The following is a 72,089-nucleotide window of genomic DNA, read 5'->3' as shown; positions in this document are numbered from 1 at the left end:
CAGTGAGGGTACAGGGAGAAAGTGAGGGTGCAGAGAGACAGTGAGGGTACAGGGAGACAGTGAGGGTACAGGGGGACAGTGAGGATACAGTGAGAAAGTGAGGGTACAGGGAGACAGTGAGGGTACAGGGAGACAGTGAGGGTGCAGGGAGACAGTGAGGGTACAGGGAGACAGTGAGGGTACAGGGAGACAGTGAGGGTGCAGGGAGACAGTGAGGGTACAGGGAGACAGTGAGGGTACAGGGAGACAGTGAGGGTACAGGGAGACAGTGAGGGTGCAGGGAGACAATGAGGGTACAGGGAGACAGTGAAGGTGCAGGGAGACAGTGAGGGTACAGGGAGACAGTGAGGGTACTGGGAGACAGTGAGGGTGCAGGGAGACAGTGAGGGTACAGGGGGACAGTGGAGGGTACAGGGAGACAGTGAGGGTACAGGGGGACAGTGAGGGTACAGGTTGACAGTGAGGATACAGGGAGAGCGAGGGTACAGGAGACAGTGAGGGTACAGGGAGACAGTGAGGATACAGGGGGACAGTGAGAGTACAGGTCGAATGAGGGTACAGGGAGACAGTGAGGGTACAGGGAGACAGTGAGGGTACAGGGAGAGAGCGAGGGTAGAGGGAGACAGTGAGGGTACAGGGACAGTGAGGGTACAGGGAGACAGCGAGGGTACAGGGAGACAGTGAGGGTACAGGGAGACAGTGAGGGTACAGGGAGACAGTGAGATTACATGGAGACAGTGAGGGTACAGGGAGACAGTGAGGATACAGGAAGACAGTGAGGGTACAGGGAGACAGTGAGGATGCAGGGAGACAGTGAGGGTACAGGGAGACAGTGAGGGTACAGGGAGAGAGCGAGGGTAGAGGGAGACAGTGAGGGTACAGGGAGACAGTGAGATTACATGGAGGCAGTGAGGGTACAGGGAGACAGTGAGGGTACAGGGAGACAGTGAGGGTAGACAGGGACACTGAGGGTACAGGGAGACAGTGAGGGTACAGGGAGACAGTGAGGATACAGGGAGACAGTGAGGGTACAGGGAGACAGTGAGGGTACAGGGAGATAGTGAGAGTACAGGGAGACACTGAGGGTACAGGGAGACAGTGAGGGTACAGGGAGACAGTGAGGGTACAGGGAGACAGTGAGGGTACAGGGAGACAGTGAGGGTACAGTGAGACAGTGAGGGTACAGGGAGAGCGAGGGTACAGGGAGACAGTGAGGGTACAGGGAAAAAGTGAGGGTACAGGGAGATAGTGAGGGTACAGGGAGGCAGTGAGGGTACAGGGAGACAGTGAGCGTACAGGGGGACAGTGAAGGTACAGGGGGACAGTGAGGGTACAGGGAGACAGTGAGGGTACAGGGAGACAGTGAGGATACAGGGGGACAGTGAGGGTACAGGGAGACAGTGAGGGTACAGGGGGACAGTGAGGATACAGTGAGAAAGTGAGGGTACAGGGAGACAGTGAGGGTACAGGGAGACAGTGAGGGTACAGGGAGACAGTGAGGGTACAGGGAGACAGTGAGGGTACAGGGAGACAGTGAGGGTGCAGGGAGACAGTGAGCGTACAGGGAGACAGTGAAGGTACAGGGAGACAGTTAGGGTGCAGGGAGACAGTGAGGGTACAGGGAGACAGTGAGGGTACAGGGAGACAGTGAGGGTACAGGGAGACAGTGAGGGTGCAGGGAGACAATGAGGGTACAGGGAGACAGTGAAGGTGCAGGGAGACAGTGAGGGTACTGGGAGACAGTGAGGGTACAGGGAGACAGTGAGGGTGCAGGGAGACAGTGAGGGTAGAGGGGGACAGTGAGGGTACAGGGAGACAGTGAGGGGACATGGGGACAGTGAGGGTACAGGGAGACAGTGAGGATACAGGGAGAGCGAGGGTACAGGAGACAGTGAGGGTACAGGGAGACAGTGAGGATACAGTGGGACAGTGAGAGTACAGGTAGAATGAGGGTACAGGGAGACAGTGAGGGTACAGGGAGACAGTGAGGGTACAGGGAGAGAGCGAGGGTAGAGGGAGACAGTGAGGGTACAGGGAGACAGTGAGGGTACAGGGAGAGAGCGAGGGTAGAGGGAGACAGTGAGGGTACAGGGACAGTGAGGGTACAGAGAGACAGCGAGGGTACAGGGAGACAGTGAGGGTACAGGGAGACAGTGAGGGTACAGGGAGACAGTGAGATTACATGGAGACAGTGAGGGTACAGGGAGACAGTGAGGGTACAGGGAGACAGTAAGGGTACAGGGAGATAGTGAGAGTACAGGGAGACACTGAGGGTACAGGGAGACAGTGAGGGTACAGGGAGACAGTGAGGATACAGGGAGACAGTGAGGGTACAGTGAGACAGTGAGGATACAGGGAGAGCGAGGGTACAGGGAGACAGTGAGGGTACAGGGAGACAGTGAGGGTACAGGGAGACAGTGAGGGTACAGGGAGACAGTGAGGGTACAGGGAGGCAGTGAGGGTACAGGGAGACAGTGAGGGTACAGGGGGACAGTGAAGGTACAGGGGGACAGTGAGGGTACAGGGAGACAGTGAGGGTACGGGGGACAGTGAGGATACAGGGAGAGCGTGAGGGTACAGGGAGACAGTGAGGGTACAGGGAGACAGTGAGGATACAGGGGGACAGTGAGGGTACAGGGAGACAGTGAGGGTACAGGGAGACAGTGAGGGTACAGGGAGAAAGTGAGGGTGCAGGGAGACAGTGAGGGTGCAGGGAGACAGTGAGGGTACAGGGAGACAGTGAGGGTACAGGGGGACCGTGAGGATACAGTGAGAAAGTGAGCGTACAGGGAGACAGTGAGGGTACAGGGAGACAGTGAGGGTACAGGGAGACAGTGAGGGTGCAGCGAGACAGTGAGGGTACAGGGAGACAGTGAGGGTACAGGGAGACAGTGAGGGTACAGGGAGACAGTGAGGGTACAGGGAGACAGTGAGGGTACAGGGAGACAGTGAGGGTGCAGGGAGACAATGATGGTACAGGGAGACAGTGAAGTTGCAGGGAGACAGTGAGGGTACAGGGAGAGAGCGAGGGTAGAGGGAGACAGTGAGGGTACAGGGAGACAGTGAGATTACATGGAGACAGTGAGGGTACAGTGAGACAGTGAGGGTACAGGGTGACAGTGAGGGTACAGGGAGACAGTGAGGGTAGACAGGGACAGTGAGGGTGCAGGGAGACAGTGAGGGTACAGGGAGAGAGCGAGGGTAGAGGGAGACAGTGAGGGTACAGGGAGACAGTGAGGGTACAGGGAGAGAGCGAGGGTAGAGGGAGACAGTGAGGGTACAGGGAGACAGTGAGGATACAGGGGGACAGTGAGAGTACAGGTCGAATGAGGGTACAGGGAGACAGTGAGGGTACAGGGAGACAGTGAGGGTACAGGGAGAGAGCGAGGGTAGAGGGAGACAGTGAGGGTACAGGGACAGTGAGGGTACAGGGAGACAGCGAGGGTACAGGGAGACAGTGAGGGTACAGGGAGACAGTGAGGGTACAGGGAGACAGTGAGATTACATGGAGACAGTGAGGGTACAGGGAGACAGTGAGGATACAGGAAGAAAGTGAGGGTACAGGGAGACAGTGAGGATGCAGGGAGACAGTGAGGGTACAGGGAGACAGTGAGGGTACAGGGAGAGAGCGAGGGTAGAGGGAGACAGTGAGGGTACAGGGAGACAGTGAGATTACATGGAGACAGTGAGGGTACAGGGAGACAGTGAGGGTACAGGGAGACAGTGAGGGTAGACAGGGACACTGAGGGTACAGGGAGACAGTGAGGGTACAGGGAGACAGTGAGGGTACAGGGAGACAGTGAGGGTACAGGGAGACAGTGAGGGTACAGGGAGATAGTGAGAGTACAGGGAGACACTGAGGGTACAGGGAGACAGTGAGGGTACAGGGAGACAGTGAGGATACAGGGAGACAGTGAGGGTACAGTGAGACAGTGAGGATACAGGGAGAGCGAGGGTACAGGGAGACAGTGAGGGTACAAGGAGACAGTGAGGGTACAGGGAGATAGTGAGGGTACAGGGAGGCAGTGAGGGTACAGGGAGACAGTGAGCGTACAGGGGGACAGTGAAGGTACAGGGGGACAGTGAGGGTACAGGGAGACAGTTTGGGTACGGGGGACAGTGAGGATACAGGGAGAGCGTGAGGGTACAGGGAGACAGTGAGGGTACAGGGAGACAGTGAGGATACAGGGGGACAGTGAGGGTACAGGGAGACAGTGAGGGTACAGGGGGACAGTGAGGATACAGTGAGAAAGTGAGGGTACAGGGAGACAGTGAGGGTACAGGGAGACAGTGAGGGTACAGGGAGACAGTGAGGGTGCAGGGAGACAGTGAGCGTACAGGGAGACAGTGAAGGTACAGGGAGACAGTTAGGGTGCAGGGAGACAGTGAGGGTACAGGGAGACAGTGAGGGTACAGGGAGACAGTGAGGGTACAGGGAGACAGTGAGGGTGCAGGGAGACAATGAGGGTACAGGGAGACAGTGAAGGTGCAGGGAGACAGTGAGGGTACAGGGAGACAGTGAGGGTACTGGGAGACAGTGAGGGTGCAGGGAGACAGTGAGGGTAGAGGGGGACAGTGAGGGTACAGGGAGACAGTGAGGGGACATGGGGACAGTGAGGGTACAGGGAGACAGTGAGGATACAGGGACACCGAGGGTACAGGAGACAGTGAGGGTACAGGGAGACAGTGAGGATACAGGGGGACAGTGAGAGTACAGGTAGAATGAGGGTACAGGGAGACAGTGAGGGTACAGGGAGACAGTGAGGGTACAGGGAGAGAGCGAGGGTAGAGGGAGACAGTGAGCGTACAGGGACAGTGAGGGTACAGGGAGACAGCGAGGGTACAGGGAGACAGTGAGGGTACAGGGAGACAGTGAGGGTACAGGGAGACAGTGAGATTACATGGAGACAGTGAGGGTACAGGGAGACAGTGAGGGTACAGGGAGACAGTGAGGGTACAGGGAGATAGTGAGAGTACAGGGAGACACTGAGGGTACAGGGAGACAGTGAGGGTACAGGGAGACAGTGAGGATACAGGGAGACAGTGAGGGTACAGTGAGACAGTGAGGATACAGGGAGAGCGAGGGTACAGGGAGACAGTGAGGGTACAGGGAGACAGTGAGGGTACAGGGAGACAGTGAGGGTACAGGGAGGCAGTGAGGGTACAGGGAGACAGTGAGGGTACAGGGGGACAGTGAAGGTACAGGGGGACAGTGAGGGTACAGGGAGACAGTGAGGGTACGGGGGACAGTGAGGATACAGGGAGAGCGTGAGGGTACAGGGAGACAGTGAGGGTACAGGGAGACAGTGAGGATACAGGGGGACAGTGAGGGTACAGGGAGACAGTGAGGGTACAGGGAGACAGTGAGGGTACAGGGAGACAGTGAGGGTGCAGGGAGACAGTGAGGGTGCAGGGAGACAGTGAGGGTACAGGGGGACCGTGAGGATACAGTGAGACAGTGAGGGTACAGGGAGACAGTGAGGGTACAGGGAGACAGTGAGGGTACAGGGAGACAGTGAGGGTGCAGGGAGACAGTGAGGGTGCAGGGAGACAATGATGGTACAGGGAGACAGTGAAGGTGCAGGGAGACAGTGAGGGTACAGGGAGAGAGCGAGGGTAGAGGGAGACAGTGAGGGTACAGGGAGACAGTGAGATTACATGGAGACAGTGAGGGTACAGTGAGACAGTGAGGGTACAGGGTGATAGTGAGGGTACAGGGAGACAGTGAGGGTAGACAGGGACAGTGAGGGTGCAGGGAGACAGTGAGGGTACAGGGAGAGAGCGAGGGTAGAGGGAGACAGTGAGGGTACAGGGAGACAGTGAGATTACATGGAGACAGTGAGGGTACAGTGAGACAGTGAGGGTACAGGGTTACAGTGAGGGTACAGGGAGACAGTGAGGGTAGACAGGGACAGTGAGGGTACAGGGAGAGCGAGGGTACAGGGAGACAGTGAGGGTACAGGTAGACAGTGAGGGTACAGGGAAACAGTGAGGGTAAAGGGACAGTGTGGGTACAGGGAGACAGCGAGGGTAGAGGGAGACAGTGAGGGTAGACAGGGGCACTGAGGGTACAGGGAGACAGTGAGGGTACAGGGAGACAATGAGAGTGCAGGGAGACAGTGAGGGTACAGGGAGACAGTGAGGGTACAGGGAGACAGTGAGGGTACAGGGAGATAGTGAGAGTACAGGGAGACACTGAGGGTACAGGGAGACACTGAGGGTACAGGGAGACAATGAGGGTACAGTGAGACAGTGAGGATACAGGGAGACAGTGAGGGTACAGTGAGACAGTGAGGATACAGGGAGAGCGAGGGTACAGGGAGACAGTGAGGGTACAGGGAGACAGTGAGGGTACAGGGGGACAGTGAAGGTACAGGGGGACAGTGAGGGTACAGGGAGACAGTGAGGATACAGGGGGACAGTGAGGATACAGGGAGAGCGTGAGGGTACAGGGAGACAGTGAGGGTACAGGGAGACAGTGAGGGTACAGGGAGACAGTGAGGGTACAGGGAGAAAGTGAGGGTGCAGGGAGACAGTGAGGGTACAGGGAGACAGTGAGGGTATAGGGGGACAGTGAGGATACAGTGAGAAAGTGAGGGTACAGGGAGACAGTGAGGGTACAGGGAGACAGTGAGGGTGCAGGGAGACAGTGAGGGTACAGGGAGACAGTGAGGGTACAGGGAGACAGTTAGGGTGCAGGGAGACAGTGAGGGTGCAGGGAGACAGTGAGGGTACAGGGAGACAGTGAGGGTACAGGGAGACAGTGAGGGTACAGGGAGACAGTGAGGGTGCAGGGAGACAATGAGGGTACAGGGAGACAGTGAAGGTGCAGGGAGACAGTGAGGGTACAGGGAGACAGTGAGGGTACTGGGAGACAGTGAGGGTGCAGGGAGACAGTGAGGGTACAGGGAGACAGTGAGGGTACAGGGAGACAGTGAGGGTACAGGGGGACAGTGAGGGTACAGGGAGACAGTGAGGATACAGGGAGAGCGAGGGTACAGGAGACAGTGAGGGTACAGGGAGACAGTGAGGATACAGGGGGACAGTGAGAGTACAGGTAGAATGAGGGTACAGGGAGACAGTGAGGGTACAGGGAGACAGTGAGGGTACAGGGAGAGAGCGAGGGTAGAGGGAGACAGTGAGGGTACAGGGAGACAGTGAGGGTACAGGGAGACAGCGAGGGTACAGGGAGACAGTGAGGGTACAGGGAGACAGTGAGGGTACAGGGAGACAGTGAGATTACATGGAGACAGTGAGGGTACAGGGAGACAGTGAGGATACAGGAAGACAGTGAGGGTACAGGGAGACAGTGAGGGTGCAGGGAGACAGTGAGGGTACAGGGAGACAGTGAGGGTACAGGGAGAGAGCGAGGGTAGAGGGAGACAGTGAGGGTACAGGGAGACAGTGAGATTACATGGAGACAGTGAGGGTACAGTGAGACAGTGAGGGAACAGGGTTACAGTGAGGGTACAGGGAGACAGTGAGGGTAGACAGGGACAGTGAGGGTACAGGGAGAGCGAGGGTACAGGGAGACAGTGAGGGTACAGGTAGACAGTGAGGGTACAGGGAAACAGTGAGGGTAAAGGGACAGTGTGGGTACAGGGAGACAGCGAGGGTAGAGGGAGACAGTGAGGGTAGACAGGGGCACTGAGGGTACAGGGAGACAGTGAGGGTACAGGGAGACAATGAGAGTGCAGGGAGACAGTGAGGGTACAGGGAGACAGTGAGGGTACAGGGAGACAGTGAGGGTACAGGGAGATAGTGAGAGTACAGGGAGACACTGAGGGTACAGGGAGACACTGAGGGTACAGGGAGACAATGAGGGTACAGGGAGACAGTGAGGATACAGGGAGACAGTGAGGGTACAGTGAGACAGTGAAGATACAGGGAGAGCGAGGATACAGGGAGACAGTGAGGGTACAGGGAGACAGTGAGGGTACAGGGGGACAGTGAAGGTACAGGGGGACAGTGAGGGTACAGGGAGACAGTGAGGGTACAGGGGGACAGTGAGGATACAGGGAGAGCGTGAGGGTACAGGGAGACAGTGAGGGTACAGGGAGACAGTGAGGGTACAGGGAGACAGTGAGGATACAGGGGGACAGTGAGGGTACAGGGAGACAGTGAGGGTACAGGGAGACAGTGAGGGTAAAGGGAGAAAGTGAGGGTGCAGGGAGACAGTGAGGGTACAGGGAGACAGTGAGGGTACAGTGAGAAAGTGAGGGTACAGGGAGACAGCGAGGGTACAGGGAGACAGTGAGGGTACAGGGAGACAGTGAGGGTACAGGGAGACAGTGAGATTACATGGAGACAGTGAGGGTACAGGGAGACAGTGAGGATACAGGAAGACAGTGAGGATACAGTGAGAAAGTGAGGGTACAGGGAGACAGTGAGGGTGCAGGGAGACAGTGAGGGTACAGGGAGACAGTGAGGGTACAGGGAGACAGTTAGGGTGCAGGGAGACAGTGAGGGTGCAGGGAGACAGTGAGGGTACAGGGAGACAGTGAGGGTACAGGGAGACAGTGAGGGTACAGGGAGACAGTGAGGGTGCAGGGAGACAGTGAGGGTACAGGGAGACAGTGAGGGTACAGGGGGACAGTGAGGGTACAGGGAGACAGTGAGGATACAGGGAGAGCGAGGGTACAGGAGACAGTGAGGGTACAGGGAGACAGTGAGGATACAGGGGGACAGTGAGAGTACAGGTAGAATGAGGGTACAGGGAGACAGTGAGGGTACAGGGAGACAGTGAGGGTACAGGGAGAGAGCGAGGGTAGAGGGAGACAGTGAGGGTACAGGGAGACAGTGAGGGTACAGGGAGACAGCGAGGGTACAGGGAGACAGTGAGGGTACAGGGAGACAGTGAGGGTACAGGGAGACAGTGAGATTACATGGAGACAGTGAGGGTACAGGGAGACAGTGAGGATACAGGAAGACAGTGAGGGTACAGGGAGACAGTGAGGGTGCAGGGAGACAGTGAGGGTACAGGGAGACAGTGAGGGTACAGGGAGAGAGCGAGGGTAGAGGGAGACAGTGAGGGTACATGGAGACAGTGAGATTACATGGAGACAGTGAGGGTACAGGGAGACAGTGAGGGTACAGGGAGACAGTGAGATTACATGGAGACACTGAGGGTACAGGGAGACAGTGAGGGTACAGGGAGACAGTGAGGGTACAGGGTGACAGCGAGGGTACAGGGAGACAGTGAGGGTAGACAGGGACAGTGAGGGTACAGGGAGAGCGAGGGTACAGGGAGACAGTGAGGGTAGACAGGGACAGTGAGGGTACAGGGAGAGTGAGGGTACAGGGAGACAGTGAGGGTACAGGTAGACAGTGAGGGTACAGGGAAACAGTGAGGGTACAGGGACAGTGTGGGTACAGGGAGACAGCGAGGGTAGAGGGAGACAGTGAGGGTAGACAGGGACACTGAGGGTACAGGGAGACAGTGAGGGTACAGGGAGACAATGAGGGTGCAGGGAGACAGTGAGGGTACAGGGAGACAGTGAGGGTACAGGGAGACAGTGAGGGTACAGGGAGACAATGAGGGTACAGGGAGACAGTGAGGATACAGGGAGACAGTGAGGGTACAGTGAGACAGTGAGGATACAGGGAGAGCGAGGGTACAGGGAGACAGTGAGGGTACAGGGAGACAGTGAGGGTACAGGGAGGCAGTGAGGGTACAGGGAGACAGTTGGGTACAGGGGGACAGTGAAGGTACAGGGGGACAGTGAGGGTACAGGGAGACAGTGAGGGTACAGGGGGACAGTGAGGATACAGGGAGAGCGTGAGGGTACAGGGAGACAGTGAGGGTACAGGGAGACAGTGAGGGTACAGGGAGACAGTGAGGATACAGGGGGACAGTGAGGGTACAGGGAGACAGTAAGGGTACAGGGAGACAGTAAGGGTACAGGGAGACAGTGAGGGTGCAGGGAGACAGTGAGGGTACAGGGAGACAGTGAGGGTACAGGGGGACAGTGAGGATACAGTGAGAAAGTGAGGGTACAGGGAGACAGTGAGGGTACAGGGAGACAGTGAGGGTACAGGGAGACAGTGAGGGTACAGGGAGACAGTGAGGGTGCAGCGAGACAGTGAGGGTACAGGGAGACAGTTAGGGTGCAGGGAGACAGTGAGGGTACAGGGAGACAGTGAGGGTACAGGGAGACAGTGAGGGTACAGGGAGACAGTGAGGGTGCAGGGAGACAATGATGGTACAGGGAGACAGTGAAGGTGCAGGGAGACAGTGAGGGTACAGGGAGAGAGCGAGGGTAGAGGGAGACAGTGAGGGTACAGGGAGACAGTGAGATTACATGGAGACAGTGAGGGTACAGTGAGACAGTGAGGGTACAGGGTGACAGTGAGGGTACAGGGAGACAGTGAGGGTAGACAGGGACAGTGAGGGTGCAGGGAGACAGTGAGGGTACAGGGAGAGAGCGAGGGTAGAGGGAGACAGTGAGGGTACAGGGAGACAGTGAGATTACATGGAGACAGTGAGGGTACAGTGAGACAGTGAGGGTACAGGGTTACAGTGAGGGTACAGGGAGACAGTGAGGGTAGACAGGGACAGTGAGGGTACAGGGAGAGCGAGGGTACAGGGAGACAGTGAGGGTACAGGTAGACAGTGAGGGTACAGGGAAACAGTGAGGGTACAGGGACAGTGTGGGTACAGGGAGACAGCGAGGGTAGATGGAGACAGTGAGGGTAGACAGGGACACTGAGGGTACAGGGAAACAGTGAGGGTACAGGGAGACAATGAGGGTGCAGGGAGACAGTGAGGGTACAGGGAGACAGTGAGGGTACAGGGAGACAGTGAGGGTACAGGGAGATAGTGAGAGTACAGGGAGACACTGAGGGTACAGGGAGACACTGAGGGTAGAGGGAGACAATGAGGGTACAGGGAGACAGTGAGGATACAGGGAGACAGTGAGGGTACAGTGAGACAGTGAGGATACAGGGAGAGCGAGGGTACAGGGAGACAGTGAGGGTACAGGGAGACAGTGAGGGTACAGGGAGGCAGTGAGGGTACAGGGAGACAGTGAGGGTACAGGGGGACAGTGAAGGTACAGGGGGACAGTGAGGGTACAGGGAGACAGTGAGGGTACAGAGGGACAGTGAGGATACAGGGAGAGCGTGAGGGTACAGGGAGACAGTGAGGGGACAGGGAGACAGTGAGGGTACAGGGAGACAGTGAGGATACAGGGGGACAGTGAGGGTACAGGGAGACAGTGAGGGTACAGGGAGACAGTGAGGGTACAGGGAGAAAGTGAGGGTGCAGGGAGACAGTGAGGGTACAGGGGGACAGTGAGGATACAGTGAGAAAGTGAGGGTACAGGGAGACAGTGAGGGTACAGGGAGATAGTGAGGGTGCAGGGAGACAGTGAGGGTACAGGGAGACAGTGAGGGTACAGGGAGACAGTTAGGGTGCAGGGAGACAGTGAGGGTACAGGGAGACAGTGAGGGTACAGGGAGACAGTGAGGGTGCAGGGAGACAATGAGGGTACAGGGAGACAGTGAAGGTGCAGGGAGACAGTGAGGGTACAGGGAGAGAGCGAGGGTAGAGGGAGACAGTGAGGGTACAGGGAGACAGTGAGATTACATGGAGACAGTGAGGGTACAGTGAGACAGTGAGGGTACAGGGTGACAGTGAGGGTACAGGGAGACAGTGAGGGTAGACAGGGACAGTGAGGGTGCAGGGAGACAGTGAGGGTACAGGGAGAGAGCGAGGGTAGAGGGAGACAGTGAGGGTACAGGGAGACAGTGAGATTACATGGAGACAGTGAGGGTACAGTGAGACAGTGAGGGTACAGGGTTACAGTGAGGGTACAGGGAGACAGTGAGGGTAGACAGGGACAGTGAGGGTACAGGGAGAGCGAGGGTACAGGGAGACAGTGAGGGTACAGGTAGACAGTGAGGGTACAGGGAAACAGTGAGGGTAAAGGGACAGTGTGGGTACAGGGAGACAGCGAGGGTAGAGGGAGACAGTGAGGGTAGACAGGGGCACTGAGGGTACAGGGAGACAGTGAGGGTACAGGGAGACAATGAGAGTGCAGGGAGACAGTGAGGGTACAGGGAGACAGTGAGGGTACAGGGAGACAGTGAGGGTACAGGGAGATAGTGAGAGTACAGGGAGACATTGAGGGTACAGGGAGACACTGAGGGTACAGGGAGACAATGAGGGTACAGGGAGACAGTGAGGATACAGGGAGACAGTGAGGGTACAGTGAGACAGTGAGGATACAGGGAGAGCGAGGGTACAGGGAGACAGTGAGGGTACAGGGAGACAGTGAAGGTACAGGGGGACAGTGAGGGTACAGGGAGACAGTGAGGGTACAGGGGGACAGTGAGGATACAGGGAGAGCGTGAGGGTACAGGGAGACAGTGAGGGTACAGGGAGACAGTGAGGGTACAGGGAGACAGTGAGGATACAGGGGGACAGTGAGGGTACAGGGAGACAGTGAGGGTACAGGGAGACAGTGAGGGTAAAGGGAGAAAGTGAGGGTGCAGGGAGACAGTGAGGGTACAGGGAGACAGTGAGGGTACAGGGGGACAGTGAGGATACAGTGAGAAAGTGAGGGTACAGGGAGACAGTGAGGGTACAGGGAGACAGTGAGGGTGCAGGGAGACAGTGAGGGTACAGGGAGACAGTGAGGGTACAGGGAGACAGTTAGGGTGCAGGGAGACAGTGAGGGTACAGGGAGACAGTGAGGGTACAGGGAGACAGTGAGGGTACAGGGAGACAGTGAGGGTACAGGGAGACAGTGACGGTGCAGGGAGACAATGAGGGTACAGGGAGACAGTGAAGGTGCAGGGAGACAGTGAGGGTACAGGGAGACAGTGAGGGTACTGGGAGACAGTGAGGGTGCAGGGAGACAGTGAGGGTACAGGAGGACAGTGAAGGTACAGGGAGACAGTGAGGGTACAGGGGGACAGTGAGGGTACAGGGAGACAGTGAGGATACAGGGAGAGCGAGGGTACAGGAGACAGTGAGGGTACAGGGAGACAGTGAGGATACAGGGGGACAGTGAGAGTACAGGTAGATTGAGGGTACAGGGAGACAGTGAGGGTAGAGGGAGAGAGCGAGGGTAGAGGGAGACAGTGAGGGTACAGGGAGACAGTGAGGGTACAGGGAGACAGCGAGGGTACAGGGAGACAGTGAGGGTACAGGGAGACAGTGAGGGTACAGGGAGACAGTGAGATTACATGGAGACAGTGAGGGTACAGGGAGACAGTGAGGATACAGGAAGACAGTGAGGGTACAGGGAGACAGTGAGGGTGCAGGGAGACAGTGAGGGTACAGGGAGACAGTGAGGGTACAGGGAGACAGTGAGGGTACAGGGAGAGAGCGAGGGTAGAGGGAGACAGTGAGGGTACAGGGAGACAGTGAGATTACATGGAGACAGTGAGGGTACAGGGAGACAGTGAGGGTACAGGGAGACAGTGAGATTACATGGAGACACTGAGGGTACAGGGAGACAGTGAGGGTACAGGGAGACAGTGAGGGTACAGGGTGACAGCGAGGGTACAGGGAGACAGTGAGGGTAGACAGGGACAGTGAGGGTACAGGGAGAGCGAGGGTACAGGGAGACAGTGAGGGTAGACAGGGACAGTGAGGGTACAGGGAGAGCGAGGGTACAGGGAGACAGTGAGGGTACAGGTAGACAGTGAGGGTACAGGGAAACAGTGAGGGTACAGGGACAGTGTGGGTACAGGGAGACAGCGAGGGTAGAGGAAGACAGTGAGGGTAGACAGGGACACTGAGGGTACAGGGAGACAGTGAGGGTACAGGGAGACAATGAGGGTGCAGGGAGACAGTGAGGGTACAGGGAGACAGTGAGGGTACAGGGAGACAGTGAGGGTACAGGGAGGCAGTGAGGGTACAGGGAGACAGTGAGGGTACAGGGGGACAGTGAAGGTACAGGGGGACAGTGAGGGTACAGGGAGACAGTGAGGGTACAGGGGGACAGTGAGGATACAGGGAGAGCGTGAGGGTACAGGGAGACAGTGAGGGTACAGGGAGACAGTGAGGGTACAGGGAGACAGTGAGGATACAGGGGGACAGTGAGGGTACAGGGAGACACTAATGGTACAGGGAGACAGTAAGGGTACAGGGAGACAGTGAGGGTGCAGGGAGACAGTGAGGGTACAGGGAGACAGTGAGGGTACAGGGGGACAGTGAGGATACAGTGAGAAAGTGAGGGTACAGGGAGACAGTGAGGGTACAGGGAGACAGTGAGGGTACAGGGAGACAGTGAGGGTGCAGGGAGACAGTGAGGGTACAGGGAGACAGTGAGGGTACAGGGAGACAGTTAGTGTGCAGGGAGACAGTGAGGGTACAGGGAGACAGTGAGGGTACAGGGAGACAGTGAGGGTACAGTGAGACAGTGAGGATACAGGGAGAGCGAGTGTACAGGGAGACAGTGAGGGTACAGGGAGACAGTGAGGGTACAGGGAGGCAGTGAGGGTACAGGGAGACAGTGAGGGTACAGGGGGACAGTGAAGGTACAGGGGGACAGTGAGGGTACAGGGAGACAGTGAGGGTACAGGGGGACAGTGAGGATACAGGGAGAGCGTGAGGGTACAGGGAGACAGTGAGGGTACAGGGAGACAGTGAGGGTACAGGGAGACAGTGAGGATACAGGGGGACAGTGAGGGTACAGGGAGACAGTGAGGGTACAGGGGGACAGTGAGGATACAGTGAGAAAGTGAGGGTACAGGGAGACAGTGAGGGTACAGGGAGACAGTGAGGGTACAGGGAGTCAGTGAGGGTGCAGGGAGACAGTGAGGGTACAGGGAGACAGTGAGGGTACAGGGAGACAGTTAGGGTGCAGGGAGACAGTGAGGGTACAGGGAGACAGTGAGGGTACAGGGAGACAGTGAGGGTACAGGGAGACAGTGAGGATAGAGGGGGACAGTGAGAGTACAGGTAGAATGAGGGTACAGGGAGACAGTGAGGGTACAGGGAGACAGTGAGGGTACAGGGAGAGAGCGAGGGTAGAGGGAGACAGTGAGGGTACAGGGACAGTGAGGGTACAGGGAGACAGCGAGGGTACAGGGAGACAGTGAGGGTACAGGGAGACAGTGAGGGTACAGGGAGACAGTGAGATTACATGGAGACAGTGAGGGTACAGGGAGACAGTGAGGATACAGGAAGACAGTGAGGGTACAGGGAGACAGTGAGGGTGCAGGGAGACAGTGAGGGTACAGGGAGACAGTGAGGGTACAGGGAGAGAGCGAGGGTAGAGGGAGACAGTGAGGGTACAGGGAGACAGTGAGATTACATGGAGACAGTGAGGGTACAGGGAGACAGTGAGGGTACAGGGAGACAGTGAGGGTAGACATGGACACTGAGGGTACAGGGAGACAGTGAGGGTACAGGGAGACAATGAGGGTGCAGGGAGACAGTGAGGGTACAGGGAGACAGTGAGGGTACAGGGAGACAGTGAGGGTACAGGGAGATAGTGAGAGTACAGGGAGACACTGAGGGTACAGGGAGACAGTGAGGATACAGGGAGACAGTGAGGGTACAGTGAGACAGTGAGGATACAGGGAGAGCGAGGGTACAGGGAGACAGTGAGGGTACAGGGAGACAGTGAGGGTACAGGGAGACAGTGAGGGTACAGGGGGACAGTGAGGGTACAGGGAGACAGTGAGGGTACGGGGGACAGTGAGGATACAGGGAGAGCGTGAGGGTACAGGGAGACAGTGAGGGTACAGGGAGACAGTGAGGGTACAGGGAGACAGTGAGGATACAGGGGGACAGTGAGGGTACAGGGAGACAGTGAGGGTACAGGGAGACAGTGAGGGTACAGGGAGAAAGTGAGGGTGCAGGGAGACAGTGAGGGTACAGGGAGACAGTGAGGGTACAGGGAGACAGTGAGGGTACAGGGAGACTGTGAGGGTACAGGGAGACAGTGAGGGTGCAGGGAGACAGTGAGGGTACAGGGAGACAGTTAGGGTGCAGGGAGACAGTGAGGGTACAGGGAGACAGTGAGGGTACAGGGAGACAGTGAGGGTACAGGGAGACAGTGAGGGTGCAGGGAGACAATGATGGTGCAGGGAGACAGTGAAGGTGCAGGGAGACAGTGAGGGTACAGGGAGACAGTGAGTGTACTGGGAGACAGTGAGGGTGCAGGGAGACAGTGAGGGTACAGGGGGACAGTGAGGGTACAGGGAGACAGTGAGGGTACAGGGAGACAGTGAGGGTACAGGGGGACAGTGAGGATACAGTGAGACAGTGAGGGTACAGGGGGACAGTGAGGGTACAGGGAGACAGTGAGGATACAGGGAGAGCGAGGGTACAGGAGACAGTGAGGGTACAGGGAGACAGTGAGGATACAGGGGGACAGTGAGAGTACAGGTAGAATGAGGGTACAGGGAGACAGTGAGGGTACAGGGAGACAGTGAGGGTACAGGGAGACAGTGAGGATACAGGGGGACAGTGAGAGTAGAGGTAGAATGAGGGTACAGGGAGACATTGAGGGTAGAAAGGGATAGTGAGGGTACAGGGGGACAGTGAGGGTACAGGGGGACTGTTGTTTATCTGTAAAGCATGCACTCCCATGTTCCGCCACCAGGGAGTTCATCGCCTGAAGTCCCAAGGGATCCGAGCATCCCTTGGGAGCATTGTAAAGAAGCCAGCCCCGAAGACCTGTTCCTCACTCTGGAGTGTCGTATTAAAGACTGAGGTCACTGTTACTTTAACCTCCCTGTGTACTGCCTCATCTGTGTTAGGAACACAATAACTGGCGACGAGAATACGAATCCAAAGCAAAGATGCAGTAAACTGTGGGCATCCTGGATAAGTTCTCGGAGGGTGAGGACTGGAAAGCCTATGTCAAATGGCTAGACCAGTACTTCGTAGCCAACGAGCTGGACGGAGAAGGAAGCGTTCAAAAAGGAGAGCGGTCCTCCTCACAGTCTGCGGGGCACCGGCCTACAGCCTCATGAAGAATCTTCTGGCTCTGGTGAAACCCACACATAAGTCATATGAGGAGCTGTGTACACTGGTTTGGGAGCATCTTAACCCGAGGGAGGGCGTGCTGATGGCGAGGTATCGGTTCTACACGTGCCAGCGATCTGAAGGTCAGGAAGTGGTGAGCTACGTTGCCGAGCTAAGGCGACTTGCAGGACAATGTGAATTTGATGGCTACCTGGAGCAAATGCGCAGAGACTTTTTTGTACTGGGCACTGGCCACGAGACCATCCTACGAAAACTTTTGACTGTAGAGACACCGACCCTCAGTAAGGCCATTGCGATAGCACAGGCGTTTATGTCCACCAGTGATAACACCAAACAAATCTCTCAGCACACAATTGCTAGCAATGTTCATAAATTAACTGGAACTGTGTTTGCGAGCAGAAATGTACAGACCCACGAGTCTGCAACCCATCAGGCCTCAGGTGACCCAGATGACTCAGAGTCCCCAACAAAGGATGAATGCAAGGCAATTCACACCTTGTTGGCGTTGTGGAGGCTTCCATTCAGCCTATTCATGCTGCTTCAAAGGTTATGTTTGCAAGAGCTGTGGAACAATGGGGCACCTCCAATGAGCTTGCAAATGAGCTGCAAGCTCTGCAAAACCTGCTAATCACCATGTGGCAGAGGAAGATCGGTCCATGGTGGATCAAAGCAATTTCGAGCCTCAGAGAGAGGAGGCAGATGCTGAAGTACACAGGGTGTACACATTTTCGACGAAATGTCCACCTATAATGCTAAACGTAAAACTGAATGGCTTACCCGTAGCCATGGAACTGGATACTGGCGCTAGCCAATCCATCATGAGTAAAAAGATATTTGAGAGACTGTGGTGCAACAAAGCATTCAGACCAGCCCTGAGCCCCATCCACACGAAACTGAGAATGTACACCAAAGAGCTTATCACTGTCCCGGGCAGCGCCATGGTCAAGGTCACCTACGAGGGCACGGCCACTCTGGATTGTCTCGGGCGATGGCCCCACACTGCTTGGAAGGAGCTGGCTGGGAACTGGAATGACATCCGAGCACTATCGGCCTCATGTACCCAGGTTCTTAACAAATTTCCTTCCCTTTTTGAGCCAGGCATTGGAATCATTTTCGGGGCTAAGGTGCGGATCCACTTGGTCCCAGAGGTACGACCCATTTACCACAAGGCGCGAGCAGTACCTCACATGATGAGGGAGAGATTGGAAATTGAGCTGGACAGGCTGCAACGCGAGGGCACCATCTCCCCAGTGGAATTCAGCGAGTGGGCCAGCCCGATTGTTCCAGTAGTCGAAAGTGATGGCATGGTCAGGATTTGCGGCGATTATAAAGTAACTATTAATCGTTTCTCGCGACAGGACCAATACCCGCTACCTAAGGCAGATGACCTGTTTGCGACGCTGGCAGGAGGCAAGACGTTCACCAAGCTCGACCTGACTTCGGCCTACATGACGCAGGAGCTGGAGAAGTCTTCGAAGGGCCTCACCTGCATCAACACGCACAAGGGACTGTTCATCTACAACAGATGCCCGTTTGGAATTCGGTTGGCTGCAGAGATCTTCCAGAGAAACATGTAGAGCCTACTCAAGTCGGTACCACACACGGTGGTGTTTCAGGACGACATACTGGTCACGGGTTGGGACACCGCCGAGCACCTACAAAGCCTGGAGGAGGTCCTCCAACGACTGGATCGTGTAGGGCTGCGGCTGAAGAGGTCGAAATGCGTCTTCATGGCAACAGAAGTGGAGTTTTTGTGGAGAAAGATCGCGGTGGACGGCATTCGGCCCACAGACGCCAAGACAGAGGCTATCAGGAATGCGCCCAGGCCACAGAATGTCACGGAGCTGCGGTCGCTCCTGGGACTCCTCAACTATTTTGGTAACTTCCTACCGGTGTTAAGCACCCTTTTTTAGAGCCCCTACATGTGTTATTGCGCAAAGGTGAGAACTGGGTATGGGGAAAAAAACAAGTCATTGCTTTTGAGAAAGCCAGAAACATTTTATGCTCCAACAAGTTGCTTGTATTGTATAACCCGTGTAAAAGACTTGTGCGAGCATGTGACGCGTCGTTGTACGGAGTCCGGTATGTATCACAACAAGCTACGTTGCGAGGAAGTTGCAACCTGTCGCCTATGGTTTCAGGAGCTTGTCTAAGTCCGAGAGGCCCTGCAGCATTATTGAGAAAGAGGCATTAGCGCGTGTGTTCGGGGTAAAGAAAATGCATCAGTACCTGTTTGGCCTCAAATTTGAGCTGGAAACCGATCACAAGCCCCTCACATCCCTGTTTGCTGAAAACAAGGGGATAAATACTAATGTCTCAGCCCTCATACAGAGGTGGGCACTCGTGCTATCAGCGTATAACTATACATTCCGCCACAGGCCAGGCACCGAGAACTGTGGGGATGCTCTCAGTCGGCTACCATTGCCCACCACGGGGGTGGAAATGGCGCAGCCTGCAAACTTGTTGATGGTGGCGCAGACCGCAGACTTGCTGATGGTCATGGAAGTGTTTGAAAATGATAAATCACCTATCACGGCCCGCCAGATTAGGACTTGGACCAGCCAAGGTCCTCTGCTGTCCCTAGTAAAAAACTGCATACTGCATGGGAGCTGGGTCAGCACCCCCGTTGAAATGCAAGAGCCAATCAAGCCATTCTAGCAGTGAAAGGACGAGCTGTCCATTCAGGTAGACTGCCTGTTTTGGGGTAACCAGGTAGTGCTACCAAAAAAGGGCAGGGAGACGTTCATCTCGGATCTCCACAGCACACACCCGGGTATAGTAATGATGAAAGCGATAGCCAGATCCCACGTGTGGTGGCCCGGTATCGACTCTGAGTTAGAGTCCTGTGTACGGCAATGCAGCGTGTGTGCTCAGTTGAGCAACGCGCCCAGAGAGGCACCACTAAGTTTGTGGTCCTGGCCTTCCAGACCATGGTCGAGGATCCATGTCGACGATGCGAGCCTGTTTCTCGATAAAATGTTCCTGGTGGTGGTGGATGCTTTTTCAAAATGGATTGAATGTGAAATAATGTCGGGAAGCACTGCCACTGCCACCATTGAAAGCCTGAGGGCCATGTTTGCCATCCACGGCCTGCCTGACATACTGGTTAGTGACAACGGGCCATGTTTCACCAGTGCCGAATTTAAAGAATTCATGACCCGCAATGGGATCAAACATGTCACCTCGGCCCCGTTTAAACCAGCCTCCAATGGGCAGGCAGAGCGGGCAGTACAAACAATCAAACAGAGCCTTAAACAAGTCACAGAAGGCTCACCCCAAACCCGCCTGTCCCGAGTACTGCTCAGCTACAGCACGAGACCCCACTCGTTCACAGGGGCACCCCGGCTGAGCTACTCATGAAAAGGACACTTAAAACCAGACTCTCGCTGGTTCACCCCAACCTGCATGATCAGATGGAGAGCAGGCGGCAGCAACAAAATGTAAACGATGGTCACGCCACTGTGTCACGGGAAATTGATCTGAATGACCCTGTGTATGTGCTAAACTATGGACATGGTCCCACGTGGATCGTGGGCACGGTGATAGCTAAAGAAGGGAATAGGGTGTTTGTAGTCAAACTGGACAACTGACAAGTTTGCAGAAAGCACCTGGAGCAAACGAGGCTGTGGTTCACAGACTGCCCTGAACAACCCACAGCAGACATCACCTTTTTTGAGCTCACAACACACACCCAAAGGATCAACGACACCGAGTCGGACCAGGAAATCGAACCCATCACGCCCAACAGCCCAGCAAGGCCAGGCTCACCCAGCAGCCCTGCAGGGCCAACAACACGCCAGCCCAGCGAGGGCACAGCCAACACACCAGAACAGACATTTGTACTGAGGCGGTCCACCAGGGAAAGAAAGGCTCCCGACCGCCTCACCTTGTAAACAGTTTTCACTTTGACTTTGTGGGGGGAGTGATGTTGTGTATCTGAAAAGCATGCACTCCCATGTTCCATCACCAGGGAGCACATCCCCTGAAGTCCCAAGGGATCCCAGCATCCCTTGGGAGCACTGTATATAAGCCGGCCCCTGAGGCCTGTTCCTCACTCTGGAGTATCTTATTAAAGACTGAGGTCACTGTTACTTTAATCTCCCTGTGTGCAGCCTCATCTGTGTTAGGAACACAATAGGACAGTGAGGGTACAGGGGAACAGTGAAGGTACAGGAGGACAGTGAGGGTACAGGGATAGTGAGGGTACAGGGCGACAGTGAGGGTACAGGGGAACAGTGAGGGTACTTCAGATGAGTTAACAAACAGTGCCTTTCGTCTTTAAAAAGTTTAATCTACAAATATGCGTCAGAGTAAGGCCACCTGTTGCAATGAAATAAAGATGAAAGGCATGCTCTTGTTGCGATCAGTATAAAACACGCATTTCACTGCTCCATATTGTATTTCTGCTTTCAGTTTGGAGCCTGACATCAGGGGGATAGCATGAAAGTGCAATTAGATTTTTCTGATAACAACCTGTGAAGAAAAATGAACCAATATGAAAAATCTGAACTGTGACCTAATTTGAAGAGGTTTCACAGCTCATGGAAGTAATTGGAGAAAAAAATTATGAATAAAGGCTGGGACTGCGCTGAACCAGGGAGAGAAATGGGAAGTGACAATAATATGTCAGAGGTTGGAAGATATTATCCCCCATTTTTAATGTATAACTTTTTCTGTTGTAATGTAATCTACAGCTTGTAATTTTACACTGGCTGCAAACTGTAGCCTAATATTTCAGCCTCAGGGCTTTACAGCGAAGATTTTTTAGGTGCAATGTTCAATTAAATGTTTGAAAATGCAGCATAATTCTGAAAAGGAAGGGGGGAAAAGAAGACCCAAGTTCTTTGATGTTTGAAACATAGAAACATAGAAAATAGGCGCAGGAGTAGGCCATTCGGCCCTTTGAGCCTGCACCGCCATTCAATAAGATCATGGCTGATCTTTCGCCTCAGTATCCCTTTCCTGTTTTCTCGTCATACCCCTTGTTCCCTTTAGCCGTAAGGGCTACATCTAACTCCCTCTTGAATATATCCAATGAACTGGCATCATCAACTCTCTGCAGTAGGGAATTCCTACCACAGTGACCCCTGCTGAAAGATATGAGTATGTGGATAGCAGGATAGGATAGGAATGGGGATTGGCTTGGTGACCCTCTCCCTCCTGCTTTCCCACTCTCTTTCTTTCTTTCTTTCTTGCTTTCTTTTTTTTCTTTCTCTCCCTCATTCACTCATTCACTCTCACATACACAAATATACTCACACGGGCACATATACTCAATCCATCACTCCCTGCTGACACTCATTAAGCAGAAATATAGAAGAATGATCAGTTGGCTGAGGTACTGAGGGTCTCCAGAGACTGTCTCCAAGCACAATCAGTGGGTGAACTCTATACACGTACACCATCAACCAGGAGATGTGATACACAAGGGATATTAGGCTAGGGGATCAAAAGATTCGCCAAAGAATAGCTTTTCAAGCAAACTTCAGGAGACGGCAGTAACTTGAGTTGCACTATTCACAGCTAGGCCACAGCTTACCCTTTCTAATAACAGCAACAGCGTGTATTCATATAGTACCTTTAACGTAATAAAACATCCCAAGGCGCTTCACAGGAGCATTCTAAAACAAAATTCGACACCGAGCCACATAAGGCAATACTAGGGCATAAAGGTAGGTTTTAAGGAGCGTCTTAAAGGAGGAAAGAGAGGCAGAGAAGCAGAGATGTTTAGGTAGGGAATTCCAGAGCTTAGGGCTTGGCAACTGAAGGTACGGCCACCAATGATGGAGAGATTATAATCAGGGATGCGCACGAGGCCAGAATTGGAGGAGTACAGATATCTCGGAGGATTGTGGGGCTGAATCAAATTACAGAGACAGGGAGGAGTGAGGCCACAGAGGGATTTGTAAACACAGATTGAGAATTTTAAGATTGAGGCGTGGTTTAATCGGGAACCAATGAAGGTCAGCGAACACAGGGTTTATGGGTGAATGGGACTTGGTGTGAGTTAGGATACAGGAAGCAGAGTTTTGGGCCTCAAGGTTACAGAGGGTAGTACATGGGAGGCAGGCCAGAAATTATTTGGACTAGTCAGGTCTACAGGTAACAAAGCTACAGATAACAAGTCTACAGGTTCAACCTCATGCTTCCTCCTCTGAGGATCTTGTCCAATCCCCTTTCCAAGGACTGCAGGGAATCCATACTTGGCTGCCATTTTGTAGCTGAGCCATACAGAATACGAATGTCTCAAGTTAAATCCCCAGGGTTGTGTTGAGTTGCTCGGCCGCAGTTGAGTTGGCAGTAAGGATGTAACAAGTGTCCTGGGAGTCCCCTCGGTATCATGAGGGGAATATCAGGTAGGGTACCAGCTCCTAATCCAACGACCGTCCGCCAGAAAGTGCAGGAATGGGTAGATGCTGAATGATTGATTGACGCTCACCGTTTGAAGCTCACATAAAGAAATGGCCACTTGGGTGAGATGTGGGAGGACAGTCAACATCCACGAAACTGAACCCAGCATGATAGCGCCTTGAGGAGAGGAGGCACTGATGTGTAACATGAAACCTTAGCCTGAACGCCATGACACACTCGTTACCAGCACCAGCTGCATTCACTTTAAAATAATGACATTCTTACAGATCTTTGTTACACATTTCAAATATGCAATGATTAAGCATGCCACTCTCGCAAGCTCATCATACTGTCACGCCCCCAAGAATCAAATGCAGCTCTAAAATCTCTCTTTAATTTCCCATTTCATACATTTTGCTACAGTTAATACATTTGCAATGATAAATGTAATTATAGGACAGTGGAAGCATGAAGTAATTAAATATGCTGGGATATTCTATAGAATGCTGGAATGGTTGAAAGAGTCCTTGTCAGATGAATCACGCGCATTAGTCATCTGGAACCTGAAGCCCTTGTGCAAACGTGACAGATTGTCATTAGCGTCATCTGCTTATTATCTGTCAAGGCTACGTTACCAATCTGTAGATTTTCATTTGCTGGAGGCACTTAATCTGCGTAAAGTTTGGCGTTTGCAGTACAATGAACATTTATCTGCCTGGAAAATGTAATAAGTGAGCATTTGTGATTAATGGTGTGGGTAGCTATTGTTCAACAAGATTAAATAAACAATGTTATTGTAATCTATACCCTCCTTTAAGATTTAAAGCCAGCCCACGATGGATTTATGCAGTGTTGAGTCGAGCTTTGTTTCTTTTTTAGTCAGTGATGTTTAAATGTGAAGTGGCAAAAAGTGATCAGTGATAGTTGCCAGTGTTAGTTGCCAGTTTAAATCTTAGTTCGTGTACTGTTAATAGAAGGTGTATGTAACTCCAGAATAATAATTAATAAGAGAGTGTGCCTCCGACTGAGTCTAGCACCTAAATTTCCAAGGAATAGAGGAACAGGAGTAGGCCATTCAGCCTCTCGAGCCTGTTCCATCAATCATGGCCGATCTGTACCTCAACTCCATTTACTGCCCGTTTGATCCATATCCCTTGACCTTTTGCCAGTAACAAATCTATCAATTTCAGTCTTCAAATTTCAATTCATCCATAATCATTTTGGGGAGAGAGTTCCAGATTTCCACTACCCTTTGTATGAAAAAGTGCTTCCTGATTTCACCTCTGAACGGCCTAGCTCTAATTTTATGGTTATCCCCACCAGAGAAAGTAGTTTCTCTGCAGCTATCTTGTCGAATCCTTTAGATCACCCCTCGAACCTCTAAACTCATGGGAATACAAGCCAAGTCTTGCGACCTGGTCACCCTTTAAGCCCTGGTGTAATTCTGGTGAATCTGCACTGTATCCCTTCCAAGGACAATATATCTTTCCTGAGGTGTAGTGTCAAAAACTGAAGGCAGATGCTGAAATTATACCTCAGTAATGGTCAGCAGCTCCTCGAAAGAAATTATGAAAAAATCTGATTAACATTGGCATTCCTTCATTTATTTACATTTTCTGAAATTAGTATTTTAACAATGAAGAAGAACTTGCATTAATATAGCATCTTTGACAAACTCAGGATGTCCAAAAGTGCTTTACAGCTAATGAAGTAGTTTTAAGGTGTCATTTAGGAAACATGGCAGCCAACTTGCACACAGCAAGCTCTCACAAACAGCACTGGGAAGAACTGCCCTGCTCTTCTTCAAAATACTGCAGCACTCTCTCAAATCTTCACTGAAGTTTCAGCCTACATTATGTGCTCAAGTTTCAGGAGTGGTCTTGAACCCACAGCCTCTGAGTCTGAGGCGGGAATGCTATGACTGAGTGCAGACCAAATCTAAAATTAAGGTAAGGGAAGGTGTTATTGAGGCTTGTCGAGTGTGATTCAACGAGTCCCTAGAAGCTGTTATTAGCCTCGGCATCCAACTTCAGCTGTGTTTGAGTTCATGTAGCTCCTTCACAATGCCATCGATAACAACGCCTCTAATCCCAATTGAGGTCATCAATATTCATTAGAAGTTTACAGCATGGAAGGAGGCCATTTCGACCGAGCGTGCCTGCGCCGGACAACAAGAGGCTATCCAGCCTAATCCCACTTTCCAGCTCTAGGTCCGTAACCCTGCAGGTTACGGAACTTCAGGTGCACATCCAAGTACTTTTTAAATGTGGTGAGGGTTTCTGTCTCTACCACCCTTTCAGGCAGTGGGTTCCAGACCCCCACAGCCCTCAGCATGAAGAAATTTCCCCTCAAATCCCCTCTAAACTTTCTACCAATTACTTTAAATTTATGCCCCCTGCTTGTTGACCTCTCTGCTAAGGGAAATAGGCCCTATTCATTATATCTAGGCCCCATATAATTTTATACACCTCAATGAGGTCTCCCCTCAGCCTCCTCTGTTCCAAGGAAAACCAAGCCAGCCTATCCAATCTGTCCTCATAGCTAAGATTCTCCATTCCCAGTAACACCCTCGTAAATCTCCTCTGTACCGACTCCAGTACAATCACGTCCTTCCTGTAATGCAGTGACCAGAACTGCATGCAGTACTCCAGCTGTGGCCTAACCAGTGTTTTATACAGTTCAAGCATAACCCATCTGCTCTTAGATTATTGAACAAAAGTTTTTCCTTCCTATCCAGAAGTATCAAAAGCTAATCGTATAGTAATATTGTCCTGCAGTTACCAGCTTGAGACTGGTACCAGATGTACAATGGGATAGAGCAGTGCTGAGTTATACCGCCCAGTCGCATGTTGTCCAGTCTGGGGAGAGGAGCTCTGCTTGTGTGTAAGCATTTACACGCTCCATTCACTAACAGGCATCTTTAGTGTGAGCAAACTGAGAGGCAACTCTTAGCTGACACTAGCAAGTTTCAAAATTAAAGCTTTAAAAGTTTTTAAAGTTCAAGGCAATTGGACTTCAAGGTAGAGCTTGCTGGATGAGGGCTCACATCACTGTCATGTCCCACTAATACTGTCATCACTTCAACACTGAGACAGCAGCATTTTCAGTTTTAAAAGCAGTGACACTAGTTATTTATTCTGTCAGCTTTGAGAGCTAGATACATGTTGCATTCGAAACTGTTGGAATAATGGTTGACTTATGAGGAAAGGTTGAGTAGGTTGGGCCTCTACTTATTGGAATTCAGAAGAATGAGAGGTGATCTTATCGAAACGTATAAGGTTATGAGGGGGCTTGACAAGGTAGATGCAGAGAGGATTTTTACACTGACAGGGGAGACTAGAACTGGAGGGCATAATCTTAGAATAAGGGGCCGCCCATTTAAAACTGAGATGAGGAGAAATTTTTTCTCTGAGGGTTGTGGATCTGTGGAATTCGCTACCTCAGAGAGCTGTGGAAGTTGGGACATTGAATAAATTTAAGACAGAAATAGACAGTTTCTTAAACAATAGGGGAATAAGGGGTTATGGAGAGCGGGCAGGGAAGTGGACCTGAGCCCATGATTGGATCAGCCATGATGGTATTAAATGGCGAGCAAGCTCGAGGGACCGTATGGCCTACTCCTGTTCCTATTTCTTATGTTATGTTCTTAAAGGTCTAGCCTGAGGATAAGGAGCATCACTGCATCATCCCTCCACCCCCTCAACACTTCTCTCCACCCACTTCCCCCGAACCAACTGAAGAAGTCTTTCCGATATATTTGTTCTGCTACTTTCATGGCTCAGTGCAGAAACATCAAATCTTTTCTTTGAGGTGCTGTAAATATTTTTATCTGGTATATGCGTAAAATTCAGTTCCTACCAATGGCAATTGTGTTTTTCCCAAAGCAAATATTAGTCAATTGAATCCAACATACAGGGTGATGCCTTGGAGCCACAGTCATCACTGGATAATGCAAGCTGGGCAGATTTACCCAAATACTAATACAGTGTCAGGCACATTTTTACACTTCCTACAATTGATGAGCCAGAATTTGCTGATGCAGGGTATCTAACAGTGTCTGCTGTTAGTTAGATTTGCCCTTGCATGTTTTAAGTTTTTCAATTTGTTGCGTGACATGTTGCTGAAAGTGTGATAACGTCGCAGCGAGGGAAACCTGAGTGAACAGGGCAAGCAACTGTGCATCACTTTCACCAATCCGATCGAAGGGTTGCGAAATTCACAACGCAAAAACTGAGAGAAGGAAGTTCCTACATTACAACAGTGACTTTACTTCAAATAAGTACGTCATTGGCTGTAAAGCGCTTTGGGACGTCCAGTGGTCGTGAAAGGCGCTATATAAATGCAAGTCTTTCTTTCTAATTTAGAGTGCGTGAATTCAATGTCAAATCAGGTACGGAAGAGGGGGAAATAAATATTGGATAAAGAGAGAGAAAAAAGAGACAGAAAAGAAATGTTAAAAAATTTTTTTAACATTTTTAAATCTTCAACAATTAAAACCTGAAAGAGACTCCAGACAATAGTTAATTTTCGGTGCCAGAATGGTCGATTTGCATTTATCATGTTGTTAAAAGGGTACTTCAACTTGAAATGACAATGCCTAACTTTCCATGCGAGTTTAGTTCGCCTCTACTGCACAAAGACAGCAACTCCACGCCGCTCAATGCACGTCAACGGTGCGGCAGACAGTGAGATGCTGTTTTCGAGAAACTCACAGCAGAGTGGCGTAACTCGGACAGCAACTTTTGGATATTTGAGTATAACCATGCAGTTGCTGCATCAATAAATAACGGTGCGCCATTAGCCTTGTGGTTACTTTGACCGAAGATTCCGGCTCATTAACTAGCCAACAAGCACTCGCTGGTGTGGAACACCTGCGATGATCCAACTGATAATGGATGCATGTGTGGTCTAGCCATTTTCAGATTGGTGAGGGCCGCCTCGAAGCCACCTGCTACACTTCTGCATTTATAAAGAGTTATTTTGGCTTCAGCATCTCAGGCCAATCCCATAGGAAAGCCCTAATGAACTGCTTTTACCTGTATCTAGGTTAATTAGTACAAGTCCAGTTATCAAACAGATAGCCCTCGTCCCTGGAGTTTGACTTACCGGATACATCACGTGCTCTCGGGTGATCTTATTGGACTTGGAATAAACACTTAACTCGGCCATTGGAATACATAGGATTACATAGGATATACAGCTTAGAAACAGGACATTCAGCTCAACCAGTCCATGCTGGTGTTTATGCTCTACTCGAGCCTCCTCCCGTCTTTTCTCAGCTATATCTATCAGCATTACTCTCTATTCCCTTCTCCCTATATGCTTGTCTAGCCTCCCCTTAAATGCATCTATACTGTTCGCTTCAACCACTCCCTGTGGTTGCGAGTTCCATAATCTCAACGCTCTCTGGGTAAAGAAGTTTCTTCTGAATTCCCAATTGGATTTCATGGTGACTGTTTAGTATTGATGGCCTCTAGTCATGCTCTTTCCCACAAATGGAAACATTCTCTCTGTATCCACTCTATCAAATTCTTTCATAATTATAAAGACCTCTATTAGGTCACCCCTCAGTCTCTTTTTTCAAGACAAAAGAGACCCAGGTGGTGAAATTGGCCCTTTCCATAAGGGCCGTCGCTGCCAGAAAGCGCTGGCCACGGATTGGTGCAGACTACCCATCGAGATTCCGTGGAGGGGCCATAATTTATAAATTGCCCTTTCCTCAGGTTGAGCGGGGTAAGGGAACACTCCACCCGTTTTCCCGCCGTGTCGTGCACACGCCAACCACTTACCGACCGGCGGCGACCTCTTGCCCTGTGGGAAATTGCCCCTTTTGAAAATTGCCCCGCAGGAGCGTTGCTGCCACCGGTCAGTGCCCCCGACAGCTTTTGCAGTTGGTACCCTTTCTGTGCCTTGATGGCGTGGCCACCCTTAAAGGAGAGGTGGCGCTGCGGGCAGCACCATGTTTTATTTTGTTGGCTGACTGCCAGGTTCGGCCAGGCCGCCAACAGGCAGCTAAGATTAATTTGCGCCAGCCGCTACATTTTCAAAATTTAAAAAGTTAGCGCCCTGATCGAATTTCTCCCTCAAATTTGAATTTGGGGACAATGCAGCACTCCCTTAGTACTGCACCTGAAGTTTCAGTCTACATTATATGCTCAACTCGTGGAGTGGGGCTCAAACACACAACTTCTTGGCTCAAAAGCAAAAATGCTAACAACTGAACCAAGCCAGTGGCTTTGTTTGGGTGTTGCTGCGGATTTTCATAAACCTACTGCTGTAAAAGAAAGAACCCAAATAGTGAGAGTTAAAACTCCTGATGTGATGTCAGATGCCTTCATGTAATCCTGAGCATTTCTCTGGAGAAACAGCGAGGTGTGTTGGTATAGACAAAGATTTTTCTCTTCAAAGATGACCTCTAAGTTGAACTGGCAGTACGTGTCTCCTCAGCACAGCACTGGGATTTTTTCAGCAAGAGAAAGCCTGTAGAAAAGTCAGAAGCAAACAAGGTAGTGCAATTTTAATGAGATACTATGGGGAAATTAAGAATTGCAGAACTGGGAAGTTGAGTGACATGATGCTTTCTATAATATGACTCTGCAGAGCCTGCTAATTATCACTTCCACTGTAACTGCCAATCTATTGTCAATTTTTAATGCCCAATTATTTTTATTTGTTTTGGCTCTTTTTTCTGTCTAAGTTACTCTCTTCCCCGCCCCTCTCCCCCACTCCGAGCGCAATACATCATTCCCTCAGGAGGCGGGTCAACTCAAAACCCAAAGGGGGTAATTTTCGATGGCTCGGTCAGGTGCTAAAGAGCCTCTGAGGTGGACAGCCTTCAGCTAAAATGACAGTTTAGCTCGCATTTAGTGCAAGACACCATCTTGGTAAAGGATTTGAAGTGTTGAAGCCTGCCCTCGGAACAGCCACTCAGGAGATCATTAAGCACCTGATGGCCACTTAAATTGCCTGCTTGTGCTTATTAAGGAGACTGTACAGCATTTTAGTAGACAGCGCTTGACATAACACCCTCTCCTAATAGCGACCAGATGATTGGGAGTAAACAAGTCATTGCTGAGGATTTCGAGTGCTACTTAAATGCATATCACCTTTCACTGTTAACTTGCTACTGGAGATTTGAGACTTTCTGAGACGCATGGCCAAGACTTCACCAACACTCTATAAACATTTATTCTAGAAATTCTCTAAGGACATCACCTTAAAAGAGTGAGTGTTGTGCTACTCTACCTTATAGGAGTCACCAGGACAAAGGAAGTGCTTGGTTATCCCCATCTTGCTAGGATCTCCCTTGGTCTGCAGAGGGAATGGGAGGCGGACATGAGGCCAGGCAGAGCAGCACGAGCTGCTGCAGGAGAGAGGGACAGGAGGGTGAGTGGATTCCTTCTCCCTGTGGGTACAGGACATCCCTCCCCCTTCTGGACCTCCTCCTCCAGGACCCCCCTCCAGTGCTGCATCTGGGTACCTGTGCACTCTCCAACTCAGTCCCTGAGCCATCTGAAACCTGTCGTTGTGTGTCAGTCAGCCCATTCCATATGCTCAGTGGAAGTGGGTGCGTGGAGCCCACAGAAACTGCCCCATGAAAATTGTGTCTAATCAGCACTTGAGTGCTAAACTTGCAGGTGTCAGTTTTAGCACCTCAAGGCAAGTTTAAATTATGGTAATCAACAATTGTGTGCTAAAACCACAATTTCAAACAGGCGCGTCTTAGCACAGCACCCATTTTGCGCACGTTTTCACCCTTTCACCAAAATAACCCTCTATGTGCCTTCCCAACAGTCTCATCATACTGGCTTCAATGAGTTGTTCTAAATGACTTTTAAAGTAATACATTGCTTGTAGCTTGATTTGGATTCTCTTGAGGTTGTGATGAAATGCTATATAGATGTCAATTCTTTAAAGATGCGCATTAAACCAGAATAAAAAAGTAACACTGGCCTGAAACCAAGCTAGGTCTGGCAAGGGTTAAATAATGTTAGTTAGGGAGGAACTGCCATCACTTAAAACAATTATTTGGCCATTATCTCATTGCTTTTGTGGGTCCTGGCCTTGCTGTGCGCAACTTGGCTGCAGAGTTTCCTAGATTACAAATGTGACGACTTTTCAAAAAGTACTTCATTGGCTGTAAAATGCTTTAGGGCGTCCTGAGGTCATGAAAGGTGCTATATAAATGGAAGTCTTTCTTTCTTACTGTACTGTTAATAAATAAGCTCAGTTCTCTAATTTAATCAACATCTGACCACTGCTGTCTATTTTCCACCATTAAAGCTTAAGACGTTTGGGTGAATCAAGTTCCAAACCTATCAGAAGTTTCTAAAGTAGCCCCTCCTTACAGTGTAACAGGAGACCATGGGGCTGTGTACATCCTATTTGAACATATCTCTAAGCAACTCCATGTATCCTATTTACACGTTCCCTTCAGTACATGTCCTGTAGATTACTGTCCCTGAATGAGGTTGACAGTTTATTGTTATTAATAGAATTGGGACTGGGTTAGCCATGTCTTACTGCAGACAGGGCCATGACATCAAAGTCAACAAATAGCAGCACAGCTAATGTAGAAAGGCCTGCAACATCCTCGAACCATTAAGGGGGTAATCACTGATGTTAAATCTTAAGAATTCTTGCAGACAAGAAATTCACACACGTCATTTAGATACCAGACAGTTGCAAAATAGCTGCCTTTTGGGAGCCATTAGAGCAAAGTATTTGAGAGAGTATTTTTATATGCATTCTCTGCCGGAAAGGGAACCATAAACAATATGTAGTATTGTTAGGGGCCATGTACATAATTTTAAGAACAACTTCAATTTTTAAAAATTCATTCATGGGATGTACACGTTGCTGGCAAGGCCAACATTTATTGCCCATCCCTAATTGCCCTTGATACATAAAACACATGCAAATCCATTTATTTGCCTACTTACAACGACTTTCTATTCTCACAGTCAGCTTATCTATTTTAATGCCAATTACTTTTATTTATTAAGTCCTTTTTTTTTGCGATTTTACATTGGACTGTTTGCTTAAAAGCATATTTTAGCATACAAACACACTTCTTTTCTCACCTCGACTTCTTTATTACGAAAATAAATGTGATTTGAAGGATACTCTTCAATTTTGACCTACCGTTTAACAAAAGATAAAATATGACATAAATTGACAACCATTACTTCTGTTCTGAAATAACACTTACAGCAATAATTTGCATGTATCTATCTATTCAATTCACCTTTGATGTGCTACAGACATAGATTATGGTGATTACTTGTTAATAGCACTGAAGTTCAGTGTGGTGATCATGTGTCTGTGTGGATAAATCTATTTGCCACATTTGAAAATATAATCTCCAGGGAGCTTAGAATATCCATTATCTATAAACTGTCACCCTTGAAATGGCTGCCAGGTGATGTGAAAGGGGGAAGTGATTCGATAAATCACAACACACAACGCAAATCTGGATAACTCTGTACTTGCTATATTGGCAGTGATTTGCTACCCAAACAATTTAGATTTGCACAAAAACACCTGGGCACAGGGAAAATCAGGTTTCTGATCAATAAGCTTCCGGTCCAGGGTGTCCTTGGAGATGGAGCACGCGGTGTCCACCGGTACGCTCGCGGCCTTCCGCGAGAGGTGGGCACCGGAGGGACTGGAGTGCATCATCACGCCCGGCAACCAAATTTTAATTTGATTTTACGTTTTAAAGTTAATTTGTTTTAATTGCCGGTGCTTTTAGTGTCCCCTTCCCTTTTATAGGGGGCACTGGGGAAAAATTGTGATTTTAGTGCCCAAAAAAAAACAAAAAAAAAAAAAGAAAAAACACAAAAAAAACAAAAAAAGGGGGGAAAAAAAGGGCCTTGTAAATGTCTGGAGTGTCACCCAGGTCGGGTGGCACCGTTTAATGTCTTTATGTTTTGCAGGTAAACTCAAAAGAGTTTCTGATCAATAAGTAAATCACTGGCCGTAAATTTCCTGTTGCCGCACGTGCGGGCTTGGAGGAGAGGGTGGAAATGCAGAAAATAGCGAGCGCGTCGGGAACCCGCCATCATCACGCTGCCTCGAGTATTTAACTCGGAGGGGCTTTGAAGGAGCCTAGAGAGGTGGGCGACCTCATTGAAATCATTAAATGCTTGTTTGCAGACCCTTAACACCAGCTTCTGAGTCTTATTGCAGGAGCACGGGATGCACGGAGGTCGAGTACCTCGCCTGTGAAGGAGAGGCAGAGCTCAGTGGCCATTGGTGAGTTCATTCATTGAGAGCTGGGAAAAGTACATGAATACTGCGGCATTACACCTCATTACTTGCCTCATGGAAAGAATCCTGGTCACTCCATTTTGTCCACAGGTTTGGGTGTCAGCAGTTTGCAGGTCATTTTTGAAACCTCAGAAGCCACTCTCACCACATTGCTATTCATTATCACAACATTGAGGAATTGTCCCTCTGATCTCCACTTTACCTGCCTTCTACTACATCAGCACTGGTGCTGCTTATACTGTCTCACCTTGGTCCTCAGAATCGGACCAAGATGAGCCCCACCATCAGAAACACCAGCCACAATACCAGCATAAAGTGTCTCATATTGCTTCTCAGCTTTTTCTTCTATCCTCCCCTCCTCCTCTTCCCTTCCTCCTCCTTTTCCCTTCATCCTCCCCCTCTCCTGTGCTGTTTTCCTACATTCCTCTAATTCTCCTCTCCTCTCCTTTCTTTTCCACATCTGCCATCAATGTGACTTCTTTGAGTGAGAGTGCCAGTTTAGTGCTAATTAATGCCAATTGTGGAGTCATTGGTACATTAAGGGCAGTTGTGTTTCCTGCTGCCACATCCACTGGGAAATACATTGAGTTTGCCTAATCATACAACCAGAGAGAGAGAGAGTGAGCACACCTTAAACTGGATTACAATTGCAGTCACAGAGATGATGCAATCAACCTTGTCCTCAGCTTCTTGGTAGTGTAATGGTTGGAGCTTCTTGACTGATTGTGGCCACCGTAACTGTCTGATGTTTTCCTGCCACTGGGTGACATTTTCTGATTGGACACAGATAGGCAGAGAAACAGAAACAAAGAGAGAGAGAAAGCATGGAACAGCCTCCATTTTAGCTAGAACAATTTTTAACTTTTGTTAATTAGAAACGGATCTTCCGTAGTTGCGGACCTTTCTAGAAGTACAGTTATTGTAAGTGACTTCTCCCTTATCCAATTGTTCTGGAATTATTGTATTTTATCTTTGATGTACAGTAAGAGATAAGCAACTTTTCTGAATTGCTGCTTTTATTTGATTGTTACCGTTGTATTACAATAATTCTAGATCTGTCTTTATTCTTTACCAACAGTTTTACACTGCTTTTATTAAAGGATTTGGATTCTGAAGCTCTGACATTTAGCCATATTTCTTGGTGTAGTGTTGAAGATAATTGGAGAATCAGAGTTATCGCTCGCCATATGCTACATTCTGACAGAAACAGTATCGTAAAAATAACTGTGAACCATGATTTAAGAATTACCCCGAGTAATCACCCGGTTCACAAGTCAGCAAAGAATGACAAAGAAAGCAATAATGAAAGGAAAGATAGATTACGAAAGTAAACTTGCGCAAAACATAAAAACAGATAGTAAAAGCTTTTACCGATATATAAAACGGAAGAGAGTGACTAAAGTAAATGTTGGTCCGTTCGAAGATGAGAAGGGGGATTTAATAATGGGAAATGTGGAAATGGCTGAGATCTGAAACAATTATTTTGCTTCGGTCTTCACAGTGGAAGACACAAAAACCATGCCAAAAATTGCTGGTCACAGGAATGTGGGAAGGGAGGACCTTGAGACAATCACTATCACTAGGGAGGTAGTGCTGGACAGGCTAATGGATCTCAAGGTAGACAAGTCCCCATGTCCTGATGAAATGCATCCCAGGGTATTAAAAGAGATGCCGGAAGTCGAGCGTCAGCAGATGGTCAGGACATTCGACAAGGATCTCCAGGACATCGTCCTCAAGTCGGACTACCTTGATCAACACTTGAGCCGACACCGCCACTGCCGCCAAGAACGCAGAGTTTGAGGAAGTCATAGCGAGACAAACGGCCGAGTCAAAAGGGGCAGGAGCGAAGGCCAAGACGGACCTCCAGAGACTTCAAGCCAGGAAAACCACCGCCATACAGCAAACAAGGGTAGAGGAGATACAGCGAGCCGGACAAGAGGCATGAAGGCCTTGGGCCCAAACCTCACCAGAACAGATCTCAAACGACCATGCCTCGCAATTTCGGCACCTCGCAGACAGGTCAGTTAAGTTTGCCTCTGTATTCTGCTTCGGACAACGGCCTCGATCTTTCAGCCATTCGGAATGAAATGAAGAGCTGTTCCACCAGCCAGCATGCCAGGGTATTAAAAGAGATGGCGGAAGTTATAGCAGATGCATTCGTTATAATCTACCAAAATTCTCTGGACTCTGGGGAGGTACCAGCGGATTGGAAAGCAGCTAATGTAACGCCTCTGTTTAAAAAAGGGGGCAGACAATAGGCAGGTAACTATAGGCCGGTTAGTTTAACATCTGTAGTGGGGAAAATGCTTGAAGCTATCATTAAGGAAGAAATAGCGGGACATCTAGATAGGAATAGTGCAATCAAGCAGACGCAGCATGGATTCATGAAGGGGAAATCATGTTTAACTAATTTACTGGAATTCTTTGAGGATATACCGAGCATGATGGATAGAGGTGTACCGATGGATGTAGTGAATTTAGATTTTCAAAAGGCATTCGATAAGGTGCCACACAAAAGGTTACTGTAGAAGATAAAGGTACGCGGAGTCAGAGGAAATGTATTAGCATGGATAGAGAATTGACTGGCTAACAGAAAGCAGAGAGTCGGGATAAATGGGTCCTTTTCGGGTTGGAAATCGGTGGTTAATGGTGTGCCACAGGGATCGGTGCTGGGACCACAACTGTTTACAATATACATAGATGACCTGGAAGAGGGGACAGAGTGTAGTGTAACAAAATTGCAGATGACACAAAGATTAGTGGGAAAGCGAGTTGTGCAGAGGACACAGAGAGGCTGCAAAGAGATTCAGATAGGTTAAGCGAATGGGCTAAGGTTTGGCAGATGGAATACAATGTCAGAAAGTGTGAGGTCATCCACCGTGGGAAAAAAAACAGTAAAAGGGAATATTATTTGAATGGGGAGAAATTACAACATGCTGCGGTGCAGAGGGACCTGGGGGTCCTTGTGCATGAATCCCAAAAAGTTAGTTTGCAGGTGCAGCAGGTAATCAGGAAGGCGAATGGAATATTGGCCTTCATTGCGAGAGGGATGGAGTACAAAAGCAGGGAGGTCCTTCTGCAACTGTACAGGGTATTGGTGAGGCCGCACCTGGAGTACTGCGTGCAGTTTTGGTCACCTTACTTAAGGAAGGATATACTAGCTTTGGAGGGGGTACAGAGACGATTCACTAGGCTGATTCCGGAGATGAGGGGGTTACCTTATGATGATAGATTGAGTAGACTGGGTCTTTACTCGTTGGAGTTCAGAAGGATGAGGGGTGATCTTATCGAAACGTTTAAAATAATGAAAGGGATAGACAAGATAGAGGCAGAGAGGTTGTTTCCACTGGTCGGGGAGACTAGAAATAGGGGGCACAGCCTCAAAATACGGGGGAGCTAATTTAAAACGAGTTGAGAAGGAATTTCTTCTCCCTGTGGGTTGTGAATCTGTGGAATTCTCTGCCCAAGGAAGCAGTTGAGTCTAGCTCATTGAATGTATTCAAGTCACAGATAGATAGATTTTTAACCAATAAGGGAATTAAGGGTTATGGGGAGCGGGCGGGTAAGTGGAGCTGAGTCCACGGTCAGATCAGCCATGATCTTGTTGAATGACGGAGCAGGCTCGAGGGGCTAGATGGCCTACTCCTGTTCCTAATTCTTATGTTCTTACGTTCTTATTATGTTCAGCAGCGTAGCACCAAACTACCTGAGCCCCCATCCTCTCGAGCCGGCAGAGGGAGCCATTCCTCAACCTGACAAAGGACATTACCTACACTCTCGCTCATCAGCATCAGCCTGTACGCGAGCCCGATGTCTATGATGGGGACCCCATCATGTTTCAGCCATGGCACTACGCATTCGAAACCATGGTAGACTAGGCCACCACCCCAGCCACGCAGAAGCTTACCTTTCTTTCCAAGTTCACATCGGGGAAGGTCAAGATATTGGTAGACAGGTTCTGGCACCGGTACATTTTGAACCCTGAAACAGCCTACCAGGAAGCGTGGAAGGAACTAGAAGAGAGTTTTGGTGACAGGATAAGGATTACCACATCCATCCTTCAAAAGCTCAACAGCTTTCCGAAGTTCAGGGTGGACAAAGGCCACAAACTTCGCGAACTTGGCGAATTGTGCACGGACATCGCAGCACAGATGGACGACTTTCCCGACTTGGGGCTGCTCAACTATTCCCACTCTCTTTATCCGATGCTTAAAAAACTCCATAACTACATAAGCAATGCATGGAGTAAGCGCATATCAGAGCATAAGACCGATAACAGCAGCTATCCTCCTTTCAGCGTGCTGGCTAAATTCCTGAAAAAAGAAGCCAGACAGCAGAGCGACAGTGACCTTTACGCATTAAGCAAGGTACATCAGCCACCCTCAGTGAGGATAGGAGGAAACAGAAGTCCCAGCTCTTCCCTTCGCGACTTGGCAACATGTACACTTACGAAGTCAGCGCCCACGTTGCTAGCTTCAGAGTTATGCCTCTACCATGATGGGCGAGGCCATCATCTGTCGGATTGCATCACTTTCAGAATTCTGCAGATCCAACAGCTTGTGTTTCAGGTGTGACGACCACCACAGAATGCAAGACTGCCAGACCAAGGTGCATTGCAAGGAATGCCAAGGCACAGAGCATGCCTCCTTCATGCACGTGACACTGGGACAGAATGGCGGGGAGACCCACTACGAAAGGCCAATTGACGAGCCACAGGTCATACAGACCAACGCAAAGTGCACCAGATACCTGGCTTGCCCTTCCGCACGATCTTGTTCTAAGATCATTCTATGTCGAATCAACCACAGGGATCGTCCCTCAAAACGTATCCTTGGCTACGTGGTGGTGGATGACCAATCTAATGCCTGTTTCGGAGACCCCAAAATCTTTTATGTGTTAGACTTCCGTGTCCAGCCTTCCCGTATGAGCTTGCCACCAGTGGCGGAGATGAGATCACGGCCAAGGGGAGATGAGCAGGCCATCTAATCATAGAAGCAGTAGATGGAAAGACAGAACAGCTGCCTACCATCCTCGAGAATGCCCACATCCCCAGAGACAGAAGCGAGATCCCACGTCTTGATTTCTGCGAGAAGTTCCTCCATCTCAGGTCAGTGGCGAAAAAGATACCCGAGCCAAGAGAGGATGCCCCCATCATCCTCCTCATTGGAAGAAACTGCCCTGAACCCCTCAAGATCAGGGAGTCTCGCAACGGGCTGAGAGGATCACTGTGCACACAACGTACAGACCTAGGCTGGACAGTCTCTGGACAGGTTTGCCCAAGCGGGTCAAATGAGAAAGCCAATGCCTCTGTCACCCGTACTATCCTTCGGCCACCAAAGGCCATGTCCATCCGACACCAACACTCAGTTAAGATCATGACAGAAGGTGCTCACCTTAACTCGGAGGGAATCTCAGAGTTCCCTCCACTTCTCAACAATGAACCTCAGGCACTTACTCCCGCCATGCTTGTGGCTTCGAAAACTCAGTCCCTCCAGGCACCAGCTGGCAACTTGTCGCAACCGGATCTGTATGGTCGACGACAAGGGTGACGGACCCAACCACCTGCAGATCAACTCCAGATTCGACGGCAGAGCCAACAGCCTTGACACAAGACGAACGAGACAAAGCCAGACACCTCTGTCGGGATGTCATTTTCTTCTGGCAGAAAGAACTTCCCCAGAATGACTGGCCACTTGCACGAGCCTCCGTGTCCTACCCCATCAATGACGGAAGGGTACATAAGGTGGATGGTATGGTCTGCAGTGATGGCACACATTGCAGCTACCTGAGATGGAACTTGTACTCATACAGATGACCACGAACTAAAAGGAACTGAACTTTAACTGGTAAAAATGTCAATACTTGTTATTTTTCGACGGGGAGTGTAATGATTGGAGCTTCTTGACTGATTGTGGCCACCATAGCTGTCTTGATGTTTTCCCGCCACTGGGTGGCATTTCCCGATTGGACAAAGACAGGCAGAGAAACAGAAACAAAGAGAGAGAGAAAGCATAGGTCAGCCTCCAATTTAGCTAGAACAATATTTAACTTTTGTAAATTAGAAACGGATCTTCTGTAGTTGTGGACCTTTCTAGAAGTACAGTTATGTAAGTAACTTCTCCTTATCCAATCATTCTGGAATTGTTGTATTTTATCTTTGATGTACAGTAAGAGGTAAGTAATTTCTCTTTATTGCTGTTTTTATTCGATTATTACTGTTGTATTACAAGAATTCTAGATCTGTCTTTATTCTTTACCAACAGTTTTACACTGCATTTATTAAAGGATTTGGATTCTGAAGCTCTGACCTATAGCCATATTTCTTGGTGTAGTGTTGAAGCTAGCTGGAGAATCAGAGTTATCGCTTGCTGTACGCTACACTCTGACAGAAACAGTAAAGGTAGAGATGGGCTTGATCTAATAGGGATTGGTAGACCCACACTGTCATGTTTAACAATCTGCCTCTCTATGGGCCATGATATTTACATTGGTGGATGCAACCAATGGAGAAAGAGAGCAGACGTTCTGCCTTCCATCTAGCACACTTCTGTAATGTAGAATTCTCTCTCATCTGTCCGAGACTCGGTCAGGGATTTTCAGTGATATTATCCCCTTGTAATGCTTTGTGATTTCTTACCTTGGTTTTAATGGTGAATAATTTGCAACAGACCATGGGGAAATGCCACAGCTACACTATAAAGCATTTATTATCTGATGTGGTAATTATCTAGTCTGCACAGCAGGATTGTTTAATGGGAAGGTTTTTAACACCTTTCATTTCTGTAGTTATTTATGGATTTGAGACTGATAAGGATTTTAATGACAAGTACAAGTCACATTATATTGAAGGAGCAAAGTTGAACTGAGGGTTTATTTAATGCTTTCTTGATTAGTTCACAGTTTCTAAGTGGTGAAATCATTTGCATGGTTTTCAACCCCATGTACCTCACTGAGGGCTGCAGGGACATGAGGTAATATGCCTTTGTAGCTCCCAGAGAGCGAATAATCATCCACTTCACTAAATTTCCTGAGTTATCAAAGCTGTTTATGAAACTGTGGTAAAATATAAGTGAATTTATTTAATTGTGTTGTGCTCTTAAAGGGCCACTATCGCCTGATTGGAAGATTCTTGGTGGATTCTAATAGACATCACGAGTTGATCAATCTTTTTTAATTAGTTTTTGGCATGTGGGCATAATTGATTTCTACAATTGAGTGGCTTACTTGGCTACACAGGGGGCATTTGTATGGCCAAGCCAGGTAGGGATGGTAGGTTCTGTTCCACGAAGGGGACTGGTGAACCGGTTGGCTTTTTATGACAATCTGGCAGCTTTCATGGTTATATTTTCCTGGCACAAGCCCATGTATTACCAGATTTGTTGAATTCTATTTCACAACTTGCCATGGTGAGAGTTGAACCCTAAACAACAACTTGTATTTATATAGCGCCTTTAATGTAGTAAAACATCCTACAATGCTTCACAGGAGTGTAATCAAACAAAATTTGACACGGGACTAATAATCCAGACCTTTGCGTGAACCAATTCACTGGATTAGTAATCAAAGGCCTGGACATATGATCCGGGGACATGAGTTCAAATCCCACCACAGCAGCTGGTGAATTTAAATTCAGTTAATTAAATAAATCTGGAATAAAAAGCTAGTATCAGTAATGGTGACCATGATTGTCGGAAAAACCCATCTGGTTCACGAATGTCCTTTAGGGAAGGAAACCTGCATTCTTACCCGATCCTATATGTGACTCCAGACCCACAGCAATGTGGTTGATTCTTAACTGCCTCTGAAACGACCAAGTGAGACATTCAGTTAAGGACAATTAGCGATGGGCAATAAATGCTGACCGTGCCAGCGACACCCACATCCCGTGAATGAATAAAGAAAAATAATTCTGGGTTGTAAATTATATGATCCTATAAAGCAATGGATTCTTTGCAGTTTTTTATACTGAGGAACAGCAATTCATTATTGTGATTGACTCTATTTCCCTCAAATTGCTGCCAGGTTGCATTTTCAGTATGTTTGAGTGGAACTGTGCATTCCTATAAAGATATTTTGAACCCTTTAAAGGGAACAGTAAAATCAGCGACAGGATAGTCACTATAATGGGCGGTTTTTAAATAATGTAGGGTGGAGCTTAGAAAATTGGCAAAGAAAGTATTGAATAAAATGGATCTTGAAGTAACAAAAGCATAGAAGTGAATTTCATGGAAATGGGGTGAGGTAGCAGCAAAGGGAGGCGATGCTGTGGAGGTGGAAGTTAACAATCTTGGTGATGAATATTGGGTTTCAGTCCCACAACCCTCCCTGCAGCACCATGAAAACGATGATGAAAATCACTGACTCTGAGCCTCTAACCATAGTGTGTTATCTCTCCTTTACTCCACTGTGGTGTGGGACACATCATGCTGCTCCATCATTTCTCGTTGTTGACTACCCTGAGCCAGCACCTGGTCCCATTTGCACCTGTCCCAACACATTCAGCACATTGCTTCTATTGCCCTGTCACGGTCATGTTAGCAGTGTGCCATGATTCCATCCTTGCCCCCCCTTCTTTTCCTTGTTTACATGCAGTTCCTTGGTATCATCATTCTTTGGCAGGGGTCAGCTTTCATGTGTGTGCTTACACCGAATTGTATCTCTCCACCACCTCGCTGGACTCTGCAACTAAGATTGTGCCATCTGACTGACATTATGTGGTATTCTTCAACTTAACATTTGCAAGACTCAGGCCATCCTGTTGGGGCTCTTGCCCCTGATTTCACCTCCTTCTGTTGCTATTTTGTCAGGCTGAATCTAGCAGTATGCACCCGCAGTGTGTCCAATTTGACCCTGAGCTGTGTTATAAATCTCACATCCCAGCCTTCTAACTTCCACCTCGACAATGTTGCTTTCTCCCAAGGTCAATGGTTCAAATGATCTCCTCACTAAGCTCCCAGGTTCCACCCTCCATGAACTGAATTAGACAGACGTCACTGTTCCTTCTTTGTCGCAAGGCAAAATCCTGGAATTCCCACCTAATACCATCATGGAAGTATCATCACCACAAGGGCTGCAGCAGTTCAGGACAACTAAAGCTGGACAGTAAATATAGCCTTGCTCGTGTCATCCATACCACAAGAATAATTTTTTAAAAACTGCAATATGTTCAATACCTCACCACCTTTATTCTTACACACACCAAATCCAGCTCTACTATCTCCTCTCCCAATTTCTGCTGGCTCCCCAATGCATTGGATTTACAACGTCATCTTCATGTAGACCTCTATCCATGGGCTCACTCCTTACTACCTCTGAACTCCTCCAACTCTTTGTTCTTCTGATGAGCCTGAAGTGAATTTTATTACTGATTTGAGTTATTTGAACTATTTAATATTGAAACCATTTTTAATTAGCATGTGACAAAATGTAATTATTATTTTATAATATGTGTAATAGACAACATTTAGAAGTGTAGAGGAACAAAGGGACTTTGGAGTGCATGTCCACAGATCCCTGAAGGTAGCAGGACAGGTAGATAAGATGGTTAAGAAGGCATACGGGATACTCTCCTTTATTAGCCAAGGCATAGAATATAAGAGCAGGGAGGTTATGCTAGAACTGTATAAAACATTAGGTAGGCCACAGCTAGAGTACTGCATACAGTTCTGGTCACTATATTACAGGAAAGATGTGATTGCATTAGAGAGGGTACAGAGGAGAATTACGAGGATGTTGCCTGGACTGGAGAATTTAAGCTATTGGGAAAGATTGGATAGGCTGTGGTTGTTTTCTTTGGAACACAGGAGGCTGAGGGGAGACTTAATTGAGGTGTATAAAATTATGAGGGGCTCAGACAGAATCGATAGGAAAGACTTATTTCCCTCAGCTGAGAGATCAATAACCAGGAGGTATAGATTTAAAGAAATTGGTAGAAGGATTAGAGGGGAGTTGAGGAGAACTTTTTTCACCCAGAGGGTGGTGGGTGTTTGGAACTTACTGCCTGAAAGGGTTGAAGAGGCAGAAGTGCTCATTGCATTTAAAAAGTATTTGGATATGCACTTTGAAGTGCCGTAACCTACAGGGCTGTGGACCCAGAAGTGGAAAGTGGGATTAGGCTGGCAGCTGCTTTTTGGCCAGCGCAGACACAGTGGGCCAGATGGCCTTTTTCTGTGCCGTAAATTTCTATAATTCCATGATTCTATGAACATTTAATTATCATATCAGCCTTTTAATTTTACTTTCTACACATTATTGGAAATAATACAGAAAATATTTTCGATTATTTTATGGGAAAAAAAAGAGATTCCATCAGTACAGCGACTGCAGAGAGAACATAATCTCAAAGGGGTTGGTTTTACACTGGGAACGTGCATCCTGAGAATATAATCACCTCCTTTGGGACCGCCTCGAACTGTATTAATAGACAGGAAGCCTCCTCGGACAAGCCCAGCTGTGATTATTTTATTTATTATCTGGATTGATTATAGATGGTGACGGCAGCAGGCAGGGTGGGGTGGGGGTGGGGTGGAGGGGGAAGATTTTCCTGAGGAATACTCCAGGATAATATTTTACCCAGCAGAGTACACGTTAAAAGGGGAGTCCATTCCTATGGACATGTCAGGAATTGTTTATTTCATTTTTGTTATCAACCTTAAACGCAATGACATAAACCATGTGTCATTGTGACACTTGGGTCCAGCACAGTTGCGATCAAAATGTCTCTACTGCCTTTCAAAATAAAGGAAAGATTTTTCAACATAAACAGCGACCCTTTAAATCTAGCCAACCACAGCAAGATAAAATACTGTGAGTAGCAGTAAACTGCCAGTTCCGATTCCGAGAACAGTACGGTGTGCTGGGTAAGGAAGTATCTGCACCATGAACGATTGAGACTTGCCTATTTGATTGAGTGTTGGATACTGGGGCAACTCCAGGCCGAGCTCACTTGGCCTTTCAGCCTTCCAAAGTGGATGAAACGAGGAGCATTTCTGAGGATCTGGGGTGAAAGCAGGAAGCTGTACATGGTCCTTATCAAGTGATCATCGTATCTGTCCTGACAATCCTAGGACTTCAGTGTGCAGAACAGCGCAATGAGCAAAAACTGAGAGTGAAGCAAAAGACATGGGGAAGTTAGGATAACATTTTCCACATGGCTTCCAGAACATAGAATTCTGTGCCTTAAGTTGCTACTGAGGCAGAGACTATACTAACATAATTTAAAAGGGAATTGGATGAGTGTTTGGAATGGAAAAAAAATACAGAATAGTACGAGCAAAGGCAAGTAAATGGGATTATAGTAGATAGTTCCAGTTGAAGATGTTGGGACATTGAACAGTGATGCATTTTTGTGCCCAGCCTCAGCTCCCATCCTTCCCTGCCATGCCTTTGAAAATGGCTATCAGCCGGAGTTGAAAGGGGGAAGGGGCTGGAGGTGGTGCTACAAACCGAGGTTGAGCATGGAATTGTTCTATTTAGTTCTCATGTTGACATGAAAGGCATGAAGATGGCAGGATGTCAACTATTACATAATGGAATTAATGCATTGTGTTGACTTGGCCGAGGTTAGCTTGGGTTGTCCCACACCACAGCAGCCAACACCTGGGAAAGGGAACAATTGGCCATGATTCCCACTTTCCATCACTATCCAGGTACCTCTGGAAAGGGCATGTTTACTGATGTCATAGGACATCTTCCTAGCTGGCACAAAGGAAAATGGTTATGGTTGTTGGAGGCCAATCATCTCAAACCCCTGAACATCGGTGCAGGAGTTCCTCAGGGCAGTGTCCTAGGCCCAAGCATCTTCAGCTGCTTCATCAGTGACCTTCCCTCCATCATAAGGTCAAAAGTAGGGATGTTCATTGAAAACTGCATAGTGTTCAGTTCCATTTGCAACTCCTTCGATAATGAAGCAATCCGTGCCTGCATGCAGCAAGACCTGAACGACATTCAGGCTTGGTCAAGTAACATTTGCACCACACAAGTGCCATGCAACAGCTATATCCAACAAACAAGGATCTATTCCATGGATTCTGGATCAGTTCCTATGGATTGGAGGGTAGCTAATGTAACCCGATTTTTTAAAAAAGGAGAGAGAAAACAGGGAATTATAGGCCGGTTAGCCTGATATCGCTAGTCGGGAAAATGCTAGAATCAATTATTAAAGATGTAATAGCAGCGCATTTGGAAAGCAGTGACAGGATCAGTCCATGTCAGCATGGATTTATGAAAGGGAAATCATGCTTGACAAATCTTCTAGAATTTTTTGAGGATGTGACTAGTAGAGTAGATAAGGGAGAACCAGTGGATGTGGTGTATTTGGACTTTCAAAAGGCTTTTGACAAGATCCCACACAAGAGATTAGTGTGCAAAATTAAGGCACATGGTATTGGGGGTAATGTATTGATGTGGATAGAGAACTGGTTGGCAGACAGGAAGCAGAGAGTTGGGATAAACAGGTCCTTTTCAGAATGGCAGGCAGTGACTAGTGGGGTACCGCAAGGTTCAGTGCTGTGACCCCAGCTATTTACAATATATATTAATGATTTAGATGAAGGAATTGAATGTAATATCTCCAAGTTTGCAGATGACACTAAGCTGGTGGCAGTGTGAGCTGTGAGGAGGATGCTAAGAGGCTGCAGGGTGACTTGGACAGGTTAGGTGAGTGGGCAAATGCATGGCAGATGCAGTATAATGTGGATAAATGTGAGGTTATCCACTTTGGTGGCAAAAGCAGGAAGGCAGATTATTATTGAATGGTAACAGATTAATAAAAGGGGAGGTGCAACGAGACCTGGGTGCCATGGTACATCAATCATTGAAAGCAGGCATGCAGGTACAGCAGGCAGTAAAGAAGGCAAATGGCATGTTTGTCTTATAGCGAGAGGATTTGAGTATAGGAGCAGGGAGGTCTTACTGCAGATGTACAGGGCCTTGGTGAGACCATACCTTGAGTATTGTGAACAATTTTGGTCTCTGAATCTGAGGAAGGACATTCTTGCTATTGAGGGAGTGCAGCGAAGGTTCACCAGATTGATTGCCGGGATGGCAGGACTGACATATGAAAAAAGACTGGATCGAATAGGCTTATATTCACTGGAATTTAGAAGAATGAGAGGGGATCTCATAGAAACATAAAATTCTGACGGGATTGGACAGGTTAGATGCAGGAAGAATGTTCCCAATGTTGGGGAAGTCCAGAACTAGGGGTCACAACCTAAGGATAAGGGGTAAGCCATCAAGGACTGAGATGAGGAGAAACTTTTTCATCCAGAGAATTGTGAACCTATGGAATTCTCTACCACAGAAAGTTGTTGAGTCCAGTTCGTAGGATATTTTCAAAAGGGAATTAGATGTGGCCCTTACGGCTAAAGGGATCAGGGGGTATGGAGAGAAGGCAGGAGTGGGGTACTGAAGTTGCATGATCAGCCATGATCATATTGAATGGTGGTGCAGGTTCGAAGGGCTGAATGGCCTGCTCCTGCACCTATTTTCTATGTTTCTAACCACCACCACTTGACATTCAATGGCATTACCATCCTCAAATTCCCAATTACCAACATCCTGGGGGTCACCATTGACCAGAAAATTAACTGGACCAGCCACATAAATACTGTGGTTATAGAGCAGGTCAGTGATTCACCTCCTGACTCCCCAAAACCTTTCCACCAAGTGGAAGGCAAAAATCAGGAGTGTGATAGAATATACTCCATTTGCTTGGATAAGTGCAGCTCCAACAACACTCAAGAAGCTCATTCATGACAAAGCAGCCAATCCACCACCTTAAACATTCACTCCCTCCATCACCAGCGCACTGTGGCACAAAGCTTCTTCGACAGCACCTCCTCTACTACACGTGAATGACAAGGGCAGCAAGCTCATGGGAATACCACCACCTACAAGTTCCCCTCCAAGTCACACAACACCCTGACCCAGAAATATATCTCCATACCTTCATCGCTGCTGGGTCAAAATCCTAGAAGTCACTACCTAACAGCATTGTGGGAGTACCTTCGCCACACAGACGGCAGTGGTTCAAGAAGATGACTCACTACCACCTTCTCAAGAGCAATTAGGGATGGGCAATAAATGCTTGCCTTTCCATTGATACCCACATCCTGTGAATGAATAAAAGAAAAAGGATATACCATTTATGATTGAACTCACTCACCTTGACAGTTATGTTAAATCATTAAACTTCTTCCTGCACTGCATCCATGTTCTTGGAGCTATACTCCTGGCATTGACCTCTGCCTTACTTCTTCCCAATGCCTCCTGAGCATATGTCTCGAGGGCCTCCAGCCCCCTGTGGATACAGAGTGTCTCTCCTTCTCTCCATATCTTGCACCAAGGCCTCCAGTGCATTATCACAAAGCCTTGGTGCACGTTCTCTTGCAGGTTGAGCCATTTGGCAAAAATCTTCAAATTCAATTAGCTTCCTGACACCACTTCCAGCATCCACAATGCACCTTCCCTTTAAGAGCTGCAGGCTACCTTTAATTGGTGCTAGCCACTCGCACTATTGGGCGCCTTGTTGATGCATGCAGCCAATGAACAGTGCAGGTACCACTGGCTGCATGCAGCAATCATGGAAATCAGCAACGCACCACGATCCCCACACCTGTTTTTGAATCTTACTCAATTTAATCCCCATAGTGTTTTATCACAAAACGCTTTGCACCATTAATTTTTGAAATGCATTAACTGTTGTTACGTGGGCAATGTTTTTACATACAATTACATTGAAATTATAACACGGAAACATGACCCAACCAGTCCATGTTGTTGTTTATCCTCCACTCAAGCATTAGTCTTAGTCCCACATTCCTATCCTGTTCCCATAACCCTTTTTGTCCTCTTCCCTTCAACCTCCTATCTAACCTATTCATAAGTGTTGAGATGGTCTCTGCTCCAATCACAAACTCTAGTATTGCATCCCACAATCTCTCCACCCTCTGTGAAATGTTTCTCCCGCTCTTTTATATTGCATCTTATATCTAAGTTCCTTGGTTCTAGTGTGCTTCCATCAACAATGTCCCTTCACTCTTAATTAAAAAAAACCTCTATCACATCACTCCATAATCTTTCCTGTTCTAAGGAAAACAGCCCCAAATGTTCGTATTTATTATTTATCACAGACTGATTTTACCAATATTTAGGGTGAGTTTTATGGTTGTTTAACTAAGGGATAACAGTGCTTGGAAATGAAATCGATTTCGCACACATGGTCAAAATGGGCACTCCCAAGTTATGTACAGCTCAGAATACATGTTACGCAAAACTCTCTTTGTTGTCTCGCAAGAAACTGTTTCACCCCCAATCTCGGAAGAGTGACACCTGATACACCAAGCTAATGTTTCCCCATTGCAGTCACATGCTTGTCTGAATTGAGCCTGAGTTTGTACAGAAGAAGAACTTGCATTTATATAGCACCTTACACAGCCCGTGGATATCCCAAGGCACTTTGTAGCCAATGAAAAACTTCAAAAGTGTAGTCACTGTTGTAATGTGGGAAACGCGGCAGCCAATTTGCACACAGCAAACTCTCACAAGCAACAATGTGATAATGACCAGATAATCTGCTTTAGTGATGTTGGTGAGGGATAGATATTGATGAGGATACCGCAGATAACTCCCCTGCTCTTCTTTGAAATAGTGAAAAGAAAGACTTGCATTTATATAGCACCTTTCATGACCACCAGACAGCTCAAAATGCTTTATAGCCAATGAAGTCCTTTTTCTGAAGTGTAGTTACTGTTATAATGTAGGAAACGTGCCAGCCAATTTTGCACACAGCAAGTTCCCACAAACAGTAATGTGATAATAAGCAGATAATCTGTTTTTGTTATGATGATTGAGGGATAACTACCCTGCTCTTCTTCCAAATAGTGCCATGGGATCTTTTACGTCCACCTGAGAGAGCAGGTGGGGCTCATTTTGACGTTTCATCCAAAAGACGTCACCTCCAACAGTGCAGCACTCTCTCAGTACGGCATTGGAGCATCAGCCTAGATTTATGCATTCAAGTCTCTGGAGTGGGACGTGAACCCACTGCCTTCTGATTCCGAGGCAAGTGTGCTACCAACTGAACCACAGCTGACACTAATGCACTTTAATAACGGAGAACAGTACCTACTGAACTTAGAGTGCCCAAAGTCATATTACCTAGCACACTTACAGCAGCCAGAGAGAGGCTTAATCTCAGTCACCCAGTCAATGGCACTGCATTCAAATGCAGAAGCGAAAGCATAAATCTTCTCACCGAAAGCACATCCCAGCGCCTCATCACTATAGGATCAGACAGCAACAGGGGAAAGGAAGGTAAAATTCTGTAATGAGTCATTCGAGTAAAGAACTGTCTCCGTTCTGGAAAATTCAATCACTGTAGAGCGGAGTCAGCTTATCTTTCAGTTACATAACTTCATTCTTCTATTTACTTTGATTAAAATGGAACTTAAATTTAGCAGGGTAGCTGATCGCAGCATTGTACATGTGACTGCAGCACTCATATGGAATTAATTTAATTGAAATTCACAGTAATTCTACCAAGGAAACGATTATTGCTTTCAGAATTCACCTCATTAAAAACAGCATGCAACACAAAGCAAGTTGTTATTTCAGACCTGTTTAAGGGAAAACATCATTTGAATGCTGTGTTAATGTAAATCAAACCTGTAACATCTTACACCTTTTTGTTTCCAATTCTAAGATTTTTTGAACAGGAAGAAAACAACATTTAAAGAATTATTGCAATTCTCCTCTCAAATTCCCTGATCTGAGTTCCCTTCAGTTTACTCAACAACTTTCCCCAAACCTATTTGCTGAAGAGCATTCCTGACTGCATGAGTGCAAGATTTACATTTCCTATCGCTGCCCTACTTGTGATCTATTGCCAGTTGGCACTAAGTTTTTGTGCATTGGGCTCATACCCACTTCCAGTTCTATCCCCCTCACCTGCAAATGCTGACTCGCATTGAGATAAAGTTCCATGGGCACTGGTTTCCTTGCAGAACCTCAGTCTGGTGGCCATACTTCACACGGGAACTGAGACAGTATTCAAGCATGGCAGATGTTGTGTATAGAAGAACTCCATGAGGCTGAGTACTTTGAGCTAAACTTAGTGTGAACTTAGTCTTCTTTATTACAACTCCAGAGTGCCTAAACAATGTGTGTGCAGGTGACCATTAGGACTCCAACAGTCACACCCTCTGGTGGCAAGTATTACATAGTTACATACATAACAGCGGACATCATTAAAGCCTCACCCCGTGCTCACTCGACATCCTCGCGCATGCGTTTTCCACCCTCGGGTCATTGGACAGAGATTAAGTGGCTAATTTATCTTCCTTAGCCCAGGAATACTGAAGCTCGTTGTAACACTCCTAGCCCTGCCCAGGCAATGATCAGCTAACTTACCACATGGGATCAATGCTAGGATTTTCCTGGTCCATGGGATTCAGTTTCATATAGGAAAAGGAATAGGCCATTCAACCCTCTGAGCCTCTTCTGCCATTCTAGTAGACCATCGCTGATCTGCGTACGAAAGCATGGGCCTTATGCTAAACATCCATAAGACAAAGGTCCTCCACCAGCCTGTCCTCACCGTACAGCACTGCCACCCAGTCATCAAGATCCACGGCGCGGCCCTGGACAACATGGACCATTTCCCATACCTCGGGAGCCTCTTATCAACAAGAACAGACATTGATGACGAGATTCAACATCGCTTCCAGTGTGCCAGTGCAGCCTTAGGCCACCTGAGGAAAAGAGTGTTTGAAGACCAGACCCTCAAATCTGCCACCAAGCTCATGGTCTACAGGGCTGTAGTAATACCCGCCCTCCTGTATGGCTCAGAGACATGGACCATGTACAGTTGACACCTCAAGTCGCTGGAGAAATACCACCAACGATGTCTCTGCAAGATCCTACAAATCTCCTGGGAGGACAGATGCACCAACATTAGTGTCCTTGATCAGGCCGACATCCCCAGCATTGAAGCACTGACCACACTTGATCAGCTCCGCTGGGCAGGCCACATTGTCTGCATGCCAGACACGAGACTCCCAAAGCAAGCGCGCTACTCAGATCTCCTTCACGGCAAACGAGCCAAAGGTGGGCAGAGGAAACGTTACAAAGACATCCTCAAAGCCTCACTGATAAAGTGCAACATCCCCACCGACACCTGGGAGTCCCTGGCCAAAGACGGCCTTAAGTGGAGGAAGCGCATCCGGGAGGGCGCTGAGCACCTCGAGTCTCATCGCTGAGAGCATGCAGAAATCAAGCGCAGGTAGCGGAAAGAGCGTGCGGCAAATCTGTCCCACCCTCCCTTACCCTCAACGACTATCTGTCCCACCTGGGACAGGGACTGTGGCTCTTGTATTGGACTGTTCAGCCACCAAAGGACTCATTTTAAAAGTGGAAACAAGTCTTCCTTGATTCCGAGTGACTGCCTATGATGATGATGCTGATCTGCATCTCAACTCCTTTTTCCTGCCTCTCTCCTCCATATAATTTGATTCCGTTATCTAACAAAAATTTGTCAATCTCAGTCCTGAAAGTTTTGATTGACCGAGCATCCACAACCTTTTGGGGGAGAGAATTCCAGACTTCTACTACTTTTTGGGTGAAAAAGCGCTGCCTGATTTCACTCCTAAATGAACGAACTCTAATTTTAAGATGATGCCCCTTGTTCTGGATTTCCCTGCCAGAGGAAATAATGGACCCGAAATTCTGGTTGGAGGCTTCTTTCGGACGAACGCCTCCGACCCAAGAATTTTAACGAAATAATCTGTTGTTCCCGGAGGCACCTTCGATTCCGGCGGGGAGGCCTTCTCTTCCCGCACTGCGAAGCGCGCTCCTGTCCTCGAGGTTCCAATGCAGAAGGTGCAGTCATGTGTGACTGCTCAACCAATCAGGTACAGTATTCTCATTACGAGCAATGGGAACTCCGTATCTACGAGTTCTCATTGCTATTAATGAAAAAAAAACAAACACACTAAACACAATATAAAAAATAAAAAACACACCTCACATAATTAAAATTAATTGAAATTAAAGTTAATAAATGTCTTAGAAAAATAAATATTGTTCTGTTTTTTTAATAATTAGACTTTAACATAATCTTATCTTAGTGGGCAGGATTTTTAACTGAAAAATGTGTTTTTAAATTTTATTTTTACATGTTTTTTTATATGTTTTAAAACTCTTATGCTGTTAAAAGTAGGCTATGCGTTTGCTTTTACCAGGTATAAGAGTTTTAAGGACATTTGCTGGGCAAGTGATAGGCAAATAGCGCAATCTTTCCGATGCGAATGTCCTGGCTGCCAAGATATGTGCGAACTGTCAAGCCAGAACTTGACAGATTGGTGTCATGTATCTTACATTATTATATATAACTGTATCCTAACATTCTATACATGACTGTAATAAGATATGACCTGTAACCACCAGCATACCTTACCACCAGGGGTGCACTTGCAAGAGACAGATACATAAGGACAGGTCTCATGCAAGTGCAGCATTCCAGAGCTGTGAGATAAAGGTGCAGGTCCAGAGTGACCTTGACTTCACTACATGCCTCGTGTGAATCTGTACTGAGGGGACAGGACTTTACAGTGGCGATGAGTTACAGGATTACAGAATCCATAGAATGGCGAACAACGGATCAGATGAAAAGTACAATGCGGGAGACAATTGGGAGGACTTTACAGAAAGGCTCCAGCAAAGCTTTGTAACCAAAGACTGGTTAGGCGATGATAAGGCAGACAAGAGAAGAGCCCATCTCTTGACCAGCTGTGGCTCGAAAACATACGCTTTAATGAAGGATCTGTTGGCACCCGAGAAACCAACAAGCAAGTCGTTTGAAGAATTGAGCACACTGGTAAGAGACCACCTGAAGCCAGCTAGCAGCGTACACATGGCCAGACACAGGTTCTATAACTACAGACGCTGTGTGGGCCAGAGCATACCTGACTTCGTGGCGGAACTTCGGAGGTTGGCTAGTTTATGTGAGTTCTTCGATGAACTGAGGAGAGAAATGTTGAGAGACTTTTTCATTGAAGGAATAGGCCACGCAGGCATATTCCGAAATCTCTGAGACCAAGAACCTGACCTTAGAGGCAGCAGCACTGGTTGCACAGACATTCTTGGTTGGGGAAGAAGAAACGAGGTTGATTTACAATGCAGGTACGACAACTAACGAAATATCGGAACAAGAAGTTCACAGCACTAAATAAGCTGCTGCCCCCACACACAGACAAAACCGGGAGAACAGGCTCTCGACAGCAGGCAGAAGCCATCAAGGGCCACAGGAACGGCCGTTCACACCTCATCAACCCACAATGCGAGCAATCAACTACAAACTGAGAGAAGCTCACGAGAGATCAGCCAGACGCAGCTCATTCTTTGGGAACAATTGGAACAATGGAATAGGTCTGTGCTGGAGGTGTGGGGGTGGGCACTCGTCAAGGGGATGTCGATTTCAGCAGGCTATTTGCAGAAATTGTGAATATACAGGGCATTTGGCCCACATGTGCAAAAAAACGGCAGCTCGGCTGGTATACGAATCGGATGGGTCGGAAAGCGGACCAGAAGATGGTGGGGACAGTACCCGGGACACCGATGTACAGCGGTTCAACACGATCAATGGCCACTGCTCCTACAGCAGGAAGCCTCCTATAATGATGAGGGTCCTACTCAACGGGATATCTGTCAACATGGAGCTGGATACGGGAGCGAGTCAATCTCTCATGGGCGCTCAACAATTTGAACAACTGTGGCCGCATAAAAGAGACAGACCAAAACTCACAAGGGTCAACACCAAACTAAGGACCTATACCAAAGAAATCGTACCAGTCCTCGGCAGCTCCATGCTCTCTGTCACACACAAAGGGACAGTGAACCGACTTCCCCTGTGGATTGTCCCCGGAGACCCCCCAGTACTGCTGGGGAGAAGCTGGCTGGCAAAACTAAACTGGAAATGGGATGATGTCCATGCCATGTCATTAGAGGAATGGACCTCCTGCTCAACAGTTATAAAGCGATTTGAACATCTCTTTCAGCCAGATGTGGACACTTTCAAAGGGGCCAAAGTCAAAATCTACATCACACAGAATGCTAGACCGGTCCATCACAAGGCCAGAGCTGCACCCTATGTGATGAGGGAAAAGATTGAACACGAACTAGACAGGCTTCTGCGAGAAGGCATTATATCACCTGTGGAATTTAGCGACTGGGCAAGTCCCATCGTCCCAGTCATGAAGCCTGATGGATCCGTACGAATCTGTGGGGACTACAAATCTACCATAAACAGAGTCTCCCTACAGGACCAGTACCCGCTGCCCAGAGCGGAGGACTTATTTGCCACATTGGCTGGAGGTAAACTTTTCTCAAAATTAGACCTCACATCTGCGTATATGATGCAAGAATTGACCGAGGAATCCAAGCTACTCACCACCATCAACACACATCGAGACCTTTTCATGTACAATCGATGCCCATTCGGCATCAGGTCAGCAGCTGCCATATTCCAGCGCAACATGGAAAGTCTGCTCAGGTCCATCCCGGGGACGGATGTATTTCAAGACGACCTACTTAGTACGGGCAGGGATACCAACTCCCATCTCCATAATTTGGAGGAAGTACGAAAGCAGTTGGATCGGGTAGGCCTACGAGTCAAGAAATCCAAGTGCCTGTTTCTGGCACCCGAGGTTGAATTTTTGAGCAGAAGGATTGCCGCTGATGGAATCCGCCCAACAGAGTCCAAAACAGAAGCAATTCGCCTGGCTCCCAGGCCCCGGAATGTCTCAGAACTGCGTGCCTTTCTCGGGCTACTTAATTACTTTGGGAACTTTATGCAGAACTTAAGCACACTGCTGGAGCCTCTCCACGTGCTACTCAGGAAGGGGTGCGATTGCTTTTGGGGGGACGCCCAGGAACGCGCCTTCAATAAGGCACACAACCTTCTGTGTTCCAACAGTGTTTTGATTTTCTTTGACCCAGGTAAAAAGCTAGTTCTCACATGCGATGCATAAGCGTATGGGGTCGGGTGCATTTTGCAACATGTGAATAGCGCGGGCAAATTACAACCCATAGCTTATGCCTCCAGGTCACTTTTGCGGGCGGAGCGCGGGTACGGAATGGTAGAGAAGGAAGCGCTCGCGTGCGTGTACGATGTCAAAAAGATGCACCAATACCTTTTCGGGGCCAAGTTCGCGTTAGAAACTGACCACGAGCCCCTCATGTCCCTCCTATCTGAGAGCAAGGCAATAAACGGCAACGCGAATTCAACGGTGGGTACTCATGCTGGCGTCCTACGACTATACCATAAGACACAGACCAGGCACAGACAACTGTGCCGACGCGCTCAGCAGGCTACCCCTGGCGACCACGGAAGGGTCTGACGAACAGGACTGTGAGATAGTCATGGCAACCAATGCCTTTGAGTCCACAGGTTCGCCCATGACGGCTCGCCAAATCAGAGCCTGGATGGTCAGCGACCCCACGTTATCCTTAGTAAAAAGCTGTTTCCTAACCAGTGACTGGGCATAGGCTCGCGATGCCTTCCCCAAGGAATTAAAACCTTTCACAGGCGCATGCATGAGCTATCACTACAAGCAGGCTGCCTGATGTGGGGCAGCCGAGTAGTCATGCCTCTGCGAGGCAGAGAGGCATTTGTCCGGGAGCTCCACTGCGAGCACCCGGGGATCATTCTCATGAAGGCCATAGCCAGATCCCACGTCTGGTGGCCTGGTATTGACGCGGGCTTGGAGCTCTCCGTCCGAAGGTACACCATTTGTGCCCAACTCAGCAATGCCCCCAGGGAGGCTCCACTGAGCCCCTGGCCCTGGCCTACCAAACCGTGGTCGCGGGTGCACATAGTCTATGCGGGCCCATTCATGGGCAAAATGTTCCTCGTAATTGTAGATGCATTTTCAAAGTGGATCGAATGCACCATTGTAAACTCGAGACAACCTCCACCACTGTGGAGAGCCTCGCAACCATGTTTGCAACGCACGGAATCCCTGACATATTGGTCAGTGACAATGGTCCGTGCTTCACCAGCGCAGAATTCCAATACTTTATATTTGACCGCGGCATAAATCACGTCAAGACGGCACCGTTCAAGCCGGCCTCCAACGGCCAGTCGGAGAGAGCAGTGCAAATTATTAAACAAGGCATGCTTTAAATCCAAAGTCCCACGCTGCAGAGTCGCCTGTCGCGACTGCTGCTGGCATACAGATCTCGTCCGCACTCACTGACTGGGATCCCCCCGCGCAACTGTTGATGAAAAGGACTTTAAAAACAAGGCTCTCATTAATCCTCCCAGACATGCACAAAATTGTTGAGGCAAAGCGCCGTAAGCTGACTGAGTACCATGACAGAAATTCGAGGGGGAGATGGAATGAGATAGGGGACAAAGTGTTTGTACTAAACTATGGCAGGGGCCCCAAATGGCTTGCAGGGACAGTAACGGGCAAGGAAGGAAACAGGCTACTGGTAGTACAAATGGACAATGACAAAACCTGCCAGAGGCATGTAGACCAAATCAAAAGCAGATTTGGCAACAACACTGCGGAACCAGAGGCAGACTACAATGTGGAACTCGCAACATACCTGGTGGACAGACAGAGGGAACAACCTGAGGAAAGGGCAATCCCAACAGACAGCCCAGGTGAGTCAACAACAATCACACTAATCGAAACAGACAGCCCAGGCGAGATACCAGCAACCACACCCAAAGAAAAACAGACACCAAGGCAAACAACTGAACCACAACTCAGACGCTCCACGCGAGAGCGTAGACCACCTGAGAGACTGAACCTATAAAGACAATAAGACCTTGGGGGAGGGTGATGTCATGTATCTTACATTATTATATATAACTGTATCCTAACATGCTATACATGACTGTAATAAGATATGACCTGTAACCACCAGCATACCTTACCACCAGGGGTGCACTTGCAAGAGACAGGTATATAAGGACAGGTCTCAGGCAAGTGCAGCATTCCAGAGCTGTGAGATAAAGGTGCAGGTCCAGAGTGACCTTGACTTCACTACATGCCTCGTGTGAATCTGTACTGAGGGGACAGGACTTTAGAATGGGAAAAGCTGGTTTTCGGCACATGCGCATTGCGTGCCGAAAACCGGCTTATGTGATGCCTTTCCAGTTCCATACACACTCCGTACGGTCCTGGGGAGGCTGGAATTTCAGGGCCAGTTTCTCTAGAATTTCCCCATGAGTTGCACCGTTTTTTTTTGGTGTAACTTGATTTTTCTGGTGTATCTTTTTAGTTGCAAATATGGCTATTTAATTTGTGCCAGTGTTCGTTAGGTTTTTTGTTGGATCAGTTTTTTTTCAAAAGGGGTCGTTCCCAGCCACTTACACCATTTATGCCAATTTGGCCAGAAAAAAGTTGTACTAAACTAACTTAGGGCAGCTTATGTGTCCACTTTGGTCGGCACAAAAAGACCTTACTTACAGTTAAGGAATCGGCGCAAGTAAAAACATTTCAAGCACCACCAAGCACCTAACAAAGCACAAGCAGTAATAACCATTCAATAAAAAATAAAGAACTGAAGTAAATAATTAAATGAACAAATAAAGAGCTGAAGTAAATCCTACCTTCGACTAAACTCGGCAGCAGCTGGCCGTGCAGGAGTTCCTTCGGCCTGGGATAGGGTAGGGAGAACGCGGCTGCCGCCCCATCGACTTTCAACCCTTTTCGGGCGGGAATTTTTTCCCTTTTTGCTCATTTTTCGGGTTTTTGGTCGGGCTTTGAAAACGGCAACCTGAAACCTGGCAGAGGCATGGGGCTTCGGCTCCCTCGCGTGAGGGACTGCAGATGACTCCATTTAGTCCCGAAAGGAGTTCGGAGATCGGTCGACACGCCCAAGTTCAGCCCTGGGGTCGCAGGTCGTAGGCAGAAAGGTATTTTGTCAGTGCCGGCCGGCATCTCCAGCACAACAATACCCACACCGCTGTCATCAAGACCAACCCGGGTGGGATAGTACAGACGGACAGACGAGGGGGGGGTGCTGGGTGCACGAGTCGCTGGAGTCCTGATTCAGAGAGAGAGAGAGAAAGCACCAGAGGGACAGGCGACATCGAAGTGAGAGCGAGAGAGAGATAGAAGGGCAGTGGCTGGGCAGCGCGGAGTGTTGGAGGATAAAAGCAGGCAGCAGCGACAGCGGCGAGACGTACGAGGACTGACTTGGGTGCACGCTCAAAGGTCGGCAAGTGTGCTCGAGCCAAGCGGGCCACGTGTGGAAGGACATCGAGGTCCAGCGCAACACACGGCACTGCAGAGACTCTTTGGCAAACCGCCACCCAGCCACACGAACGCAAAGCCAGTCCAGCATGGCAATCGACGTCGCTGCACGCCAAGCTATCCTCGGTCCGAACCACTAGACTGCAGCCAAAGACGACCAACCTCTCCCCCCTCTCTCTCTCTCTCGCCCCGATCAAAACTCAGTCGCACCAACCTGTTTCTTGCAGCGGCCAGCCTGTATGACAGGCCATTCGGCCTGGGACAGGGGCGGGATGCGTTCTGCAGGCATCATCATCACAATCATGGGACGGAGCTACTGCGCATGCGGGACCGCTCTACTGAGCACGTGCGCAGCTGCTGCCACTGTTTTTGGCGCAGGGCTGTAGCTCCACCCCTTCCCCCCCACTCCACGAGGAGCGCCGCGCCAGGACCCGGGACACACAGCAGAGTGGCCAAAATCGTGAGTACGTTTTTCGGCGCCGTTTCCAGCACACAAAGTTGACGCATCTCAGGAGAGTGCGCCGTAAAAAGGAGTTGGGGAAATTTGGGCCCTCTGTATCTACCCTACCAAATCCCTTTATCATTTTAAACACCTGGATTAGATCACTCCACAGCCTTCTAAACTCAAGGGAATACCAGCCAAGTTTAGCAACCTGTTCTCATAAATTAACCCTTTATTACCTGAACCATAGCGATCGGGGGTGAATTTCCCAATCGCCCCAGTTGGGGGCAGTAACGTTTCCGGCGCAGGACATCCTGCGCCCGGAAGCGAAATTCCGGTTACTGCCCCTCACAGGAAGTGGAGCACAATGTTGTGCGCTCCACTTCCTTTTGGAGCGGAATCAGGGATGCTACCCGGGTGCACTGCAGAGCGCGGTGCGTAACGCACACAGGCATTCCAACGCCCCTCCAATTCCGTTAAAGGGCTGGGACACTGCGAGTTCTGTATGGCCCTTTGATGGCCTCCACTGTGCCAGCAGGGCTAAGGGGTGCTGTGGCCGCAGCCTGGCACCGAAACGGAATGCTGGGCTGCACGATCGCGGCACAGACTCCGCGATATCGTGCGACTACGGCTGGACCGGTAACTGGGGGTAATAAACAAAGATGGCGGCGGGTGGCACAGCGCAACCCCTTTTAACTTTTGCCCCGCGATGGGTGTCCAGCATTGCCCGTGGCGGCTTCACGTTGTTGTATTTTCAGCGTGGGCCGGAAAGCTGCCACCTTGCACTGCGCTAACGTAATCATTGCTGGTGCAGCAGCCCGGGGCGCTAATGCATTTGCACGTCCGCTAACTCCCGTGCCATTTCATGGGAGCCCGTAGCGCTCTCCCCCAAAGGGGAAAACACCTTTGCACCCTATTAACGCCCCCCCACCTCCCCGGAGATGTTAACAGGAGGCACACAACAGGGGATTTTCAGCCCCCAGGAACTTCCTAACTTTCTTTCTGAATGGTAAGTAACAAAGTAAATTCTTGGCTGCTGCAGAATGAACGTGAGTGTGTTTGGTTTTTTAGGGTCTCCAGCCAATAACAGCTCGAGTGGTCAGAACGAACGGCCCACATATCCAGCACTGCTTCAGTGGCATTAGCAGCTTGCAGCTGGAATGAATCCTGCGTCTGATGAGATAAGTGTGACAAGAGATAATTGATCTAATTGACCTCCAGACATTCGGAGATGTCAGTGTGCGAACCTGATGTCACTGCACTGCTGTCCTTAATCTACAGCTCAATGGTTCCCAGATGGCATATGATTCGCAGCAGAGTGAATGCGGCAGGCCTCAGATCAGTTCCTTGTCCCACTCCCCCAGCCCTCACCCTGACATAAAAACCTAAATGAGATATGTGACTGAAAACGTGAGGTTGTCTGCCTGACTTGCCTGGAGCAGGTTAATCTGCAGTCACAAACGTAGAAGATATTTAATAAATTGTGAACACGCCACACCAAAATAAAAGAATGGGTAGAAGATAACTAAGTAGATAAGAAGGTCTATTTCAAAGGTCTAATCTGTCACATCTGTAAAGCATCCCAATTTCGGACGAATAACTTGTACCTCAACCTTTCCGCCTCGCTACCTCTCTCTTCCTCGAAGACGCGCCTTAAAACCTATCTATTTAACCAAGCTTTTGGTCACCTGTCCTAATATCTCCTTATGTGGCTCGATGTCAAATTTTGTGAAAATGCTCCTGTGAAGCACCTGTAAAAATGATGTTTAATATGTTAAAAGAGCTATATAAATGCAAGATGTTCTTATAACAGCAGATTTAGGCAAAAGGATTTCCTTCATTTATGATACACCAAAAATATCTTGAAGGTAAAGTTTGATAAAGATACTGATCTTTTGAGGAAAAGAATTATCATTACATCAGACTCCTGAGAGAAACTGATGGACCTGTAGCCACTCGTTTGAAGATCACTGGGAACCGGTTCATACTCTGAAGCACTTGCCATGTCCTGCTCTTAGCTCTGAACAATCTTAAGCCACACACGTTGTAAAGGTATTCGTTTGAAGTCTACAGGCTATGGATTGAGATCATGAGACACTAGAACATAGAAACATATAAATTTACAGTACAGAAGGAGGCCATTTCGGCCCATCGTGTCCGCGCTGGCCGACAAAGAGTCGCACAGCCCTCGGTCAGCAGTCCTGAAGGCTACATATAAACCTATGAACAATGGCGGAAAGGTAAAGAGCACCCAACCCAACCAGTCCGCCCTGCACAACTGCGACACCCCTTACACTGAAACATTCTATACTCCACTCTAACCGAAGCCATGTGATCTCCTGGGAGAGGCAAAAACCAGATAAAAACCCAGGCCAATTTGGGGAAAAAAATCTGGGAAAATTCCTCTCTGACCCATCCAGGCGATCAAAAGTAATCCAGGAGATCACCCTGGCTGTATTCGATTCCCTGCAGTACTTACCATCATATCTGTGCCGGCCAATAAGAGGTTATCCAGTCTAATCCCAATTACTAGCTCTAGGTCTGTAACCCTGCAGGTTACGGCACTTTAAGTACCCATCCAACCATCTTTTAAATGTGGTTAGGGTTTCTGACTCCACCAGTTTTCCAGGCAGTGAGTTCAAGATCACCACAACCCTCTGCGTAAAGAAGCCCCCCCCCTCCTCAAATCCCCTCTGAACCTTTCACCAACCACCTTAAAACTATGTCCCCTTGTAATTGATGCTTCCACCAATGGAAATAGGGCCTTGCTATCCATTATATCCAGGCCCCTTAACATTTTGTACACCTCAGTGAGGTCTCCTCTCAACCTCCTCTGTTTCAATGCGAACAAACCCAGCCTATTCAATCTGTCCTCATATCTAAGATTCTCCATTCCAGGCAGCATCCTGGTAAATCTCCTCTGCAACCTCTCTAGTGCAATCATGTCCTTCCTATAATGCGGCGACCAGAACTGCAAGTAGTACTCCAGCTGTGGCCTAACCAAATTATTATACAATTTAAGCAAAACCTCCCTGCTCTTATATTCTATGCCTCGGCCAATAAAGGCAAGCATTCCATATGCCTTCTTAATCACCTTATTCACCTGGCCTGCTACTTTCAGGGATCAAGCACTCCAAGACCCCTTTGTACATCTACATGATTAAGTGCCTACTGCTTAATGTGTCTACTTTTTCTTATTAGCCCTCCCAAAATGCATTACCTCACACTTTTCTGAATTAAATTCTGTTTACCACTGCTCTGCCCACCTGACCAGTAGATTGATATCTTCTTGCAGCCCATAGCTTTCCTCTTCATTATCAACCCCACAGCCAATTTTAGTGTCATCTGCAAACTTCTTAATCATACTCTCGATATTCAAATCTAAATCGTTGATATATACCACAAAAAGCAAGAGACCCAGTACTGAGCCCTGTGGAACCTCACTGGAAACCTCCTTCCAGTCACAAAAACATCCATCAATCATTATCCTTTGCTTCCTACCACTAAGCCAATTTTGGATCCTACTTGCCCCTTTGCCCTGGATCCCATGGGTTTTAACCTTCATGATCCGTCTACCATGTGGGACCTTATCAAAAGCTTTGCTAAAGTCCATTTACATCGTACGCACTATCCTCATTGACCCTCTTGGTTACCTCCTCAAAAAATTCAATCAGGTTAGTCAAACACGATCTTCCCTCAACAAATCCGTGCTGACTGTCCCTAATTAATCCTTGCCTTTCCAAATGTAGATTTAAACTGTCTTTAAGGGTTTTTTCCAATAATTTTCCCAGCATTGAGGTTAGGCTGACAGACCTGTAATTACTCGGCCTATCACTTTCTCCCTTTGTAAACAAGGGTACCACATTAGCAGTCCTCCAATCTTCTGGCACCATGCCCAAATTTAAAGAGGACTGGAAAATGATGGTCAAGGCCTCTGCTATTTCCTCTTTTACTTCGTTCAACAGCCTGGGATGCATTTCTTCCGGGCCTGGGGATTTATCTACTTTCAAAGCTGCTAAACCCCTTAATACCTCCTCTCTCACTATTTCATCCAGAATATCACACTTCTCCTTAATAGCAGTATCTGCATTGCCCACTTTCCAGTGTGACTGTATCTAGAGTGTCAGAGAGGGAGATCAGAACATTTCTAAATGAAAACAGTGTAATGTATGCACCTGGGCGTAAGTTCACAGGTTTGTAGAGCTGTTGGTGTCCCCCTCCCCTTTTATAGGGGGCACTTGTAAATTATATGATTTTAATGCCCCAAAAAAATCACAAGAGGAAAAAACCCCACAAAAACCCCCCCAAAAAAACAACAAAAAAAGAGGCCAGGTATAAGTGTCTGGAGTGTCCCCCAGATCAGGGAGCACTTGATTTAATGTTTATTTTATCTCCCCCTAAAAGAGTTATAGAGCTGTTGTCCTTTCTGCACAGAGGGGTTTCCTGCACAGGCTGCTCCTGCACACTCTCCACCTTGCCATCCTCGTCTGCCATCCGGACACGCCATGGCGTACCATCTTTCCGTCCGGAGGAGGCGGGGGTCCCCGATGGAGTGCACTCTACACGGGAGTCCTCCCACTATTTATTGGGGACTTGGCCTGGAGGGTGGTGCACGGAGCAGTCCCGTGCAATAAATTTTTTAGTCGGTTCACGGGCTCCCAGGCCGCCTGCAATTTCTGCGGTCTGGAAGAGTCCGTGTTCCACGCTTTTATGGAGTGTTCCATTATTTAAAGGGGCTGCTCCTCAATTTCTGGTTGCACTTCAGTCTCACACTCCTGATCTTTGGGCACCCTGTGTGGAGGGGAGCGGGTAGGTCCGAGGGCCTCCTCGTAGGACTGCTCCTGGGCACGGCCAAGGGTGCCATCAGCCGGTCCAGGCAGCGGGCGGTCGAGGGGGTCGTTCAGCCTGACTGCCTGCCTCTCTTCCGCGCGTACATCCGGGCCAGGGTGTCCCTGGAGATGGAGCACGCGGTGTCCACCGGTACGCTCACGGCCTTCCGCGAGAGGTGGGCACCAGAGGGACTGGAGTGAATTTTCACCCCCGGCAACCAAATTTTAATTTGATTTTATATGTTTTAAAGTTTAATTTGTTTTAATTGCCGGGTTTTCAGAGTCGCCCTCCCCTTTTATAGGGGGCACTTGTAAATTATGGTTTTAGAGCCCAAAAAAAACCTACAAAAAAAACCCAAAAATGGGCCTTGGGAAATGTTTGGAGTGTCCCCCAGATCGGGGGGGCATGATTTAACGTTTATGATTTAATGTTTATTGTTAACTCCAAAAGAGTTGTGGAGCTGTTGGGGGCACTTGATTTAATGTTTACTTTTTCTCCCAAAAAGAGTTATAGAGCTGTTGTACTTTCAGTTCTGCACAGAGGGATTTCCTATACAGGCTGCTCCTGCACACTCTCCACCTTGCCATCTTCGTCTGCCATCCGGACATGCCATGGCGTACCATCTTTCCGTGCGGAGGAGGCGGGGGTCCCCGATGGAGTGCACTCTACACAGGAGTCCTCCCACTATTTATCGGGGACTTGGCCTGGAGGGTGGTGCACGGAGCAGTCCCGTGCAATAAATTTTTTAGTCGGTTCACGGGCTCTCAGGCCGCCTGCAATTTCTGTGGTCTGGAAGAGTCCGCGTTCCACGTTTTTATCGAATGTACGAGGTTGCAGCCCCTGTTCCATTATTTAAAGGGGCTGCTCCTCAATTTCTGGTTGCACTTCAGTCCCACACTCCTGATCTTTGGGCACCCTGTGCGGAGGGGAGCGGGTAGTTCCGAGGGCCTCCTCGTAGGACTACTCCTGGGCACGGCCAAGGATGCCATCAGCCGGTCCAGGCAGCGGGCGGTCGAGGGGGTCGTTCAGCCTGACTGCCTGCCTCTCTTCTGCGCGTACATCCGGGCCAGGGCGTCTTTGAAGATGGAGCACGCGGTGTCCACCGGTACGCTCACGGCCTTCCGCGAGAGGTGGGCAACGGAGGGACTGGAGTGCATTGTTACTCCCGGCAACCAACTTTTAATTTGATTTTATATGTTTTAACCTTTAATTTGTTTTCATTGCTGGGTTTTTAGTGTCCCCCTCCCCTTTTATAGGGGGCACTTGTAAAATATATGATTTTAAAGCCCAAATAAAAACACAAAAAAAAAAATAAAAAAAAACAAAAAACAAAAAAAGGACATTCGAAAAGTGTTTTAGTTCGAGTCCCCCAGATTGGGGGGCACTCGAACTAACTGTCTATTTTGTCCCCCTCCCAAAAGAGTTACAGAGCTGTTGTCCTTTCAGTTCTGCACAGAGGGGTTTCCTGTACAGGCTTCTCCTGCACACTCTCCAACTTGCCATCCTCGTCTGCCATCCGGACACATCATGGCACACCATCTTGCTATCCGGAGGAGGCAGGGGTCCCCGATGGAGTACTCTATGTGGGAGTCCTCCCACTATTTATCGGGGACTTGGCCTGGAGGGTGGTGCACGGAGCAGTCCCGTGCAATAATTTCTTTAGCCGTTTCACGGACTCCCAGGCCGCCTGCAATTTCTGCGGTCTGGAAGAGTCCGTGTTCCACATTTTTATGGAATGTGTGAGGTTGCAGCTCCTATTTCATTATTTGAAGGGGCTGCTCCTCAATTTCTGGTTGCACTTCAGTCCCACGCTCCTGATCTTTGGGCACCCTGTGCGGAGGGGAGCGGGCAGGTTGGAAGGCCTTCTCGTAGGACTGCTCCTGGGCATGGCCAAGGGGGCCATCAGCTGGGCCAGGCAGCAGGCGGTCGAGGGGGTCGTTCAGCCTGACTGCCTGCCTCTCTTCCGCGCCTACATCCGGTCCAGGGTGTCCTTAGAGATGGAGCACGCAGTGCCCACCGGTACGATCATGGCCTTCTGCGAGAGGTGGGCACTGGAGGGACTGGAGTGCATCGTTACCCCCGGCAACCAAATTTTAATTTGAACCAGTTGACTGTCCAAAGTTTAATTTGTTTAATTGTGTCGGTTTTAGTGCCCTCCCTCCCTTTAACCAGGGGGCACGATTTACTTGATTATTTGATTTACAGGTGCAACTTAAAATAGTTGTAGAGCTGTTGCGGGAGTGGCTTAGTCACTTGAGAGCTGTGAGCCTGCTGAAAGGAGCTGCTGCAATTGCTGCTGCTGCAACCTGAGTCTGCAGGAGAGGAGGAAGAGGCCTACTGTTTCAACACCTTGAGGGAGAGGAGGAGAGCAAGAGCTACAACACTGCTGCCAAAGAGTTGGAGAGAGGGTAAAATAAAAAGCTGCAGCAACTGGGGAAGGAAAGAAGATCATTTAAGAAGGCTGGAATATCATGGGGGGGGCGCGGGGGGGGGGGTGCGGGGGTATGTGTGTGTAAGTGTGTGGGGTTCTTGCATATAACTGGGCCCCACACACTACTAAATGCACCCCTCCCCCATTGCCTGGCCCGTGGCAGCCAGAGCTGCCTGTCAATTAATTACAACGTTGAGTCCTAGTGGAGGACTGTTCCTGGGTGGTTCCAGTTATCCCGAGCAAAGACATCTTTTCCCCCCACCAGAAGACCATCGATAAAGACTTTCTATTTCCATCGGAGAGTTCACCTCCGCGTGCACCCACCCAACACTGAGAGGGGCGACCCTGCCCTCACAGCCTCCCTCTTTCCCAGCCCCTTCGCTCTTTCTCTCTCTGTCTCTCTCTGTCTCTCCAGTTTCTCTCTCTCTCTGAGAGGCCTCTCCTTCTCTTCTTTTTAATTTAATGAAATCAAGACAACTGAGCAGAGGGAAAAAGGCGCCTCCCCAATTGTTAAACCCGCAGGGGAGAGATGTGCCTAATTAAGAGCTCCCTCTGCTAAATTTAGGAGGCCATTAAGACTTTTTGGGCCTGTGACATTGGAGTGAGTGTGGCCCCCAAAGGGACCCTGACATGGCGAGTTCATCTTCGCCGGTGGCGGGGCCAGCAAAGACCTATACGCAAGTGGCGGCCACGGCGTCTGCTGTTCCTCCTGCTGCCCTGCCACCATTCAAACTTTTAACCAAAAGGAACAGGGTCAAGAGCTACACTCACCCCAACATGGATATTGAGGAGTGCATGAGAGCAATGGCTGGGGTCGTCGGCCCCTCGGCCATTGTCGCCGCCTCTAAAATGTATGGGAAGGCTGTGTCCTTCCTGGAGTCGGAGCGCGCGGTGTCCCTCGCCCTTAGTAAGGGGCTCATGGTGGGCGGGACCTTCCTGCCGGTGGATCCCCTCGAGGCCACCGCATAGAGACTAGTTATATCCAACGTCCCGCCCTTTGTTCCCAGTGAGCTCCTCCTCCCCCACCTATATCAACTGGGAGAGGAGAGGTCAGAGTTTAATCCCATTCTGTTCGGCTTCAGGCCTCCATCATATGTTCTTCTTCCAGCGCCAGTTTTTCATCCAGCTGGTCTGGGAGGAGGTAACAGAAGGAAGATTCGACGTGGTCCACGAGGGGACAGCCTACTGCATCTTCTGGACATCGGATGGCGTGTGGTGCCATGCCTGTAAGGAGGTGGGGCATGTCTGCAAGAACTGCCCCGCCTCCAAGGCCGCTAAAACACCTAAAGCGGCTGAGGCTGCTGCTGCTGCCACTCCTCCCCCTATCACCATCCACGTGTCGGGAGCCGTAGATGCGCGGGCATCGTCGGGAGCCATTGTCCATCACGGCCTCCGGTGGGGGTGGAGGGAGAGCATCTGCGCAGAAGGAACGCGCGGAGGAAAGCCAAACACCAGCATGCGAGTCCCCTCAGTGTGCCAGACATCCCCAACACTGCGCTCGGCCCCATATTATAACTGGCGAGTGCGGGGCATCCCAGGCCCAAGCCTGACCCCTTGACCACACCTGCTTCTGCGAATGGTACGATACCCGCAGTCGGGCTCAGGCGCAGGCAAGACACCCAGAAGTAGGGGGCGGAGGTGGAGTCCTCGGCAGACATGGGGGTCTCTCTACCTCAGCGTCCATCCAGATGAAAAAAGGAGGCACCACTCCGGGGAAGTGGAGGATGACAAAGATCCCTCCATGGAGGAGTTGGTGCCCGGCGAGTGTCCCGCGACCCCCACCAGCACTCCCAATGTGCGCCGAAGGCAGGGGGAGTCTATCCCTTGGGACGGTGAGACAGCCGAGGCTGCCCAGCCTGAGCCTCCTGGGGATGGGGAAAAAGACCTGCCTGTTGTGGGGGCTGCCGGGCCACAAAAAGAAAGTATCGCCGCTGGGTCGAGCGTCCTGGGGACTGAGGCGGGCGAGGCCGAGACTGAGCCCACCCAGTCTAACCTCAACATCCCCTGGGATCTGCTCGACCAGGCAGAAAATGAATTTCAAGTACCTCCACCCACTGGGCCAGTGGGGGGGAGGGGGGGGCGGTGCGGGGTGGGTGGTGGTGGCGTGGAAGGTGAGGAATCCTAATCTCTGTCCCTGACGTTGGCGCTGGGGGACTTGGAGGAACTGGAAATGTTTTTGGGCCCGGTTTCTCCGTGCTCACCGGTGCCTGAGGTGGAGGGGGTCTCCCAACCCGGCATCCTAGGAGGTGCCCAGGGGGGGACTCCTCTGCCGACAATCCCGGGGGTGGGATCGTGACAGACGTAGGGCCGGATGGTGTGGCTGGGCCATTCACCGTACCCCATGTGGTCGACAGACTGGCCGCTGGTGGCAATCTCCCGGAGGAGGACGGGGACTCGGTCTAGGCGTGGGAGAGGATTTAGATCCCATCGCCAGCGAGGCGATGGATCTCCTCGTGCCTGCCGCTGAGTCCACCCTCATTCCTGTCAAGGAACTCTGGGACTTTTTGGCGGAATGCCATGGTCGCTGCAATAGAGCCCAGCTGGCCCTGGACAAATAGTCTGAGCCGGCGCAGCTCATCAAATCCGTCCGCGCCGCCATCAAAACCATGGGAACGGACAGGACCTTACCAAAAAAATACAATCTTGAGCTGCTCTGGCTCAAAATGTTCCTCACTGGATTGCTGAGGGAGTGGAGGTCATCGCACGACTCCGCTTCCTCCCCACGTAGTATAAGGTAGAGATTGCACTATGCTCTTATCATGGAGATAACCATAGCCAGCCTCAACATCAACGGCGACAGAGAGGCACACCGTAGATTTAACACGTTTTTCGCTCCGACGGCAGGGCTAATACGTGGTGTGCTTCCTGCAAGAAATCCACACCGTTCCGGGAGACAAGGCCACGTGGCTCCTGGACTGCCAAGGAGAGGTCCGCATGAGCCACCTCACTGCCATTTCTTGTCAGGTGGCTATCTTGCTGGCCCATATACGCTTGCGGCCTTCCGGAGAGGTGGGTGCCGGAGGGACTGGAGCGTGTCATCACCCCCGTCAACCAAATTTTAATTTGACCATTTTAAGGTTAAAGTTTAATTTGTTCAAATTGTCGATTTTTGTGCCCCTTTAATAATGAGGCCTTTGATTTACGTTTTGATTTACAGATTTACAGACGCAACAAAATAGTTGTAGAGCTGTTGCATTGTGAATGGCTTAACCAGTCACTTGATGTTCACAAGACTCAATAAAACCCAAGTCAGTTAGATTCCCTAGGTCATCCACGATGAGGTATGCAGTTAGGTATGAGCCCAGTGGATGAATAGTAATGTGTAGTGTGATTGATGAACCTTTGTTAATAAATCAACTAGTTCTTAATAGCAATGTGTTGCTATGAATTCTTGAGCAAAGAACCCATGAAGCAAGTACATGACAGACAGGAATGTAGAAAAAAGGAAAATTGAGATCCATTAGTCAATCTAGAGTTTGAAAAGTAACCGGCACATTTTGGCATTTTTGATCTCTTTTTTTCCTTCATGGAAAGGATGTTGGGATTGAATTATGTTTAATGGTTGTGTTGCATGTTAAAACAAAGTGAATTCACATAGGTTTGACAAAGTGGCTGTGTAGGGCTTGAAAACGTCACCCGTTTGAAAATCAGTAATAACTTTCAAAAGAAAACTTTTGTATAAAGCATCCAGAGTAAGGCCCATGAAATCGAATTCCGTGATTAATCTTTTTAAACATTCTGTATAAAATGCTTAATGTAAAATAAGAAAGCTGTAAATACTGACTTCCTGTAATATGTAAGAACTCCTGGAGACTTCTGGTTAAAATGCTTCATGTTAATCTGTGCTAGAAACACCAACACAATACAAGCAATAGTGACTGTTGGCAAACCTTTTGTAGAAATGTAAAACCACATAAACTGTAATCAGAAAATAAACCAAAACACAATGGAAGTGATACTACTGTAGGAAATATTTTGTAGACATGTAAATATCGATGCTGACTAAACCTTTGTAGAAATGTAAAAAAACGATACTGAACAAAATGAGGTCCATGATAGCGCTAGACTATAGTAAATAGACCAGTTTTACAAAGTGCTACATGCGTGCTCAAAGAAGATAGATCATTGATGGATCAAAGGAAGGATTCAATGGGTGGCAGGTACCTAAGGATACAACACCTAAGAAAAGGCAAGGACAAATCTCACAGACCACGGAACAGCAGCCCGCAGTAGTCAGAAACGAGTGACCTGTTGTAAGGATCGACACCCCTAGGATCTGGACATTGCGTTTTAATCCCCAAGGATTTTTTTGTTATCTGGACCTTGCATTTTAATTTCTCACTGCAGTAAAAAACTGGAAGCCGTTTGTGGGAGGGGCCCAGGTACTTCTTCATGTTGGATTTGGAATGATGGGCAGGGAGTCTGGGAAGATAATGGCCAAGATAAAGCAATTCATCGCAGGTGATGAGAAAATGAAGGGTTCATTTGTTAAGCAATGTGAATTCATCAAGTGAACTGATCAGTGATCGAGCCATTACCTGGATGAGATACCACAACAACAGAAAGCCATTAAGCCCAGACGGCTCGGAAGTGAAACCCATCACTCAAAAAACAGGAAACCTCGAAACAAAGGAAGAAAACTTTATTGAGCCAAAAAGAAGGCACACCCACAGGAAGCCTCAAAACTTTATTCGGGCTGAAAGGGGCAGACAGTATGGGGGTATAAAAGAAGGCCATGTGGACACAGCTCTCTCTCTTGCCTCGCTGCTTCGCCTCTACAAGAATCCAACGCTCCGTATGGGACGGAGAGAAGAAACCAGAAGAGACAGCTTTTCATCAGAAGAAGCAGCGAGTAAGCCAGCGAATCGGTGAGCATCATCTCTGCACACACATCTTTTAAGATCACACTCCCTCAGACCGTGGCTATCATGTGTTATCCCAACCAAATTCTTATGGGTTTTCAGGGGAGGTGTTAGACGTGGGTACTTTGCATTAGGGGCCTGTTTAGACGGGCCAAACTGTGTATTGTATTGCATTTGTTTGTTTTATACAGAAGGGTGTGTGTGGTTTTACTGGGTGCAGGTGTGTGTGCTTTAACTTTAATAAAAGCATTGCTGCTTCAGACCAAGGTGTTCGTTCATGACTCATTCATTTGTTCAGTACAGTAATCACTCCCAGCTCTAGAACTATTATAAAGTGGGGTTGCTTCGAAAACACCTAAGGGAAACCACTTACACTGGTCAGTCATCAGAAGTTGTGCTCCATGAATCCGTCAGACCACTGGGTCGAGCCTGAGTGTGCAGGGAAACTGAGGCAGAGAATCAGCAAAGCTGAGTAGGAACAAGGCTGCCATCAAGGAAGGGTGGCCCGGTCAGTCATCAGAAGACTCACATCATGACACATCAGCAGACCACTGGGATGAGCGTGAGCACGCAGGGAACTGAGGAACTGGTAACTATAACGTAGCTTAGCAGCTCAAGAGACAGACTGATAGGTGTAATGTTGATCAGACTCAGTAAAGGCTGCCATGCACAGTGGGAATTG

Source organism: Pristiophorus japonicus, chromosome 20 (assembly GCF_044704955.1).
Source record: "Pristiophorus japonicus isolate sPriJap1 chromosome 20, sPriJap1.hap1, whole genome shotgun sequence".
NCBI lineage: Eukaryota > Metazoa > Chordata > Chondrichthyes > Pristiophoridae > Pristiophorus > Pristiophorus japonicus.
The sequence above is the reverse complement of the archived record's forward strand: the minus strand, read 5'-3'. Positions refer to the sequence as shown.